Source organism: Perissodus microlepis, chromosome 3 (assembly GCF_051167445.1).
Source record: "Perissodus microlepis isolate ML-2025 ecotype Zambia chromosome 3, ASM5116744v1, whole genome shotgun sequence".
Lineage (NCBI taxonomy): Eukaryota > Metazoa > Chordata > Actinopteri > Cichliformes > Cichlidae > Perissodus > Perissodus microlepis.
Window position 1 is genome coordinate 1,410,745 of NC_140463.1, and position 56,992 is coordinate 1,467,736.

At 41.4% G+C, this 56,992-nt stretch overlaps 1 protein-coding gene across 1 annotated transcript; it reads left to right on the forward strand.

Annotated features, from left to right (window-relative positions):
- The first annotated feature begins 22,597 nt into the window (after positions 1-22,597).
- On the forward strand, positions 22,598-46,122 carry LOC146389374 (NACHT, LRR and PYD domains-containing protein 3-like). The gene is made up of 16 exons (XM_084910021.1): positions 22,598-22,727; positions 24,394-24,525; positions 24,610-24,684; positions 26,238-26,321; positions 26,521-26,628; positions 28,785-28,898; positions 29,126-29,236; positions 29,467-29,574; positions 29,721-29,798; positions 32,043-32,121; positions 32,284-32,488; positions 32,654-34,448; positions 36,239-36,409; positions 42,014-42,187; positions 44,433-44,479; positions 44,628-46,122. Exons 2-16 carry the CDS (start codon positions 24,437-24,439, stop codon positions 45,164-45,166), a joined length of 3,777 nt encoding a protein of 1,258 aa, XP_084766147.1. The 5' UTR covers positions 22,598-22,727; positions 24,394-24,436; the 3' UTR covers positions 45,167-46,122.
- The last annotated feature ends 10,870 nt before the right edge of the window (positions 46,123-56,992 follow it).

Here is a 56,992-nt window from a genome sequence, read left to right on the forward strand (position 1 = left end):
TCGTGATAAATATTTTTGGCCATATCGCCCTGCTCTACGTGGCAGGAGATTATAACCATGCAAACCTGAAATCTGTCCTGCCTGGATTCTTTAAAAACATGAGCTTTCCGACGAGGGAAAACAACACACTGGACCAGGTCTACACCAACATCCCAGATGCTTACAAAGCTATCCCCCTGCCTCACCTCGGACTCTCTGACCATCTCTCTCTGTCCCTGATCTCTGCTTATAAACCTCTAATTCAAATACAAAAACCATCTGTAAAAACAGTACGAGTGTGGACCGCGGAAGCCACCAGGGCCCTACAAGACTGTTTTGATAACGCGAATTGGAGTGTATTTGCAGAAGGATCAGACTTGGAGGGCCACACATCTGCTGTACATCAACTTCTGTAGTGAGAGTGTAACAACAACAAAGACTGTTAAAGTGTTCCCAAACCAGAAGCCATGGCTCAACAGTGAGGTGCGAACCCTACTAAGAGCATGTGACAGCGCCTTCAAATCAGGAGACCAACAACGCACGCCAATCTTTAAAGGCATGAAAGAAGTCAACCGCAAATACAAACAGCACATCGAGGAACACTTTAACACTAACAACTCCAGAAACATTTGGCAGGGCATCAAGACACTCACTGGCTACATAGACAGTTCCATACAAACAAACTAACCGGACATAACCTTACCTGACACCCTAACCCAGTTCTTCACCCGCTTTGATCAACAAAACAGGGACACCATAACCCATTCTGCCGTTTCAGAGACGGCCAACGCCCCCATCCAGCTGGAGCAGCATCAGGTCAGAGCCACACTGCACAGAGTCAACGCAAGGAAAGCAGCTGGTGCTGACGCTGTAGCTAGTAGAGTGCTTAAAGCATATGGAGACCAACTAGCAGAGGTTTTCACCACCATCTTCAACCTCTCACTGCTACAGCCTGTAGTACCATCCTGCCTTAAGTCAGCCACCATCATTCCAGTGCCCAAGAAGAACACAGTGAGCTGCTTGAATGACTATCGTCCAGTTGCTTTAACACCCATAATTGGTAAAAGTTTTGAGCAAATCATCATGTCACACATTAAAGCTGCCATCCCTGCAGACCTCGATCCACACCAGTTTACATACAAGGCAAACAGGTCGACAGAGGATGCCATATAACAGCTACTCACACAGCCCTCACACACCTGGACAGTAGTAACACCTATGTTAGAATGCTGTTTGTGGACTTCAGCTCTGCCTTCAATACAGTTCAACCCCACAAACTGGTTAATAAACTAAGCAACTTAGGACTCAGCAGCTCAGTGTTCACTGGGATATTGGACTTCCTGAGTGACAGACCCCAGAATGTCAGAACGGGAGAGAAAACCTCCTCCACCCTCATTCTGAATGTAGGTGTCCCATAGGGGTGTGTCCTCAGTCCCCTCTTATACTCACTTTTCACCCATGACTGTTCTCCAATCCACACCAGTAACACCATATATTATAAAACATTTACATTATAAAATGTGCTGATGACACCACCATCACAGGACTGATTGACAACAACAATGAATCAGCCTACAGAGAGGAGGTTCAGCATCTGAAGCGATGGTGTGACAACAACAACCTGCATCTGAACACAGCCAAGACCAAGGAGATGGTAATCGACTTCAGCAGAACAAAGGATCTGAGCACTCCACCCTCTACATTGATGGGGAGGAAATAGAAAGGGTGGAGAGCTTCAAGTTCCTCGGAGTCCACATCTCAGACGAACTTACCTGGTCCACAAACATTTCCCACCAGGTAGGGAAAGCACAACAAAGGCTGCACTTCCTCAGGAAACTGCGTCAGACCCAATTACCCCAGAGACTATTAGTAAACTTCTACTGCTCCACCATTGAAAGCCTTCTGACTTACTATTGCACACAACTGCTGTACTGTGGAGGACTAGAGGAAACTGCAGTGGGTGGTGAGGGCAGCAGAGCGGGCAATTGGGACTTCATTAACCCTCCTCAGAGACATTCATACAGGCAGACTACAGCAGAAAGCCAGCATCATCATCAAAGACCTCTCGCACCCTGGACACTCACCCCCCCCCCCCCCCCCCCCCCCCCCCCCCCCACAAACAGACTCAACAGAGGTTTTTACCCACAGGCTGTCAAACATGCCCTATTCTCCACCCTGATTGAAGGATAACTGCACTGCCAAGTTATTTAAGGGCTAGTTTTATTGCAATGGGTGAGTTTACTGACTGTAGGACAGAAGAAATAGTTCTTTATGGAGCCTAGATGGTGTGAATGATGAGACCAGAGACTGCAATATCTTGTTCAGGAAAAAACAAAACTATATTGAATAAATGGGGGAAAGGGGAGATGGAACAAAATAATTAATACAACACACAACATAAATAAATGCCCACAATTAATTAATAAATTAATGCAGTGGTTTTCTGTGCAAGAGTCCTTTTGGTCATTTGTTTACAAGTTTCTTTTTTAAAGTTCACTTTTAAGGAATTCCTCCTTAGGGTCCAGCTTCATGTAATGGGGAAATATGTCCGCAATCCAAAGACTGCAAAGTGGGGGAAAAGAGGAGGAAAAAAAGAATGGTCCTACCGGCTCGCCACTTCAATATGAAGAAGATCAATTCAAGGGGGAAAAAAACCCCTGACCTGACCAGAAATATACGTCATTAGCACATTAAGTTCAATTCAGTTTACTGGTAAACAAATACATTTTTCTGCAAGTCTATGCAACAATGTGAATCATGAATCATCATCATCATCATCAGTCACAAATGTACAAGAGTTAAGTTATTAATCATCTTGGCTACTTGGCACTTTGTTTAGAAGAAAACCCATTTAAGTGCTTAAATAAATAAAAGTGTTCAAAACAGCAGTTTTTGAACCGGAGTTCTGCTCGCAGTGAGAATGCCGCCGAACAAAGTCATTACTCATTACTGACAACTAAAAGGTTGTTTTTGGTAGATATTAAGGACACTTACCGCTGAGGTGAAACAAGTTTATAGACTAATTGTTTTCCAACGCCGTTCTAAATGCCATTAGCTTACAGCCACAGCAGGAGTCGAACCCGGAAGTATCCCTCCACAGCCGGTTTTATACTTGCCGCGATGTGGAAGGAGCAAATCAGGAGAGGGACCTCAAATCAGCTGACGTGGGTCATGTGAATAACTTTTACATATCTTTCTTGTGTAAATGTAAATTTGTCTGTGTTTTTGTATAAATACGCTATTGTGAATTTCACACATGGAAAGATGACAAACTGCCTTTCATTGTTCTTGTAACAGTGACAATAAAGAGCTATTCTATTCTATTCTATTCTATTCTATTCTATTCTATTCTATTCTATTCATTGTTTTTCATGCAGCTCTAATTTGATAAAACACTACATCAAAAACAAAGAGGAAGTGATGTCACATGTGTTTATGTGTTTATGTTGGAAGGCAAATCCAGTGCAGTGTTTATATTCACAAAGCAGCATGGGCTACTAAGTGATGCACAAACAGAGTGATAATTTCTGAGGCCACAGAGAGAAAAGAGGAGCACAAACACTGACTGTGAGCTCACCATCACAGCACTTCAATCATGGATTGGCCTCCCCAGACCTCAACATTACTGAAACATCTTAACAGAGGATGGAAAAAAAGGGAACCAACATCCAAGAAAAGAACTGCTCCTGAATACTTCCTCACAGAAAATACAAAAAAGCTCGACGAAGAGACTTCAGGCTGTGCTGAATAATAAAGGTGGACTGACTTCCAGGGTCCTTAGTATCATATAAGCTCAGTTTTTGTCTTATATACTGTATTTCCATTTATATAAGAAAATATATAGAAACGAGGGTGGTTTAAGATATCTGTAGAGTTTTATTCATTAACTTTAGACAAACAAAGAAAGCACCATCCATTCGTCTTCAGTCTGTATGAAAAACAGGGGAAAGGTCAAATTAAACCTTTGAAATTCCTTTCACAATAAATCCAATCATAAACAAAATAAAGAATAGAAAAGTGTTTAAACACACTTTTCCATAAAGCTGTCAATAGGAAATGTTCCAGTAAACATGTCTGTGTTTCTGCTGTTTTCCTTTCATGTGTCCACAGCTGACAGGTAACCCTATTGGAGTCGCCATTGTGACCGGTGGCTTCTCAGCTTCAGCGTGTTGATGGGCACAGCCATCGTTCCCACAGCTGGAGTTGGTATACGGCGAGCTGTGAGAGGACAGAGATGGAGAACGGACATTTAACTATTTAACAGGAGATACGTTACGACTAACAGACGACTGCTGTTTACATGATGTCTTTGCAGCCCTTATGCTACATGTTACACAACTTTTCTTCATGCCAACAAGACTGAGGTGCCACATAGTTGACACATTCAACTGATTATGATGCATATTTTACTATTGCTATGTTCACATCATCTCCTTGGCTTTATTATTGAAAGCCTGGAGATACTCTGTGCATGGCTGATGTGAAGTATGATTAGGACTACATGACTGACACCATCAACAACAGAGGCAATGAAAGCTTTGTGTTAACAGGTTGTAGGTAAAGTCAAATGTCTAATTGTACACTTGTGTTGGGTAAAGTTCTTCTCACTGCAGCAGATTTATATCTGTGGCTTCACAGGGCGTGATGTGGAGCTCAGCGCTGAGGTGCAGGTCTCCTTGGAGACGGCATCCTGGTTGAAAATATTATCATGCTTCCAAAACATGGTGCTTTCAGCTTTTATTTTGAAAGAAACCAAACTTGAAAACTAATGCCCTTATTCCTCTTTGTATTTGTTCTTCAGAGGAGTGTCACCTGGACAAACTCAGGGCTGTTCTAGGCCTTTGTTATTATTTGACTCCATATAAATAAAACTGAATTGAATCAAACAAAAACTCCCAAACAGCTAAAACACTTTATGCTTTATTCTCTTTTTTAACAAATACGTTGAAGTCCATCCATAACAACACAGCTGAGATCTCCTTTTTAATCAAGTGTTTACATCCTTTGTACAGATCTGTACACAAAACAATCATTTACGCCCCACAGAAGTCTAGTTACACTTAACTATACAAGAACTCGTAAATGAAAGAAACATAAAACACATGATCACAGGTGATAAGAAAAAAAGAGAAAGAATTCATGTGTTAGTGATGTTTTTGCAGCCCTGATGGCTCATGTTGGAGAAACAAACTGAGGTACGTGGAAAGTTCACGTACACAAGTGGGCGTGAGCGCACACACAGAGAGAGAAACACAACTGAACCATCTGGTGTGTTTGCTGTTTCTGCTTTCATCATTTCATTTCTGCTGCTGTGTCAGGCTGGGGTCTCTCAGTGACGTGGTTGAGGTGAAGTATGACGAGTCTGCCCTGATTCAGTCCATCGAGACAAAGGGGAAAGAAAGCTGTTGTTAACAAACTCTATGGTGATGTGGCATTTAGCTCTGATTCTACGCTCTGCTGAATCCTTTGAACCTGTTCTGCTGATCAGTAAAGCTCTACGTGCTGCAGCAGATTGACCTCATCTGTTTCACAGGTGTGGACCTCAGCACTGAGGTGCAGGAGAGTTTCATTCAGTTCTCCCTGCAAACAGCATCCAGCCTGAAAATATTGTGATCTTTCCCAGAAATGGTGCTCTTATCTCAGAGAAGAAGTTTGATGTAAATAACTGCAATCAACAGGGATGTTCTGCACAGATCACTTTTCCATTTTCCTCTCTAGATGAGTCCCAGCTGCCTGACCTTGTGTCCAGGTGATCGTCTCACTGAGGAGCTTTTGTTCTGAAAATCTCACGTCATCACCTGTTTCCTTTTTACTATCTCTGCTCTGTCTTTATTAACAATGATCATAATATCACACAATTATATTCATCACCTGCATGTTTTTATCCACCTGCTGTTATAGCCAAACAAATAAAAAGGATGAAATGACTAAAATCCTTTGATTTATTACATTTTAAACAAATATGAGAGCATCCCTAACAGCACAGCTGAGACCTTTGTTTTAATCAAGCCTTTGTATCTACACACTTTGTAAAGATTCATAGACAAAAAATAATAGAATTAAATAAATAAAAATACAAGATGACCAAAAAAATGCAGCCATGTTGTGAGTTTGCATCTAAAAACATGCATGTTTCCCTTTGTACAGGCAGATTTACAGCAGACAAAACAACATGGTGATAGACTTTGACCGCTGCAAAAACAAAATACCCACCAAGTCTGAAGTAGATCAGAGGAACTGTTGACAGACAGACTGACAGACAAACATACAGATGCTTGATTCATTAGTGCGATTAAATGTTCTTCTTTAACAGCATCACTTCATGTGTTTGTGTTCCAGGAATAAAGGTCTATTTAAACAATTCTGCCGCTGCAGGAATAATCTTTGTAGTTATGAAACGGTCCATGTGTTTGCAGAAAATGTCACATGTTCAAAGCCATCCCAGCACCTGGGGTTTGTATAAGTGCAGCTGTCCTTTTAAAAGGAAGAAACCTTCGGCAGAACCAGGCTCAGGGAGGGGCGGGGCCATCTGCTGTGATTGGTTGGGGTGAGAGAAGGAAGACAGGATAAAGACATGCTGTGGAAGAGAGACAGAGGTTAATAACAGATATGATTCAATGCAGAGAGGTCTGTTAATACATAGTGAGTGAGAAAGGTGACTGGAAAGGAAATCATGGGAATCCCCCGGCAGCCTACGTCTATTGCAGCATAACTAAGGGAGGATTCAGGGTCACCTGGTCCAGCCCTAACTATATGCTTTAGCAAAAAGGAAAGTTTGAAGCCTAATCTTGAAAGTAGAGATAGTGTCTGTCTCCTGAATCCAAACTGGAAGCTGGTTCCACAGAAGAGGGGCCTGAAAACTGAAGGCTCTGCCTCCCATTCTACTTTTAAATACTCTAGGAACAACAAGTAGGCCTGCAGTGTGAGAGCGAAGTGCTCTAATAGGGTGATATGGTACTACAAGGTCATTAAGATAAGATGGGGCCTGATTATTTAAGACCTTGTATGTGAGGAGCAGGATTTTGAATTAAATTCTGGATTTAACAGGAAGCCAATGAAGGGAAGCCAAAACAGGAGAAATCTGCTCTCTCTTTCTAGTCCCTGTCAGGACTCTTGCTGCAGCATTTTGGATTAACTGAAGGCTTTTCAGGGAGTTTTTAGGACATCCTGATAATAATGAATTACAGTCGTCCAGCCTGGAAGTAATAAATGCATGAACTAGTTTTTCAGCGTCACTCTGAGACAGGATATTTCTAACTTTAGAGATGTTGCGCAAATGGAAGAAAGCAGTCTTACATATTTGTTTAATATGTGCGTTGAAGGACATGTCCTGGTCAAAAATGACTCCAAGGTTCCTCACAGCGTTACTGGAGGCCAAGGTAATGCCATCCAGAGTAAGAATCTGGTTAGATACCATATTTCTAAGCTTTTCAGGGCCGAGTACAATAACCTCAGTTTGATCTGAATTAAGAAGCAGAAAGTTAGCGGCCATCCAGGTCTTTATGTCTTTAAGACATTCCTGCAGTTTAACTCATTGGTGTGTGTTATCTGGCTGTGTTATCTAGATAGAGCTGGGTGTCATCTGCATAGCAGTGAAAATTTATGCTATGTCTTCTAATGATACTGCCTAAGGGAAGCATGTATAATGTAATGTAATGAATTGTTGAAAGCTGACATTTAAACAAAAGTTGAAAAGTAGCTGAACATGTTTAAAATGTACATTTGAAAAAGCTGAGCGATTTACAAAGTGGGGTCATTCCTGCTGGTGGGACAAACTCCTGACTGAAAATACAATGTATTTCTAAGGCTCAGTTAAAAGGTTATCCCTCTACTTGATTCCACACAGTTTAAAAAGTTTACATGTCTGAGTTTTGAAAGATCCGGGCCAGACCTGTCTGCTATGTGGAATACAGGTGCAATAGTGCCAGATATGCTCATGGTATTTGTAAAGTTCTTCATGACTGTCTTTCAGCATTGTGGAAAATAAAGTCTATAGGGAATTTGTATCAAACTTAGACCCAACATAGGGCCTCCAAACAAAGAAGGTGTGTTTAATGACAAAGTGTGACAGCTGAATACATTTTTTAAAAATATCTACTTTTTACTGTTAAGGCTACAGTCTACGACACCTTGACACAGTTTCTTGTGCACAAAATAAACATACAAAATTTGTACTTAAATGAAAACAATGATCAAAAGCTAAACCAAAATACAATGAAGCACACATATTGTGTTAAATTAATTTCTCAATTATGGCATTACCATGATGCACACAGTGTTGAGGGCCTGCATCCCAAATACTGCACTAACATGACCTGTAATGATTCTGCCTGCTTGGCTCTTTTTGACCAGCAGTGGGTTTTGGTGCAAGTAAAACCTTGAGAAATGAGCCTCTGGCTGGAAAGCATCACCTGGTGATCACTAGTAGGAACACACACACACACACACACACATACACATATATACACACACACACACACGATGGACACAGTGTTAACAGACCACCGCATGACTCTTTACTTTAACACAGAGTTTGCACTGCTCTGTTTTCACATTACTGCCCTGCCAGCTTCTGTCTACTGTAGCAGCATCCCTGCCGTCAGCGTCACTCTCCATCCACCATACAGACACTCTCAGTGCTACCATGTTACTGTGAAATAGGACAGATGTTGTTATATGATCGCTCGCGGCTGCTCCACCCCTCCCCCGCTTCAGCTCTGTTTTCAGTCTGTACAGATGAAGGTGGAAAGTGTGAGTGGATCTAGGACACTGTACACAGAGAAGCTCATTGGATGTGAATGTTTGCATGTTTTAAAGCAAACACTGTGACTGTGAGAGCTGAGCTGTGTTTCGTGTGAACAACCAGTCCAACCAGAACAAAATATGAACCAGTCCAACCAGTTTGAAGGTAAACCTACAAAGTAATGAGAGATAGGAAGCTTGAGTCAGATAACGGATAAATAAAAAGCACAAAGATCTGTTTCTACACAGTCAAAAAAGTCTGTACAGTGATCAGGATCCATGAAAATGTTGGACTGTTTTGTTTTGTCTTGATTAAAGGAACATTCTTTGTTCACATAAATCTTTTGACAAAAGTATTTATTGTAGTTGATTATGAATTATAGTTTGGTTAGTATTTTTTACATCAGCTTCTAAGTAAGTACAAATGACTTTTGGTATTCAAATTCTTTATTCATACTTTATTGCTTTTTGTGTGAGCAGGAAAACAATACCTGATGTGCCTTTAAGTCTAATTAAGTTTAGTATAGATGTTAATCTGGATGACATATGCATCACAAACTGAGGTCTGTAATAGACTTGAACATTCAAAAAATTATCAGACACATCTAAACAGGGACAGGGAAATAAAATGCAAATGTAATGCAAGTGAAACAGGAAAGAGAGGAAAGAGTTCAAGTGTCCAGTCACAGAGGGAAATCAAAGAAGACTTTCAAAGAGAAGAGAAGGGTAAAGATGAGGGTGGAGTTATTTTCACATCAAAGTCTGTTGTTCAGTAAATTGAAGGTTGTTGTTGAACTCAACTGCTGCTCCTGCTGAGCCCCTCCCACCCGTCCTGCTTCAGGTGGAGTCCCGCCTCCTTCCAGGAAGCAACTCACCTGTGTGTCTGTGTTTAGTCTCCAGGTGTGGAGTGGAGCTTGTTGTTCATGTCTCTCCTTGAAGAAACTGTAAGTTTGCTTTATTTCCTTCTTTAACAGTTTGACATTTTGTTTCTGTGATGTCTGGACCAGATGTTCAGCTCTTATTTTAGGACAAACTTTGATCACTCTTGTGTTTGAAGGCAAATCCACATCATTGTAGATAATTGATGGACTGGAATCAAACAGTTTGAGGAAAAGCTGATTTTTGATTGATTTCCTCACAAAACAGTTTGTTTTGTGTCACTCCCATTTCTTCTTGTTGCATGTTGTTGCTTTTTACATTTTTTTTATTTCCTAGAAAATAACCATCGCCTCACTATTAAAGTCGCACACAGCAGTGTGCTGCTGTTCCCTTTGTCCTTTCAAAATAAAACAACAGTAATGTTAGTTGTAATCCTACTTAACAGGCTGAAGGTTCTGGCTGGTATATCTGGCACTGCCTTAGACTGGTTTTCTTCCTACTTATCAGACAGGACCTTTTCCATTAGGACTGATAGGTTCTCCTCTAACACTGCTGCCCTAACCTGCGGGGTTCCACAGGGTTCAGTTTTGGGTCCATTATTATTTTCTTTTTATATGCTTCCTTTAGCTGCATTATTCAGTCCTTTAGTGACCTCTCTTATCATTTATATGCTGATGACATTCAGCTGTATATGTCCTTTAAGCCTCATCAGCTGGATAGGCTGTCCACCCTAGTCCAGTGCTTAACCCAGGTTTCTGATTGGCTTTCTAACAATTACCTTGTTTTAAACATGAACAAGACAGAGACCATGATCATAGCTCCTCCTGATCTATATTCTAAAATCAGTCAGGTTCTTGTCCCTTTCTGTTCTTCTGCTGAGCCAAATATTCGAAATCTTGGAGTAATATTTGACTCTTCTTTGGGCCTTGACTCACACGTAAAATCTCTGTCTCGTTCCTGTTTCTTTCATTTAAGGAACATTTCTAAACTGCGACATATGGTCTCCTTAGCTGAACTGGAAAAAATTGTCCATGCAATTGTGTCATCGTGTTTAGATTATTGTAATTCCCTGTTTACCTCCTTGGATAAATCATCTCTTTCTCGCCTCCAAGCTATACAAAATGCAGCAACCAGACTACTAACTCGCTCTAGCAAGCGAGCTCACATCACTCATATTTTATGTTCTTTACATTGGCTCTTCTTTACATTGGTTTTAAAATTATTGTTTTAACGTAGAGAGCACTAAATGGCCCCATATTATTTATCCAAGCTTCTCACGAAATACACTGCTGCTCGCCATCTCCGCTCACAGACTCAGAGTTTGTTGGTTGCTCCCAGAACACGTCTGAAGACGAAAGGGGGCGGAGCCTTTCAGTCTGTGGCACCAAGGCTGTGGAACAGTTTACCTCTACAACTACGTTTGGTTGACTCTGTGGAATCCTTTAAAAAACAGTTAAAAACTTTACTGTTTAAACAAGCTTTCTGTTGACCAATGCTTTTCACATTTTTAATTTACATTTAACCTCTATATTGTGTATATTGCTATTTATCGTACTGTTTATTTTAAACTTTGTGTACAGCGCTTTGTGAATACCTGTCCATGAAAAGCGCTTAATAAATAAACTTTACTTACTAATAATAATAATAATTATAGCAGAAGGTATAATTAAGTAGTAAGAGGTAACCATCTTAAAATTGATTTATAGCTACTGTCATAATCAGTATAACAATCCACTGCCCAGGGTGCAGTGTTGCTAATTATATGTTTCATATCGCAGGTGTTTTGCAACAGAATCTTTTGATATTGTCCAAATTCACACAAATACTTCCTTAATCTACTGCACAAAATAGGTTATTTTTTTTATATAAATAAAACGCCGACAAAAATAATGTTTTCCCACAAAAAAAACAATTTCTTTCATATGTAACATGTTACAAAAGCAAGCCTTACTGGTTGTATTTATCAAGTTTTCTCCGTGTGCATTTTATAAAACATGATGAAAATGTAGGTGTATTTCAACAGAATTTGAAGCGATATATTCCGAATGACATATTTATACAAATACGTTCTGCCTATTGACTCTCACCACTCTGGGTTTATCACATTTCAATAGAAGTAAAACTGAAAGGAAGGAGAGACTAATTAAATAACATGCACAGCTAAAAGGAAAGTTTGATGAATCATTCAGAATACATTCTCAAGCAATGTTGCTGTAGGAGCTGGACAGAAGGATGTCTTTAGAAAAGTTATGAGGATTATACAGTCCTGATCAAAAGTTTAAGACCACTTGAAAAATGGCAGAAAATCATATTTTGCATAGTTGGATCTTAACAAGGTTCCACGTAGAGCTTCAACATGCAACAAGAAGAAATTCGAGTGAGACGAAACATTTTTTGAGTATGCAATTTATTGAAAACAACGCTTAAACTGAAACAGGCTCTTTTACAGCTGATCAAAAGTTTAAGACCACACCTCCAAAAACAAAAACACCAGTAAACCCCCCCAAACAGAAATTAAAGTTCCAAACATGAGTCAGTAATGAGTAGCTCCACCGTTATTGTTGACCACTTCAAAAAATTGTTGTGGCATGCTTGACGCAAGTGTATTCATGAGGTGAGTGGGTGAAGACGGTCACATGAAGGGCATCTACTGTCTGGAACTGTTGTCCATTTTTGAAAACTTCCCTCACCATCCATCCCCAAAGGATATCAATTGGATTTAGATCAGGGGAACATGCAGTATGGTCTAAAGGGGTGACGTTGTTCTCCGGGAAAAAGTCCCTTGTCCTGCAGCTGTCCTGTCGAAAAACCCAGTCGTTACCACCAGTGTTGGTCAAGTTACTTGAAAAAAGTAATCAGTAACTAATTACTGATTACTTCCCCAAAAAAGTAATCCTGTTACTTTACTGATTACTTATTTTCAAAAGTAATTAATTACTTAGTTAGTTACTTAGTTACTTTTTAAAAACACAATTTACAACCTGAATAGGTGATAAAGCGATAGCTCTTTCAGCCCAATTCTACTTTTTCTGCATAATCCATCGTACAAAATGTAATCAAATGGAAAAGTCTCTTTTTTTTAACTTGTTTTATCAGTTTTAACCTTTTAACTTTATGCATCAAGCAAAAATAAAATTATATGCACCATTCTCTGACTTGAATAAATTTGTTTAACATTTAAACCTATTTTCTGCACATTCCAGCACATAAAATAAAAATATTTTTTGTGTTTAAACTCAGTCTTTCAAATAGATGCAAGTAAAACACAGCAGAAAATAAATAAAGTCAAAGACTAGCGGTCCTTTTGCTCTATTTTCACCTGTAAAGCAGGACTAGGGTAGGCGGAGGTTTACCCTGGTGCAGGTGTGCCGCGGTCAGTTGAAGAATCCGCGAGTTTCTCTGTTAGTTTCCCATTACGTCGTTGCGCACTTGGTGCTTGTTTAGGGGGTTTTTTTCGCTGTAAAAAGAAGTTTTCTTCCCACGCACAGCGGACACTAATGTTTTTGTCACTTTTTATGGAATCAAACTCAAAGTAAGGTCAGTACTTCCACGCTTTAAACGCTGCACGCTCATACTCTCTCCGCACTCGATATATGATCCATTGTTGATCTGCACACAGCTGTTGTCACTAACAGCGCACTCGCTTACGTCACTGTCATGAGACATTCTCGCAAAAAAAATCACGGTTTTAGTAACGCAGTAACGCAGCGTTCCTACGGGAAAGTAACGGTAATCTAATTACCGTTTTTGCAATAGTAATGCCTTACTTTACTCGTTACCTGAAAAAAATAATCAGATTACAGTAACACGTTACTTGTAACGCATTACTGCCCATCTCTGGTTACCACACAGACGAGGGCCCTCAGTGACGCCCCTGCACCTCCTGAAGCTCTATTATTCCATTTAAGGAAAAAGCACCCCAGACCTTTATGGTGCCCCCTCCACTGTTGTGCCTAGAAAACATCTCACGTGGGATCTGCTTGTCGTACCAGTAATGTTGGAAACCATCAGAATCAGAATCAGAATCGTGTTTATTGGCCAACGCATACACAAAGCTGTGTAAACCAACTATAAATACCTAATCTAAACTTATATACATAAAAATACAGAAATGAATGAGGTGGAATGAATACTACAGAATGTACATAAGGTGCAGTTGCAGTCTGGCAGTGGGAGCAGTGTGACAGGTCAACTGTTTAGAAGGGAGATGGCGAGGGGAAAGAAACTGTTCCTGTGTCGGGTGGTCCTGGTCTGCAGGCTTCTGTACCGTCTGCCAGAGGGCAGCAGATCAAAAAGTCTGTGTCCAGGGTGTGAGGGGTCTGTGATGATTTTCCCTGCCCGTTTCCTGGTTCTTGAGAGGTACAGGTCCTGGATGGAGGGCAGGGGGGCGCCGATGATCCTTTCTGCTGCCCGTACAGTCGGCTGCAGTCTGCTCCTGTCCTGTTTAGTGGCTGCTCCATACCAGACTGTGATGGAGGAGCACAGCACAGACTCAATGACCGCAGTGTAAAACTGGATCGGCAGCTCCTGTGGAAGACTGTACTTCCACAGTTGTCTCAGGAAGTACATCCTCTGCTGGGTCTTTTTGAGGATGGCGTTGACGTTGGTCTCCCACTTCAGGTCCTGGGAGATGGTGGTACCCAGGAACTTGAAGTTCTTCACAGTCGACACAGGGCTGTCTGATATGGTGAGGGGGAGCAGAGTTGAGGGATGTCTCCTGAAGTCCACTGTCATCTCTACAGTTGTAAGAGTGTTCAGCTCCAGATTGTGCTGACTGCACCAGAGTACCAGCCGCTCAACTTCCTGCCGGTATGCAGACTCATCACCATCCTGAATGAGGCCAATGACGGTGGTGTCATCTGCAAACTTTAGGAGTTTAACAGCAGAGTTCTTGGAGGTGCAGTCGTTAGTGTAGAGGGAGAACAGTAGTGGTGAGAGGACACATCCTTGAGGGGCACCAATACTGAGGGACCGAGTTTCAGAGGTGATCTCCCCCAGCCTCACTTGTTGCTTTCTGTCTGTCAGGAAGCTGGTGATCCACTGACAGGTAGCTGGAGACACGCTGAGCTGGGAGAGTTTGGAAGAGAGAAGTTCAGGCATGATGGTGTTAAAAGCCGAACTAAAGTCCACAAATAGGATCTTGGCATAAGTTCTCGGGCGGTCGAGGTGTTGCAGGATGTAATGCAGCCCCATATTCACTGCATCAAGGATCATCAAGGTTAATTTTTTTCCTCATCAGAGAATAAAACCTTCTTCCACCTTTCACTGTTCCATGTTTGGTGCTCTCTTACAAAGTCCAAACATTCACTTCTGTGGCATTCAAGGAGACGAGGCCTTTGAAGGCTTTTTTTTGTTTTTGAAGCCCTTCAGTCTCACATGTCATCTGATGGTTGTGGGGTTGCAGTCGGCACCAGTAACAGCGTTAATTTGGGTCAAAGATCGTCCAGTGTCTTGACGGACAGCCAATTGGATCCTCTGGCTCAGTCCTGGTGACATTTTTTTGGGTCTTTCACTTGACTTTTTTGTTCCACAACCCTCAGGATCATTTAAGTCTTACTGCATCCCACCTCAGCAGTGATGGTGCGCTGTGAGAGACCCTGCTTATGCAGTTGAACAAGCCGACCATGTTCAAAAGGGAAAGCTTGTTTTGCCTTTGCCATTAGAACGTCTGCGACTATCTGACAGAAAATGACAACGAATCCACATTTTTCCACAGATTTTGTCTTTTAAATGCATATGCTCCTAAACCTTTGATTAGCTGTAAAACAGGCTGTTTCAGTTTAAGCGTTGTTTTCAAAAAATTACATGCTCAAAAAATGTTTTGTGTCACTCCCATTTCTTCTTGTTGCATGTTGAAGCTCTACTTCAGGGGTCTCGAACTCCAGGCCTCAAGGGCCGGTGTCCTGCAGGTTTTAGATCTCACCCTGGGTCAACACACCTGAATCAAATGATTAGTTCATTACCAGGCCTCTGGAGAACTTCAAGACATGTTGAGGAGGTAATTTAGCTATTTAAATCAGCTGTGTGGGATCAAGGACAAGGACAAGAAAAAGAAACTGCTGGTAAGTCATCAAATACACTCATGGCTAAACACCAACATGACTGAGTGAAGTAAAACATTAACTCACGGTCTTATGAACGGCTGCCGTTTGTCTCTGAACTGAAGCTCCGGACATACACACCTATGGTGCATTCAGGGAGCCTGGGAAATCCCATACACAAACCTAACCCTTTTGTAGAAAGTTTGTTACATACCTTCTGCAATGTTATGAGTCAAATATTATAGTTTGACATTCTAAAAGCCATTTTTGCCTGTTTTGGAATTCATGGTGAATTCAGGAAATTGTTTTCAATTCAACACTGATAAAAAGCACATCTTTATGAATGATGCAGTTGTGATATCTGCATCTACAAGTGTTTATTTATTATTTATTTAGTTCTCATGTTGAGGCTTTAGAGCAGAGTTGCTTTAGCTGAGCCTAAGAATCTAAAAACTTTATCTTTTGATCTTTTTTTTTTTTTAATTCATCTTTCTGTCACGTTTTCCAGATCACCAGTAAACAGAAGCTTAAACCAGAAGAAGCATTTATTAAAACCAATCTAGATATACTGATTCTGGAAGCAGCTGCTGCAAGCAAGAGAGTAAAACTAAAAAACTATTAAAGAGTGTTAAAATCAAAGCAGAGCCTGAATGACTGTCTGTTCACATTTGACAGAAGTTCAGTTAAATACAATACAATACAATACAGTTTTATTTATATAGCACATTGAAAAACCCGAAGGCACACCAAAGTGCTTCACAGTAATATGGAGAGTCAACATAAGTCAATAACAGGGTACAAATCGGGCACAAGCACAGACAGGATAGAGGCACTAACAGACCAGGAGAGTTAGATAAATACAAAATCCGCTTAGAAAACAAAAACAACAGTAAAATTAATAATAAAATAAATAAAATTTAATAAAAGATTTAAAAGTTTAAAATCAAAAAATTTTAAAAGGGTATTAACTGGTCAGGAAAGCCAAGTCAAATAGATATACTTTCAATCTTGATTTAAAGGACTGGATAGAGTCCAAGGCTCGAATAGAAGCAGGGAGGCTATTCCAAAGGTTGGGTGCAGCTGAAGCAAAGGGTCGCCTCTGGTCTTCAGTCTAAACTTAGGTTGGCCCAGGAGTAATTGACCTGATGATCTTAATGCACGACAAGGAGTGTACAGATTGAGGAGGTCAGTGAGGTTGCTGGGTGCAATGTTATTCAGGATTTTAAAAGTGAGTAGCAAGATTTTAAACTCAATGCGATATTTGATTGGTAACCAGTGTAGATCAACAAGAGCCGGAGTAATACGGTCAAATTTTCTAGTGCCAGTAAGAAGGCGAGCCGCAGCATTCTGAACGAGCTGCAGCCTTCGAAGAGAGAAGGCTTGGAGACGACAGTAGAGAGAATTACAATAATCTAACCTGGAGGTCACAAAAGCGTGGATAAGTTTTTCCAGGTCCCTGTGTGGTATATAATGCTTAGCTTTAGAAATCTGGCGCAGTTGAAAAAAAACAGATTTAACTACAGATGATACTTGCTTATCGAGCTTAAAGGAGCTATCCAAATAGACACCCAGGTTACGCATAGAATCAGAGAGAGAGTTAGCTAGGGGCCCCAGCAGGGTAACAAGCTGGTCTCGAGGAATATGGCTGTCGAACACCATAACTTCAGTTTTTTTCTCATTTAAAACGAGAGAATTTTCTGACAGCCAATCTTTAACCTCTCTCAGGCAATCGTTCAGGGAGTTCAGTGATGCTGACAAATCATCAGTCAGTTGACAATAGATTTGAATGTCATCAGCGTAAAAGTGATAAGAAATATTGTATTTTTCAAATATGGAGCCCAAGGGTAGCATATACAAAGAGAATAATAAAGGGCCCAATACAGACTCCTGGGGCACACCACAACAGAGAGGGGCAACAGAGGAAGAGTATCCTCCCATCATAACAGAGAAGGATCTATCTGTGAGGTAAGAATTAAACCAGTTAAGGGCAGAACCCTTGATGCCTACAACATGCTCTAGCCTCCTCAAGAGTGTATTATGATCAACCATGTCAGAGGCTGAAGACAGATCCAATAAAACTAAAACGGCAGAGCGACCAGAGTCAGCAAATACAAGAAGATCATTATAGACTCTTAGCAGTGCCGTTTCAGTGCTATGGTGTGGCTTAAAGCCAGACTGGTATTTGTCAGTGATATTATCTGCAATTAAGTAAGCCCGTATTTGGAGAAAGACGGCTTTCTCTAAAATTTTTGATAAAAACGGAAGCTTCGAGATTGGCCTATAATTGGCAGGGTCTTTCTGATCGAAATTACTTTTTTTAAGCACAGGGTGCACTACCGCATGTTTAAACGCAGTCGGGACACAGCCCACTAACAATGATAATTTAATTAAAAATAAGATGCAAGGCCCAATTTCCTCAAAACCTTCCTTGATAATTCGGGATGGAAGGATATCGTGCTCAGAATTTGAGTTTCTCAATTGTTTAATTATTCCCTTAACCCTTAGATGCACACGTGGGGTCAAAAATGACCCCAGGGGTTGTTTTTCTTCAAAATCTTTAAAATGCAAACTTGTAATATATTCATATTCCAGGTATTCCTCATAAAACATGTTTGTAACATGAGGCCATTTGCATTTTTATTTATTTTTTCATTAATTTTAAAAAAATGCAGTTTTTGTATCACTACCCCACTCTTCCACAAGTGGGGTCAAAAATGACCCCAAGCAGTTCCTATGGAATCTTCTATGAAACTTTCATTCTTAGCAACTCTGACTGACCCACTTACACTTCTGATGGATCAAAAATTAATTTTTACACAGTAACATACGTGATTTATAGTCAGGGCTGCACATAAGTGGTCCGCAGGTGCGCATTCGCTGTCAAAATAAAAGTATTCCCGGAAATTCAGAGAATAGGCGCTTCTTTTGTTGTGGAGGAACACCAAAGTAATTGCCTACGGAGCTTGCTTATTCGACATCTTTAAGAGTTCTGAACAAATGTCTGTCCTCCTCCAGAACATCTTATGTTCGCAAACGCGCATTCCAACTTCTTATCTGGTTCTGCAAATGCGCACCTGAGGACCATTTATGTGCAGCCCTGTTTATAGTTTCCTGTGCATTTCAAACATTGTCCTTTCTGATGTTTTTTTTTTTTTTTATATTTAAAGTAGCATGGCTGCTATGAGGCCAGCAAGGATCCCTGTGGACTTACAAATGATCCAGGACGGATGGGATGAAGAGCCCATCAGAGGCACTGACTCAGAATCTGACATCTCAGATATAGAGGACCCAGACTATTGCCCCCCCCCCACTTAACAAGGCCAGTCAGACACAGAGGAGTCCTCTGATGAGTCCTCTGAAGAGAAAATGGATATTGAGTCTAACAGAATGAGCCCCTCTTACTGCTCTAGCCACAATATTCTGAATTAGTCAGCCAGGGCTTGCAGTTGGGTTTAGTACTTTCTCCCCAGTAAATGCATGGAAGATGTTCATGTCTGATAATATAATAGAAGAGGTGCTGTCATACACAAACATGGAGGCACGAAGAGTAGCCACAGACAGGGGAAAAGAGTGGAAAACTGTAATCAAACATAAGCTCCTGGCCTTCATTTGATTGACCATTCTTGCAGGAAGTGAGAAGAACTGGGATTTACCAGTCAGTGTGTTTTTTGGGAGTCCTCTGCATAACCCATTGTACAAGGCCACTATGTCAATTCAAAGATTTAAAGATATTCGCCGTTTCGTGCACTTTGATGACAAGAGGACCAGAGCCTACCGACTGAAAACAAACCACATGGCAGCTTTCTGCTACATATGGGGTCTGTTCCTGGTCAACTGCAGGCAGAAATTCATCCTCAGTGATTGTGTTACAGTGGATGAATAACTTGTGCCTTTCAGAGGGAAGGCCCAGCTTCTGCAGTATATGCAGAGCAAGCATACAAAAGTGATACAAGGATACAAAAACTGCAATTTCTTAAAATTAATGAAAAAATAAATAAAAATTCAAAGGGCCTCATGTCACAAACATGTTTTATGAGGAATACCTCAAATATGATAATGTTACAACTCTTCATTTTAAAGATTTTGAAGAATAACAACCGAGTTTATAGCAAAATGCATTGTTTCTATTTGGGGTCATTTTTGACCCCACTCGTGGAAGAGTGTAGGTACTGGTAAGTTGTGCATCCAAGGGTTAAGAGTGGGGAGTTATAACAGCTCAAAGTGAGAAAAGGTGGACATGCATCCTAAAACCAGAACAGAATTCAGCACAAGAGAGTGAGAGTGTGAAGCCTTCAGCAATAAAACTTTTCCACTAAAATGATTAAGAAATTGCTCACAGAGAGCCTGAGAGGCCGAGCTCGAAGAGTCCGGACAGGGATTTATCACTGAATTAAAAATTTTGAATAACATTCGGGGGTTGTGGCTGTTAGTCTCAATAATATCTGATAGGAAAGCTGCTTTATCTGCCTTTACGGAGTTCTGGTAGAGAAAGCGGCTCCTACAAAGAATGTCATAGGATATCTGAAGCCTGTCTTTTTTCCACCTTACGTCGTGTCGGCAGGCACGACGTAAGGCTCGTATAGTGTCATTTAGCCATGGTTGATGAGAAGTTCTGGGATGTTTCATCTTTATAGGGGCCACAGTATCTAAGATGGAACAACAGGTGGATAGCATAGCGTTGGCAAAATCATCAACCAAGGAAGGTGTGTAACAGTTAATATCAGTGAAATCTGGATCAAAAAAAGCAAAGTTTAGAAAGGCTGTAATGAAGTTAGCCACAGTCTCAGAGTTAATTATACGTACAGGGCGATGACAGCCTTTAGAATTTAAATCAATTGCACATAGCTCAACATCAAACATGACCAAAAAATGGTCAGAAATACCAGCATTATCAATGTCCATAGTACAAATATCCAAAGCATATGAGAGGACCAAATCCAAAGTATGACCTTTAAGATGAGTTGGTTCCCTGACCATCTGTGTAAGGTTAAAAGAGTCAATTAGGGCAAGAAAATCCTTGGCTAGGGGGTCATCAGCACAACAAATATGTATGTTAAAATCTCCAGTAATAAGAGCTTGGTCATAACTTAATAAAAATGAACCTAAGAAGTCAGCAAATTCACAAATAAAAGACCTATTATATTTAGGTGGTCGATAAATCACTGCACATAGAATCGTTGGGGGTCCAGCAAGCTCCAATAGTTTAACCTCAAAACTAGAATAGGTAGGAGAGGGCAGTTGCCGAACTTTAAGTTTGTTTTTAAAAACAGAGGCCACGCCTCCACCTCTTCCCGAGGCTCTCGGTGAACTGAAGAACACACAGTCCGGAGGTAGTAGCTCTGAAAAGGAAGAGGACTCACCAGGACGAAGTTTCAGTCAATAACAGAGCATCAAGCCGAGAGGTGAGGAAGAGGTCATTTAAGATGAAGGTTTTATTCACCAGCGATCTTGCGTTTAATAAAGCCATCCGAGAGATCGGCATCTTATCTCTGCTGGAAGGACGTCTTAGCTGGCTTAAATACCTGTGCCGTACACCATCACTGACTGGGGGACCCAATCCAAACACGAACAGGCAGAGAGACTACCGGAGAAACCGGACAGGCTTGTTTACCAACCGAACAGATCCAGCGATGGTTGAGCAGCCTGAAGGATGATGGATCCCGAGCGGATGGAAGTCGTATAATCCCCGTGGTGGTGAGGGAATTAGCTGCAGCTGATGTTTTAAGGTAAGCCTTAGAGCGAACCCGAAACCCACTCCGTTTGCCCCGCTTCCTATAGCGCTTCTTAGGCGGGGAGCAGAGAGGGGAACCGTATGAATCAGTGGAAGAGATGATACGTGGAAAGGTAGCGTCTCCCAAATTCCAGCCTTGATCCAACCCAGCATAGGGGGGGAAACGAAGATTTAACATAGGTGATTAATGCATAACCATCTGTGGGGCATAGTGCTAGAAAGATAACAAATAAGGCAGTTGAGATGAATAATGTTAATTATTTCATAATGCACTGCAGCACCGACACAGGAAATATTTCAATTGTAAAATAAGTTGATATTTATTTCTTTTTTGGCACATTTGGTCCTCCATACTCCACACAGAATGTTTTTGGGACGTGTGCTGTAACAATAATAATAATAATAATAATAGTGGTAGTAGTTAATTAAAACAGAAAACTTAAAAAATGAGACACATCTTCACTAAATAGGCCAAAAGTATGCAAATGCTCAATATAGTCAATTATTACAAGACTTATTTTATTTAGTCAGACGTACCACATGCATAATAATATTAGCCTATAGAGTTACGAGTTGTTTTGCGCACAAACTGTGTGTATGAAGGCTATAAAGGCAAATCTCTGAGTTGCCTTTATAGCCTTCATTTGTAAATAATGTTATTTTTGAAATCACACAACGTGCACATGTATCCTCTGGTCTGTCCTGTGCGTTCGCATATCGTTTGATTGACAATAGCCTACAGCCAGTCAGGACGCAGAAAAAAAAAAGATCCACGAAACAGCAAAGCCGCGAAAAGTTATAGCGAGGGACCACTGTACTGCACTGTTCTGCTGGTGAGTTGCACAGCAACCCAATAATTTATATGCGCAAAGATGCGGACGTTTCGTTTCAATAATGAGCCGCAGTCTGCCTACAACAGCGCAAAGCGGGTTAAAAGCGAGCAGAGCGAGCATCCCACTAACAAACCTTATGTGTAAAAACAGGTTTTACTCGTTGAGCTGAAGAATCGGTGTTTGTTTATCAGGGTGAAGTGCTCTGTTGGAGGCTGATGGCGCTTTGTGGCCGTTTTACGACTCCTGCCGGAAACAGCTGTTTTATTATATGTAACCCGAGATCTGTGTGTAACAGCTGGACTTCTGAACATATGAATGTAGGACAACATACGATTCATGACTTTTGATCATGAATCGACCTCTTTTCATTAAGTTACTGTGCCAGGTGCGTGAGTGCGGTTTTTTTTTTTTGTTAACCGCAAACTAATGTGGGTTGGGCTTCCTGCTCAGCGTTTACTTCCACTTTCCTGAACTTCGTGGTTGACTATTGCTGTTCGTCTTCGTGTGAATCTCCGTGTTAAGGTAACAGAAGCTGTCTGTGTTTCTTTTCTCTCTCTCGTTAACATCAGCTGTTTGTAGATTAGTTCCAGCACAAATCTGCCGCTTCATAGAACTCACACGGACTCACAGCTCAAAGTGTGAAGAAGGGCGAGGGCGAGTACACTTTTGCGTGTATATGTGTGTGCGCGTGCGCGTGCATGTACGTAGAATATGCCAACGAGAGCAGCAGCAGAGTTAGTTGATGTTCAGCAGCTGAACTCAGAGTCGTTGTTACTGTGGATCTACTTTATAATGACTGAATGCAGATTTTCCTGCCTCAATCAGTCGAGGAGGAAACGGAGAGGAGCCGCTGCTCTCCCGCTCCTTGACCCACTAAATGCGGCCTGAGCTCGAGCAGAGAGCCGCTGGAGAGACTCTGAGGTCCGGGTGTTATTAACACTGCGGACGGAGAATGTACAGGGAGCCACAGCGGACTCTATATAGTCATTATTTACTGGATATTTGGCTCAGATACAGATTAAACATCAAGACATAAGATTAAAAAATACTGCGTCACAAACTGTTGGCTCTGCTCCAACAGGAAGCCATTTTGACTTCTCCTGCACAAAGGAGACATTTTACAACTTCAATCTGTCTCAGCAGCACAAAGCAGTTAAATACAGTCACACTTTTGACTTACAAGTCACACGATGAAACAGTTCAAACAACAAATATTGTTTTATTTACCCCTCCCCATGAGTATGAAAATACTTTAAAAAATATTATTACTTTTACAATAGTAAAGATATTGTACAATACTGCCATTTTTATTTATACAGAAATAGTCTACTCACCAGTTATTAGCTTGTATCCGTACAACACAGACATAATTTGAGTCAAAGTGCAGATGTTACAAAAGTTTCATTGTATTTCTGTCTTACAAAGGGAAAATGAAACAATTTATACCAAATAATATTTTTAACATGTAGATATGGTACAGATAAGACCATTTTAATTCTAATCTCACTACAGTAAATGTGGTCTGCAATTTGCATTTTAACATCATATGGAATAAATGTGAGTGAAACAACACAATTTTTGAAAATCTTCAAGCTGTTTAAGAAAAGATTTGAGGATTGCCGAGTTGCACCTGAATGCAGCACATCGTCCACTTTAGCACCGGCACTTTCTGAGCTTGCTCCTCTCTGAAGTGTAGATGTGGTGAGCAGGTTCCGCAGCAGACCATGTGGAAACTAGCTTTGAAAAAACATTTGACTATTCAAATGAATAAATAAATAAATAAGGATGATGCATATGAGCAACCACATATGCAGAGTAGCTTACAGTCATAGAGAAATATATCCAGGGCTATGCAAGTGCAAAAACATGAAATCTAAGGTAAACTGACCTTCACCTAAAGACATTTATGCACAAAGGCACTAAGCTGTGAGTGCACAATTGCCTCACAACACATTTCCATTTGTGTTACCATTTTCAAGTGAATCAGTGTGTGTCAGTGAATGCATCGTGTGTGCTTCACGGCTCCATCTAGTGGACTGATAGTAGAGCAGCTGATGGCAGCTTCCTCTGCCTCACACTGCTGTCTGACTGCATTCAGCTGACACTGAGATGAAGCAGGAAAGAAGCAGCTGATATTTGGACAGCACACAGTTGATGTGCACATGAATGATTTGTGTTTCCTCTGCAGGTGAAGGTAGAAAGTGTGTGTGAGCTGATGTGAATTGAGCAGCATGGATCAGTGTGAGGACAGAGAGGAGGGAGTCCCTCCCTCTAAAACCACTCTGTGTGGGGAACATGAGAGCCAGACCAAAGCTCAGAGGTGAGATGACCATCTCTAACTGTCCATGACTCTTCTCCATGTCACAGCTCAGCACTCACATCACTGCTCCATCATTGTTCACAGGAAGAAAGTTGTATCCCGCCGTACATCCTCCGAGAGCGACTGCAGCGATCATGTTAAACCATTGTCTCCCAACAGGTGAAGTTCTGTGTCTAAATATTGTTGGTAACTCAGTGTTTGTGAATAAATCCTCCATCATGTTTAACATCAGCTCAGAGAATTTGTTCTTTGAATGACTGATGCTTTAGGTGCTTTAGGTGATGAGCACAGATATAATGTTTAACTATCCTATCTGTAATATCATTTTAAAGTATCAGGATCCCTGAGATCCCTCATGTTGTAATACCCAACGTGCCAGATGTACCAAGGTAAAATGATGCTGTTCAAAAAGCACAACATATACCACAGATGTAATGTGTTTGTAAATGTTGTTGGTAATTCAGTGTCTTTCTGCTCTTATTGATCCAAATATTTCTGATCAGTGTTTCTCAGTGATTTTGGTCTCCATGGTAACCATTCAATTCCAGTTCTATTTTCTTCAGGAATAACTGTGATTCCTCATTTAGCTAACATAGTCTTGAACACATGGATTTTTCTTGAAGCAGGGACCAATTCATGCACCATCATTTTTTTCTTCTGTAGTGGAACAGTGACAGGATGTGATGAGATTCTTGCTCCTACAGTTCAATGTTTTATAAAATCAAATGAATGAAAATTATGACAATGGAGAGAACAGAATCAAGCACAGATGCAAGCTTTTGAGAATAAGAGTTCACAAATTTTCAAAAACCACCAAGGTGCAAATATATATACAAGGTGTTGGGTGGTGGGGTCCAGGGCTCCAGGGATGGGGGGTAAATAGAATCTACAAAAGCCTAATTTTACCACGGTCTCACATGCACTCTTCTTCTGCTCACTCACGCTCACTGCACTCCATTCCACAATGTTGCACTTGGGAATCCAGGGAAAGGTTACACAAACAGGTCCAGGGAATCTATATACAGTGAAGAATGTTAGCATGAGTCAGAGATTCAGAAAAAGCACAAACTATGATTTGCCAAGGTTGCCAAACTCAGTTGGTTCAATGATCCAGTAATGAGATGCTCTGAGCCACAGCCTTGAGTAGTGGCCAAGGAAACCGGAATAATCAGCAACAGGTTGTGCCAGTCAGAGCAGGTGCGTGGGGCAAAAGGCAGGAGCCCAATAATGAGCACTACCCAGGCAGGCAGGAGACAGCTATAAAGAATCAAAACAAAAACAAAACTGTAGCCCAGCGTGAGCCAACCGGAGAAACACGGGGACGGTGACAAAATGTGTTCAGCTTACTGATGGAATCATACCTAGAATGCTATGTATGACCTTATTTCTTCTGTTGTTTTCTGGATGAGTAGGGTAAAGGTTTACAAATCTGAAGTCTGAATGCTAAACTGCAAAGACTGTCTGACTCCACAGGCCTTAGAATTTAAACAGGCTTAGGCATTTTAAAGCGTGAAATGTAATTTCTTAGTTTCTGTAATATCTTATTCTTATGTAATTTTGTCTGTCATGTTCTTTTTTTATTATTATTTCTTGAGCCAGATTCTATTAAACTACAGTTTTAAATTAATTTTACTAAAAATGTAAAATTTAACAAGAGTATATTTTCTCTTTTTTTTTTTTTCTTGGTTGTATATGGATGAACCTGAACCCAGCTGTGTGTCTTTAAACAGTGACGTTTCAAAGGGTATTGGTGTAGATTTTAAACGACAGTATAGACAGCTTGGTGCTTTACAGAAGTAAGTCTGAGTTTGTTTTCTAAATGAGACATTTTTTCTCATAAGTGATTTACAAAGACTTTGCTTGATTATGAGCTACTACCTTAATATTTGTTTTTGTTTTTTAATACTTATTTTCTTGAGCAAGATTTTATCAATCTACATTTTTTAAATGAATGTTATTGAAAATATGAACTTTAACAAGATGATTTTTTTCCAGGTTGTATCTGGATGCATTCCCTCCTGAACCCAGCTCTGTGTCTTTAAAGAGTGATGTGTCAAAGGGTATGGGTGTAGATTTTAAAGGACAAGGTTCTGATATACAGAGGTATGTCTGAGGTTCTTTTGTTTATGGGACCTATTTCATTAGTGCTGAGTTCCGATGTGATTTACAGAGGCTTTGCCTGATGTTGAGCTGCTACCATGATGTTGGGGTTTGTAAGATAAGTTAAAGATCAGTGATCTGTTTGTCTTCTGTTTCTTCACTCTCAGTAGTTCTACATTACGAGCAGAGTTAGAGTTGGCCTAGATCCTACAGTTTACCCACATAGGGTAAAGTTAGACTGTTTTTCTCCCAGAGTTTTTTTTCTTTTTACTGAGTCTATTTTTCCTGATCTATTCTATTCTATTCTGTCCCTCTGTAGTCGGTTATCTGTCTTGTTAATATAGCTTTTGTATCTTCTTTTGTAAGCTAACTGACTAATCATTTGTCATGTAAATCATATTTCAAACAAATTTGGATGTTTCCTCCAGCAGTATATTTTTCATACTGTGACTCCACTTTTTATTTCTTCATCTTTTATGAAGCTATTTACATTTTAAAAAATAATTTTATTGGAAATATGATATTTAACAAGAGTATTTGGGGATGTTTTCAGTTCTTTTTCCTTTGAGAATGACATGCCAAGGCAAATTGGTATAAATTTTAAATCAGGCATGTGTCGTCCTGCAGAGAAGTAATGTGTGTGTAAATGTTGTTGTGTTTGTGAATAAATCCTCCATTGTGTTTAATATCAGCTCAGCTCTGTTTCACACACATTTCTATGTTCATATGTGAAGCGGTGTGCGTTGGAGTGTTTCCACAAACACAGCAGTCAGTTGGATGTTGTAGGAGGTGTTTCTGTAGTGAAGAGGCTGAGTGTCTATAAGGCTACAGTTGCTCCAGCAGGGGTCTCCTTTGTGCTGTGCTTCAAACACAGTGTAGGGAGGAACTTCCACTCAGGTGTTAACAATTTCGTGAGCGTGACTCCACGTGAGTGCTGCTTTCAAAAACCATACAGTGTGTTCAGATCATACACACAGCAAGTATAAAAATGTAAATCACACAACAGTTGTTAAATACTACATCTAATAATTTAAGACACAGCATCCAGGGCATGTAGCTAACAGGAAATGTTTATTGTAAGTGCATTTAGCAAAATGTTTCTGCAGTTAGAGGGAAGACTGTGCTGAATGTGGATGTATGGAAAAAACAAAGAAAAGCACATCATTGTAAGTCACAAAGATTCAAAAGCTTGCCTTGGTGCGTGCTACATCTACAGGACTTCACCCACAGCGAAAGAGTGCTCTATTGGATTCATAAACGTGCTGGAAGCTGCAAGGAAAACGTTTATGAAGCTCTGGTTGGTCGTGCAGGCCTCATGTATCAGGACAGCACAGTGAAAGTTCACATTGTACCAAGTTATGACATATACAAATGTAAGGACATGTTCCGTGTTATGTGGCCTCAGGTTTCCATGATTATGGAGACCTTCCTCCCAGTGTCTATGGCTGCACAAAGGCTGACATTGTCACTGTGGTGGCCAGGGACCTCCACATTGGCACGTTTACCAGTTATATTCATCCTTTTTGCCAGATTGAACTCTGCTTCATCTATAAAAATAGATTCGTGGGGCTTTTCTTTGGGAATCTAGTTCTGACACTTTCCATAAACATAGATAAAAAGTAGTTTACCGTAAGTGATACAGAAAGACAAACTAATGAAATGGTGTATTTACAGGATACGCACTCCCAAATTATGTACATCACAGGATAGTTTACGGTACTGTAAAAGCAGAAAGTGCAACTATTTGCAACATTTTCCCGCCAGTGTTTATAATTTTGCAACACAAGTGTGAAATGTTTTTGTGACTGAGAATGCATTTAAAGTTGAGCAAAATAAGTATAGGCCACTGTTTTAAAGGGTGTATTGTCTGACTTTTGTGTAATTTCGTGTTCACTAAAATCCCATATTAGACACTATATTTTTGTACTTAACATGAGCACTTTTACAGTCTTTGATTATCCCAAGATCTCAGTCAGGTTTTGATATTTTCAGGGATAAATTGTTGTCAGTGAAATGTTTTGAGATTTTAATCACTTATTATTTCTGTTTTAATTTGGACCATCTGTCTCTGATTATCAACCTTTTAATATTTTTACATGAGTTTTACAGAAAAATGCATTTTCAGTTTGATTGTAATCTTTTTTTTTTCCTTTCATTAGGCATTTCCTAAAGCGCTCTCCTATACCTGAACCCAGCTCTGTGTCTTTCAAGAGTGATGTGTCAAAGGGTATGGGTGTAGATTTTAAAAGACGAAAGAAAAGTTATTTAAAGGGGTAAGAGTGAGGGTTTTTTTTTTATATACATGACCTTTTTTTTAATAAGTGATGAGTTCTGATGTGATTTACAAAGACTTTGCTTGATTATGAGCTACTACCTTAATATTTGTTTTTGTTTTTTAATACTTATTTTCTTGAGCTAGATTTTATCAATCTACATTTTTTAAATGAATGTTATTGAAAATATGAACTTTAACAAGATGATTTTTTTCCTGTGTTTCCAGGTTGTATCTGGATCCATTCCCTCCTGAACCCAGCTCTGTGTCTTTAAAGAGTGATGTGTCAAAGGGTATGGGTGTAGATTTTAAAAGACGAAAGCAAAGTTATTTAAAGGGGTAAGAGTGAGGGTTTTTTTTTTATATACATGACCTTTTTTTTAATAAGTGATGAGTTCTGATGTGTTTTACAAAGACTTTGCTTGATTATGAGCTACTACCTTAATATTTGTTTTTGTTTTTTAATACTTATTTTCTTGAGCAAGATTTTATCAATCTACATTTTTTTAAAATAAATTTTTATCGAAAATATGAACTTTAACCAGATTATTTTTTTCCTGTTTTTCCAGGTTGTATCTGAATCCATTCCCTCCTGAACCCAGCTCTGTGTCTTTAAAGAGTGATGTGTCAAAGGGTATGGGTGTAGATTTTAAAGGACAAGGTTCTGATATACAGAGGTATGTCTGAGGTTCTTTTGATGTGATTGGACTTCTTGTGATTTGAAATTTTAAAATGAATTTTTCGGAAAATATGAATTTTAATAAGGGCATTTTTTTCCTTTTTTTTGCACAAACCATCCATTCTGTCCTACACCTGAACTCAGCTCTGGGTCTTTAAAGAGTGATGTCTCAAAGTGTATGGGTATAGATTTTAAAGAAGGACACCGTTTTCCTGCAGAAAGGTAATGCGTGTCTAAATGTTGTTCCTGACTCAGTGTTTGTGAAAAAATTCTTTTTCACAAACTTTTTTGTTCATATGTGAAGCTCAGCTGTTCAACTGTAGATGTTGGTCTCCATGGTGACCATTCAATAACAGCTTTACCTTCTCTATGAATATAAATCATTCCTGATATATTCCTTATTGGATGTTAGAGCAAATTTTAAATTCTGAATTTTAGCTACTGTTGATCTTGAATTCTTGATGGATCATTGTTTTATTTCTTTTATTTATCTTATTTTTCATCTATCATTACTTCGAGACTTGATTTTTACATGTGATCAATGTAGCGGCAATCCTCTGTCCTTCTTTGCCACTTGTGCATGATGTAAAGTTTCTGACTCGTGCCTTTCTTTGATCACTTGTATGCCTTTCGGTAGCCAAAAACGAGGCAAATGTAAAAAAGCAATAGATACGCACACCCCACTTTGCAGTTATTTATTTGTAAAAAATGTTTGGAAGCATGTATGATTCTCGTTCCACTTCTCACGTGTTCACCACTTTGTGTTGGTCTTTCACGTGGAATTCCAATAAAATTGATTCATGTTTGTGGCTGTAATGTGACAAAATGTGGAAAAGTTCACGGGGGGCCGAATACTTTTGCAAGCCACTGTAGGTTCCTCGCTCCCATAAACTCCTCTTAACTCAGTCCATCTACCTTTCCTAAACCTCTCCTTCAACTCACGAGTTGCCAAGTCAACAGTCCAAACAAAAAGTCCATACTAGCACAACAACCCGTAGCAAACAACAAATACTTGTGAGGAATTTCTCAGTCTAGGGATGCATTGTAAAGATTCCTTTCTCCGTCTTCTTTAATTAATTCCTGAATGTTACACTGTGCTACTAAAGGAATGTGTTATGCACATTTAGCACGTGGGGAAGAACTGACAGTAAAGAGTGGTTTGCATTCTTCTGACTCTTGTACAGATCAACTGTTCCACACAGATTTTAGTTTGTAATAATGCTACTGTCCCCTGGATAAATCCTGTGTGGCACCTAAATCCAAGTCATTGATCTTAATAGGCTTACTGTTTACAGAGCAAAAAGGATGTGAAACCTGAGTTCTCTCCTCCGATGTACTGGTTTTTGAGCTGCTCTTGGCAGAGGTGAAGTGGGTGCATCTTTAAAAATTGATTACAGAAAACTTTTAGATCACTCTGTCATTGCAGCATCACAGTAATTTGTCCTGCTTAGTTAATATGTCCAATTGTCATGGTCCTGGGTCGGTAACCCAGTGTTTCTGAGTTTTGTACCCTTTTTTTTAGTTTGGATTTCCTCATGGTTTGTCAATGTACTGTGTCTACCTCCCTAGCCCTTTAGTACTTCCTGAGTCCAGTTTTGGGTTTTGAAATGTGGCTTCCCTGTTTTCTGTATTTCCTGTTTTACTTTGATAGTCTCAGTCCTGTGTGTAGTGTGTCTGGTTTTGCTCCCCTTTGTCTCGTCAGCCCTGATTTGACCCAGCTGTGTTTCTCTCCTTCCTCTCATCCCCTGATTGCAGTAAAGCTGCAGAGTTCCAGATAGAAGCGTATTGTCATGATTTGTAACAGCAGATCATGTGGAGAGAGAGAAGGAGGACCCAAATGCAGACATTTGAGGCTTGAATAGCTGACTAAACCGGGCAAACTAAAGCAAAACTAAAACACAAAACACAGGGAAACCGGAACTAGCCCCTGACATGAGTAATTATAGTAATACTAACTGGAAATTATTGTATTCTGATTCTCATCCAAGAAGCTTCTTCAGTTCTAAGAGCAAATGATGAAGAGTCATAGAGTTTTAACCCTATGGGAGTGTCCTCTTTCAAGGATACCAGTATTCACATTTTGGACAGAGAAGAGCGATAGCGAGGAGTTAAAGAAGACTTCTATGTCCCCTGTAAACAGCCATCTTTGAACAGAGGTGGTGGCGTACAACACAGACTGTCTGCCATCTATAATCCAGTTTTGAGATCCCTTTAGAGACATCTTAACGCCTACTCACATCCTGGGCCTTTTGACCTCAGGAAATGACATGATAGGGTGGGGCTCTCCACTATTCGAATTTAGAATTGAAGACGTTTCTCGGGTGGGAGGTGAAACGTCTTCAAGCAACTTAAAAAAGTCCAGACACTTTTCTTTCCAAGTTCCTTAGACACTTGGAATGGTTGTACAATTGGTTTGGTTCCAGTGATGTACTTAATGATCATGGTGATTCTTTGTTTCCTCCACAGAGTGGACCAGGAAAGCTCAGAGGTTCCCAGTGGTCAGTCTGCCCAGCAGCATCAAACACAGCTGGACTCCATATTTATGGTCTGTACATGTGCAACAACTACTTTTACATCTATTCTGTTGACAGTCATCTCCATGCTGCTCTTTGTAGACCAGTGGATTGTTAGAGTGTCCAACATGGATATGATGTTTGACTCCATGATTTCAGTCTGATTGGGTCATTCATAAAGTATTCTGTTCCAGCTGCTGGAAGACGACATCATCACTTTTGTGAAGAACGAGCTGAAGAAGATCCAAAAAGTCCTAATTTCAGATTTCCCAGAAAGCTTAGAGAATCAAAGGGAGGGTGATGAGAAGAGAAGGAGCAGCAGAGAGGCATTTGTGAAGATCACAGTGGACTTCATGAGGAGCAGGAAGCAGGAAGAGCTGGCTGACCGTCTGCAGAGCAGTAAGATGACTTCTCTGAAGCTGTTCTATTGCTAAATAAATGGAACATTTTAGTAATGCATAAGATGATGGACCAAAATGTATTGAAATGCTAATGCTTTAGGGAAATGGAATTGTGTCCTGTATTTTATAACTATTTGATGTCTCTGGTCTGTTGTTCTTTTAGAATATCCCAGTAGAGTTTGTCAGCATAACCTCAAATCTGCACTAAAGAAGAAGTTCCAGTGTGTGTTTGAGGGGATCGCTAAAGCAGGAAACCCAACCCTTCTGAATCAGATCTACACAGAGCTCTACATCACAGAGGGAGAGACTACGGAGGTTAATAATGAACATGAGGTCAGACAGATTGAAACAGCATCCCGGAAACTAGACAGACCAGAAACAACAATCAGACAAGAAGACATCTTTAAAGTCTCACCGGAAAGAGATGAACCAATCAGAACAGTGCTGACAAAGGGAGTGGCTGGCATTGGGAAAACAGTCTTAACACAGAAATACACGCTGGACTGGGCTGAAGACAAAGCCAACCAGGACATCCAGTTCATATTTCCATTCACTTTCAGAGAGCTGAATGTGCTGAAAGAGGAAAAGTTCAGCTTGGTGGAATTTGTTCATCACTTCTTTACTGAAACCAAAGAAGCAGGAATCTGCAGCTTTGAAGACTTCCAGGTTGTGTTCATCTTTGATGGTCTGGATGAGTGTCGACTTCCTCTGGACTTCCACAAAACTAAAATCCTAACTGACCCTAGAAAGTCCACCTCAGTGGATGCGCTGCTGATAAACCTCATCAGGGGGAACCTGCTTCCCTCTGCTCACCTCTGGATAACCACACGACCTGCAGCAGCCAATCAGATCCCTCCTGGGTGTGTTGACGTGGTGACAGATGTCAGAGGGTTCACTGACCCACAGAAGGAGGAGTATTTCAGGAAGAGATTCAAAGATGAGGAGCAAGGAAGCAGGATCATCTCCCACATCAAGACCTCACGAAGCCTCCACATCATGTGCCACATCCCAGTCTTCTGCTGGATCACTGCTACAGTTCTGGAGGATATGCTGGAAACCAGAGAGGGAGGACAGCTACCCAAGACAATGACTGAGATGTACATCCACTTCCTGGTGGTTCAGGCCAAAGTGAATAAGGTCAAGTATGATGGAGGAGCTGAGACAGACCCACACTGGAGTCCAGAGAGCAGGAAGATGATTGAGTCTCTGGGAAAACTGGCTTTTGATCAGCTGCAGAAAGGAAACCTGATCTTCTATGAATCAGACCTGACAGAGTGTGGCATCGATATCAGAGCAGCTGCAGTTTACTCAGGAGTGTTCACACAGATCTTTAAAGAGGAGAGAGGACTGTACCAGAACAAGGTGTTCTGCTTCATCCATCTGAGTGTTCAGGAGTTTCTGGCTGCTCTTCATGTTCATCTGACCTTCATCAACTCTGGACTCAATCTGCTGGAAGAAAAAACAACCTCCCAGGATTTTAAAAGACTAGAGTATGCAGGGACACAGTTCTACAAGACTGCATTGGACAAGGCCTTACAGAGTCCAAATGGACACCTGGACTTGTTCCTCCGCTTCCTCCTAGGTCTTTCACTGCAGACCAATCAGACTCTCCTACGAGGTCTGCTGGCATTTCCAGGAAATAGCTCACAGACCAATCAGGATACAGTCCACTACATCAAGAAGAAGATCAGTGAGAATCTGTCTGCAGAGAAAAGCGTCAACCTGTTCCACTGTCTGAATGAACTGAATGATCGTTCTCTAGTGGAGGATATCCAAAAATCCCTGAGATCAGGAAGTCTCTCCACAGATCAACTGTCTCCTGCTCAGTGGTCAGCTCTGGTCTTCATCTTACTGTCATCAGAAAAAGATCTGAATGTGTTTGACCTGAAGAAATATTCTGCTTCAGAGGAGGCTCTTCTGAGGCTGCTGCCAGTGGTCAAAGCCTCAAAGAAAGCTTTGTATGTGATCATTCCTTTGTTTTAAAAAGTTGTCCAGAAACAGATACATGCAAGGCAAAAAACTAAAAAAACAAAAACAAAATAGTTTGTGTGCTGGCCTCCTAAAAACCACAAACTATTGAATTAAAATAAAAACACTGGCTCTATACTGCAATGGTTAACTTTTTAATTTAAGAATGGAAAAGTTCACTGGTGTTATTCTAGCAGTAGATACATATCCTTGTCAAGTTAAATGAGGACGGCACATAAGGTTTACAAAATAATAATAAAAATAAAACAAACTGAAAAAAGAAGCACTGAAGAGTTACACCCATGAATATTTATCAGAGTGCCATCTAAATCCAGCCCATGGCGAGCCAATAGATAACATTTACTTCTCAAAAGTAATTAGAAATGAAAAGAACAATAACAGAAAAGATGTTTCATTGATCCCAAAAGCACATCAAACCTTCTACTGTTCTCTCCTCATTTCTCCTCAGATCGTCTCAGGTCTTTATTATCACTGCACTGCTCCTTTGAAGCTCTATTGTATACCCCGGCTCAACAGCTGCTTGCAAAATTAATAATATTCTTTATGTTGCCTGTGGGTTCCTCTTGACATATCTAAGAAAAATCTCACTTATTGATTGTTACTGTTTTGGGCCACTAAAATCCTCAATGGATGGTGTTCTGGAACTTTTACATGTGTCCCTGCTGCAACACTCCTGAATAAACTTAGTAGGTAAATGGCCTGCATTTGTATAGCGCTTTACTCAGTCCCTAAGGACCCCAAAGCACTTTACACTACATTCAGTCATTCACATGCTGGCAATGGCAAGTTACATTGTAGCCACAGCTGCCCTGGGGCGCACTGACAGAGGCTGCCACCGGGCCCTCTGACCACCACCAGTAGGCAAACATGGGGTTAGTATCTTGCCCAAGGATATTTGGCATGCAGCCTGGGATCGAACCACCGACCTTCTGATTAGTGGCTGACCTGCGCTGCCACCTGAGCTACAGCCACCCAGGTCATCATAGCAAGACTATAGAACTTGACTGCATGCTGAGATGGCAATTCAGCCATTTGATTCATGTTACAGCAGCTAGTGAGTGAATCTACATGGCACAATAAAAGTACTTTTATTAGTACCTTTTCCCAAATACTTACATTTACTTGCATTCAAGTAAATAAAATAAAATAAAAGTTTTCCTCATTTATTTTGGCAGTCTTTTTCCTCTTATGTTTGGTGTTTAGTTTTACTTCATTTTTTTGTTTTCTCTGTTTAGTTTCAGCTATGTTACCCACATATTTCCACTTCTCCCTGTTTGCCTAAGTTCTTTGGGGTGTCATACTATTTTCCTGCAATTTTAAAAAAGTGGGAAGTCCTTTCAGTTATTTTGTGGCTTAATGGACTAATCAAATAAATAATATTTGTATTTTATTAATGAGCAGTAATAGTCCAAAGAAAAAACCAGGTCTATCAAGATTAACCTCATTGGTTTTGAACTGCATACAATATGTCAAAGAAAATAAACACTTTCGATGTATTTCTATGCATTTATACCACACATACAGATACAGTGGGGAACCATGCATGTAGAGACTATCCGTTCATTTTTTCTCCATTGCACAAAGAAACAGCAGCTGGAAATATAGTTCATATTTTTACTCATCACACCAGAACACAGATTTCCACTAGTCTAATCTCCTTTCTTTGTATTTCTTGGACACAAAGAACAATCTTGTCTCGATTTACTATTTAAGGTAATTTCATCTGATCACAGATGTTTATTTGTTTTTATTTTTGCAGACTGGGTGACTGTAACCTCTTTGATAAAAGCTGTGGCAATCTGTCCTCAGTTCTCAGTTCACGGTTCTCTAGTTTGAGAGAATTGGACCTGAGTAACAACAACCTGCGGGACACAGGAGTGAAGCTTCTGTTTGCTGGACTGCAGACACATTGTGAACTGGAAATTCTAAGGTCAGATTTTTACATTAGTGATCATTTAATATCTGAAATAGATTATTGCACAAATACCTGACCTTTGTAGAATTGTCAGGTTGCCTTTTATTTGATTTTTTGGTTGACCATAGGCTTTAAACTACTGTTAAAAGGTTTTTCATACATTTTCCACATTTTTTGTTTGTTAAAAGAAAACTACTTCATATACTAGTCAGTTTAAAGATTTAGGACTATTTTGTATCGCTAACATAATTGGTATTATTGGCTCATTTTTCATTGCAATGAAATGCTTGCAGTTTTGGAACTCGGCACATGAAAGCTGAATTCCCTGCCTACCACATATGCAGGGCTCTAGACTAACTTTTTGCCACGGTTGCACCGGTGCGCCTGACTATAAAAGGTTAGGCGCATCGGCACAAAAGTTAGGCGCACTCAAATTTTTAAACCGCATCACTTAACACCGCAGTTTTAAATGTGCACTTTTTGGGGGGAGGAAATTGCAGTCCATACAGACAATATTCATTTCTAAATGATTAATTAACAATCACAATGAAAGTGTTTTGGCAATATTGTAGAAAATGTTAATCATCATCTCGGCCTCCTCTGAAGAACTGTTTGCTGTTGCATGCTGCTGAAAGGCAGTGGGGAGAAGGGACACTTGGGCAGTGTATTTATTGCAGCATATAATGTGTTTCTGGATACCCTGTGCTTTTTCAGCGTTCAAAGATTGATGGCTCCGTGTTAGAGCTGGTTATGAATTTCAGACGGATCAGGCCTTAACTTAACAAAAAAGTTATCAATAGTTCTTTTCTTCTTTTCTTATTACCCACAGCTACATCCACTTCTGTCAGGCCAAGGTTGCTCACTAGGACTTGGTATCATCACTGATTTCTATATTCCATTCTATTCCAGTTCTCAAAGTCCTGATTCGATTCACTTTTGCTTCAGACAGTCAGAAATATTATAATTTTGATCATTTATCAGTACTGATACATGTGAGATTTCATCAGAATTGTGAACAACAAACACAAAGCGCGGACCCACCAACGGATCAGAAGCAGTGAGATGTGGCTTTTTCACCCGACGGCACAGACATGGACACGGACACGGTCGGGGTTGGAAGCCGGCAGCTCACAGATTCTGATGTTTTGGCGGGTCACTGCTTTGCGTTTACGCGTTTTGTGCGCTAGATTCTGAGCTGCAGGTTTTATCTCTCTCCAAACAATATTGAGTAATCCAGCAGCAAAAGAAGATCCAAACTTAAACATCGTCATGAATTCCCTCTTACTTTTGCTGTTCTGCTTCCACCACGATAAAATTACACTTCATGCAGAGCTCTCTCTCTCTCTCAGTATACTTCAAGAACACTTTCCCGTCTAAAAATCTGTTTTCTGCATTATTCGCTTGCTTGTTAGGCACAAGTCTACCGTTGTTTACAGCACTGTCAGCTGCTGTTTTTTTCCTTTTACTTACTTCCTAAAATAAAACCTCATTTCTGCTGTTGAATAGGCTACGGAACAAATTTAAACTTTTTAAAATTATGCAAAATTGCAAAATGCTTAGCTGTGTCTATAAAACCTCTGTAACTTTGCTCTGCTTCACTTCAGCAGCATCAGGTAATGTTCGTATGTTGATTAATGGTTTTCTTTCGTTTTTGATCTACTGCAGAATATTTTTATAAAATCGCAAGGCCGGGAAATCGCCTTCATGTTTTTCTGTGTTTTATCCTCAGCTACTCTGACACAAAGGCATCTGCTGTGATGCTTACACCTTTGATAAAGTCTCACAAGTGTCACCTTTCTTTTTATCGAAATAAAAATATGGAAATGTACTGATGCATGATCTGAATTATAATATTTCTGACTGTCCTGGAGCAAAAGTTCCAGGACGTAGCACATCATTATATAGCAGCTAGTCCAAGTTCAACTCCACCATTGTCAGGTCCCAAATCCAGGATGAGAAAGGAGGAGGGTTGGGTGTCGGGGCTAGCAACCCCACCTTTTAAAAATAAGCTATAGAAACTGCAACAACAAGTACATTCCAACAACTGCCTGGACGGGAAGACTCCTCTTCAGTTGCTCTCATGACGCATGCTGGTGAAAGCCTTCGGGAAGCCAGCTTGCGGACAAGTCTTATTACGACCAAGGCCAAGACCAGGATAGGGACCTGGAACATCGGAACCCTGTATGAAAGCAGCAAGCCAGTGCAGGTGGCCAGTGAGATTAGAAGATACAGCATCAAGGTCCTCGGACTATGTGAGACCCGATGGAATGGAAGCGGCCAGACCAGACTGTCTTCAGGCGAAACCATAACCTACTCCGGGCACGAAGACGCAGACCCCGGTCATACTACTGTTGGCGCCAGAGGCTACGAGGGCACTGATGGCATGGGAACCCGTCTCACCAAGACTTATGAACCCAGGTTCAACTCCAAGGGCAGGAAGATCACCATCATCCAATGCTATTCACCCACTAACGCAGAATACTTTTACAGTTCCTTGCAATCCCTTTTCGACCGGACTCCAAGATGAGACATAAAGATCGTCATGGGCAACTTGAATGCGAAGGTGGGAGGCGACGACACCGACAGAGAACTCATCATGGGCAGACACGGCATAGGCACCTGCAACAAGAACGGAGAGTTGTTCACAGACTTCTGTTCCTTCAATGACCTAGTCATAAGTGGCACCATCTACCCAGGCAGGAAGATCCATAAGACAATGAGTGCTAGACGGGACAAAAGACAATTTGTGTACACTATGACAGAAGAGGCAGAAACAGCAGCCAAGCAGAACAACATGAAGAGAGTGTATGAGATCACCTGGAACTTGTCAGGAAAGATTTTCAACCCAAGTAAGCCATTTAAGGACAAGAATGGGAAAACCATCACAAGTGACGAAGAACAAAGAAGATGATGGATGGAACATTTTGATGAGATCCTGAATCGATCACCACCGCAAACAATTCCTAGCATACCACCAGCAGAAGAGCCCCTCTGTATCAATACCAATCCACCAACCAAGGCAGAGATCACCAAAGCCATCAAGTCCTTGAAAAATGGAAAGGCACCAGGGCCTGACGGCATCCTTCCAGAAGCTCTCAAGGCAGACGCAGCAGCAGTTGCAGAGATGCTACATCCTCTCCTAGTGAAGATATGGGAACAGGAGCAAGTCCCTGTCGACTGGAAGCTTTGGTACCTGGTGAAGCTCCCCAAGAAAGGCCTATCCCAGTGCGGCAACTGGCGAGGAATTATGCTGCTGTCCATCCCCAGCAAGGTGTTGACCAGAATCCTCTTAGAGAGACTGAAGCAGGCACTGGACAAGAGACTGAGATCATAGCATCTATCAAGAAAGATCATGTACAGACCACATCGCCAGTCTGCGCATCATTATCAAGCAGTCTCTTGTACACAACCTTCGTCGACTTTGAAAAAGCCTTCGACAGCGTCGACAGGGAGACGATGTGGAAACTGATGCAGCACTACAGAATCCCACAGAAGCTCATCAACGTCATCCAACAGCTTTATGAAGACTCGTCCTGCCAGATCATCCACAATGGAAAACTGACCAACCCCTTTGCAGTGAAAACCAGAGTGAGGCAAGGCTGCATGCTGTCACCAACAATCGTCCTGATCGTCATGGACTGGATCATTAGAAGAACCACAGAGGGCAGCAACACCGGTATCCAGTCGACCCTCACCAAACAGCTGGAGGACCTGGATTTTACAGCCTTCTGTCCCATAAGCAGCAACATGCACCGTCCAAGCTTACCTGGCTTGCTGAGGAAGCAGAAAAGACCGGCCTGAAGATCAATGTCAGAAAAATGGAGGTGATGCGGCTGAAGAAGAACATCCACTGGAGCTACAGGGAGAAGACCTGGTGGAAACTGACCGCTTCGTCTACCTAGGAAGCATAGTCAACAGCAATGGCAGCACAGATGAAGACGTTAGGAGCCAGCTCAACAAAGCAAGGCTTGCATTCAACACCCTGCGACCCATCTTGAACTCCAAAGCCTTATCTCAGCGCAGCAAGATCCGCATCTTCAATACCAATGTGAAAGCAGTCCTCCTGTATGGGTCTGAGTGGTGGCGGGTGACCAACACCACTACCAGCAAGATACAGATTTTCACCAACAAGTGCTTGTGACACATCCTCAACATCAGATGGCCTGAGAAGATCTCAGACCTGTGGAAGAGAACCAGCCAGAACCCGGTTGGTCAAGATATGAAGAAGAGAAAATGGGGCTGGGTAGGCACACACTTTGAAAACCATTCGACAACGTCACAAGGCAAGCACTGGACTGGAACCCACAAGGAAAAGGAAAGTGGAGAGACCCAAACAGACATGGAGAAGATCTGTCGAGAGGGAAGTGAAGGCTGCTGGAATGACGAGGACCCAGCTGAAGAAAACGGCCCAGAACAGAGTCCGTTGGCGTGGTGTTGTTGCGGACCTATGCTCCACCAGGTGTCTACAGGAATACTGAAATGTGTGAAATTAACAATTAAATAAACAAAAGTAAACCACAATAAATTACAGGTAGCAATAAAATAAACTACTAACTCTTTTACGCTACGTCCACACCTACACGGGTATTTTTGAAAATGCAGCTTTTCTATGTCTTTGGGCCTTTCGTCCACATTTAAACAGCTTTTTAAATCACTGCAAAAGAAGATTTTTAAAACCTCCTGCCAGGTTGGAGATTTTAAAAATCTGTTTTCGCATTTACGTGTTGACGAGGAATATGGAGTTAGTCTCCCAACGTCAAAGGTGTGTGCCTTTTTTCACGTCCTGCTGTGCGCCACGTTATTATTTGCATGAGATGAATTGCAGAATGGGAGATAGAGACAAAATGCTGTTACTGTTAATCTGACTATCTGCAGTTTTTACACGTTTACACATACACACGCAGTTACTGTCCCTCCATTTAGAAAGGCAGAGTCGTCATAGTTGTCATTATTTTACGTGTAGTTGGTTTATTTTTTCCCCTGTGTAATAATATTCAATATTGCTATCAATAAATTTTTCAAAAAATGTCTCTCTGTGCAAAATGGGTTCAAAAACATAAACTGCTGTGGAATACTGTTTGTCCCTGATTTGGACAGGGCGAACAAGTTGTGTCAGGATCAGCCTGATGTTATTTGTATCCCACTCTAACTTTACTGTATAAAGAGCTAATAAAGAACATATTACTTTATCAATGTTTAATTATATAATTCATTATTAATAAGGGTGATATGGTAGTCTGTGTGGTCAGTCCACAGAAATGCTGGTTAGGTTAGCTGGTAGTTATAAATTGTCCATTTTTTTTGTGAATGTCAGCTGTGAAGTCAACTGGAAATGCCTCTTTTTCACTCATTTTTTTCTTAAAGAATGCTTTAAATGATCAAACTATTTGTTTTAGTCGCATAGCTTCAGTCATATCTTAATTTTGTTGTACACTGCTGTGACCTTACACCCAGCTGTAATGTCACAGCAGTGCACAGTTTGTCTCATTATCACTGAAATTTTGGCCTTTTTGCCACTTATAAATTAAATAAAATAAAATTAGAAGGAATGCATTTCGATAGATGTTATTATAGCTCACAAACTGTTGACAGGTGGATTGTTGTTTTGTGTGTCTGCAGTCTGTCAGGCTGTCTGATCACAGAGGAAGGCTGTACTTCTCTGGCCTCAGCTCTGAGCTCCAACCCCTCCCATCTGAGAGAGCTGGACCTGAGCTACAATCATCCAGGAGACTCAGGAATGAAGCTGCTGTCGGCTGTAGAGAAGGATCCACGCTGGAGACTGGACACTCTCAGGTATGGAGAGAATGTCTGATAGAGGAGGAAGAACTGGAAACATTTCCTGTGTCCTTCACTCACTTCCTTAAAGTTACTTTTATTCAACCAGCAAGTTTGTTGGGGGGTTTTTGACCGGAAAAGACACCGGTGACTCCTAAACGGTAACAAGACGATGTACAAGAAGCATCATTGTGAAAAAAAAAATCTCAGCTTTTATTTACATTTGAGCAAAAAGTTCCATGTCCAAAACAAGTCTTTACCATTTCAAATAGTCCAAGCTCTTCTCAAGCATCCTGATTACCTGATTAACTGAGAAGAGCTGTTTTAACAAATTTCAACAGGTAAAAACAGCATCTCTCTGCAGTTGGTTTGTAGACAGTCACAGCTAAGAAAAAGGAGCTCAGTAAGGACCTGCGGCTGCGCATTGTGGCTGATCACAAGTCAGGAAAGGGCTACAAGGCCATATCTAAATGTGTTCAACTTCCAGTGGCTACAGTCCAAAGTATTATTAAAAAATACAAGATGTTGGTTGGAAGCCAAAAGTGACACCTGTGCTGGCCAGGAGGATAGTAAGAGAGAGGTGAAAAAGATTCTAAGGATCACCACCAAGGCCATCCTGGTGAATCTGGGCTCTGCTGGTGCCAATGTCTCAAGGCAGACAGTGCAACAGACACTGCACACTGCTGAGTTCCACGGATGCAGACCAAGGAGGATGCCAGTTCTCCAGAGAAGACACACAAAAGCCCACTTAGCCTCTGCAAATGCTCATCAGGCCAAAGAAGATTTCTGGTCTACTGTGTTACAGTCAAATGAAACAAATAATAAATTGTTTGGCCACAATGATGTTTCCTTCATTTAGCATTAAAAAAAGGAGAACCCTTCAACCCTAAGAACGCCATCCCCACTGAGTGTTTTTTAGCCAATGGACCTAAGTCCATTGGCTAAAAATGGACTTAGGTCATACCAGTATGAATAATTTAGGACATGGCACTTTTTGCTCAAATGTAAATAAAAGCTGAGAAATAATGATGTAAATCATCTTATTATCTTTTGGGAAAGACCTCTGTCATTTCTGGTCAAAACAAAACTTGCTGGTTGAAAATTTGCCAGGAGTATGAATTATTATGGCCTTCACTGTATTATTTAAAAATAAAGTCTTACAGCTGTTTATTTTAGCATCTTTTTTTCATTGCTTATTTCATAACCTTATTTATAATGTGCATTTGAACAAGTGGAATCTGTAGTTTCAAGGATGCAGGGTATTCCAATCGTTTCACATTGAAACAAAAACCTGATTCTGTTCATCTGGACGTAGCGTTTTCAGTGGGAGAAACGTTTCGTCACTCATCCAAGTGACTTCTTCAGTCTCAGCTGACTGCAGGTTTCCCCAATCTTATAAACAGTACATTTGCATAATGATTGAAACCAACCCACTGAGGGAACAATGGGCTGTGAGGTCAGTTCCTTAATCATTTATTTGGTTCAATTAATTATTGAATCATAAATAATTAATTCTGTTGATTGCGTATTCATCAAGACATAGACCTAAGTTTAAAATTCACCAAAATTCACCAACACTGCTAAACATTGTCAACCGCTCCACATTTTTCCTCTCTTTACTTGGATAGTGCCTGCTTGGAGCACCAAAGGACTCTGTCTTGCCCTGGCAGTATGTCTCACCTCTCCTCCTCTTTAGTTTGTCTTATTATAAATTCACCACCATATTCTGTTATGGTTAACTTTTATTGATGTTACACAAGGTTTGTGGTCTTGCTACAGGATTCCAAAAACTGCATCTTGGCTGTTTACAAAAAGCTATTATTATCAACTGAGTGAGTGAGCATGCATGAACCGTGATGCATTCATACATTTACTATGATAGGTGAAGAAGTAATAGGTCTTTCAAGTCATGTATTTAGCAGTCAGTGGTTCTTTGTTGTTAGGCTAGCTGCACTCAAACGGGAAACTCTAGCTCCATCAAAAAGAACAAAAGCAGATAGGTGTCCTTTCCAGCTAAACAGAAGAGGAATATAAAGATAAGGAAGGTCACAGTTTGAATCAGTCATATTTCATTCAATACAGTGGTGTACTAACAGATCCAGGATCAGTCCAAATCATCAGCAGTTTGATCCATGTATGGATTGAAGTGTATTTGTGAAAATGTTGGACTGTTCCTCAGTGTGTAACAGTGTGTGTATGAGAGCCATGTAATGTCCATGTGTGCATGCTGACTGTGCTGCTCTGACCCCCCTCCTCCTTTCAGGGTGGAGCCTGCTGGAGTCCGATGGTTGAGACCAGGTCTGAGGAAGTGTAAGTGTGTTTTTAATGGGATTCATGAAAACAAAGCAGCACACATTCAACCATCTTCATCATGTCAGGAGTCATCATCAAAGTGTCAATCAATGAACGGATGATGGATCAATAACTGCAGCTGGATTGTGTTTGTTCTCTCCATCAGATTCCTGTCAACTCACAATCGACACAAACACAGTACACACAAACCTCCAACTGTCTGACAACAACAGGACTGTGAGATATGTGGAGGAGGTTCAGTCATATCCTGATCATCCAGACAGATTTGATGTTTGGTGGCAGCTGCTGTGTAGAGATTCTCTGACTGGTCGCTGTTACTGGGAGGTCGAGTGGACAGGAGATGTTTGGATATCAGTGAGTGACAGAAGAATCAGAAGGAAAGGATACAGTAAAGACTATGTGTTTGGATGGAATGATCAGTCCTGGAGTCTGAGCTGCTCTGATGGTTCTAATTCTGTCTGGCACAATAACAGAAAAACATCCTTCCCCCCATCCTCCTCCTCCTCCTCCTCTGTCTCTAACAGAGCAGCAGTGTATGTGGACTGTCCTGCTGGCACTCTGTCCTTCTACAGAGTCTCCTCTGACACTCTGATCCACCTCCACACCTTCAACACCACATTCACTCAACCTCTTTATCCTGGGTTTAGATTCTTGTCCCCTGGTTCCTCAGTTTATCTGTGCTGAGTTGAGGGTAAAGAGTGTCCTTTTGTTATGATTATTATTAGCTACCATTATTCCAGGATCCACATGTTGTTTTCCTGTCTTTTTCCAATCAAAGTTTCACAGTGAATGTCAGCATGTTATGTTTCTCCGAAGCTCAGTTCAGCTGCACTTGGTGTGCTGCACATGAGACGAACTGTGAAATAACAGAGGAATCACTGAGCTGCAGGAACCCAAAGCATGAATTTATGAACAGCTCAGAGACATTCACACATTATTGTCCAATGAACACAAAGTTATCCTGCAGCCAGACTTCATCCTCATTTCAACATTTACTGTCTTTAAGAATGATGAACAAGAACTCTGCAACTTTTTAACCTTTTAATTGTTTTGCATTGAAGTGCTCTTTATGAATGCACCAGGCCAAGAATTACAGAGGCAGCATACAATCTCAGCTTGTCTGTGGTGAGAAACTAAATGTTTTTCATGAAGCCTCAAAGAGGAATGAATCATTTTTAAAGTTTAGACCTGTGTGCGGTTGAAGGGATGGAGACTTTATCAGTGCATCTTGGTTCTGCTGTGGATGAAGCTGCAGAGAAAAAGAGATAAAAATACTTAAACTAAAACAATAAACAGACTGAGAGAAAATTAATTCTAACATTTGAAATGTGATGTATTTCTGCGATGGCTGATGCCTATTCCAGCTGAAATAAAAAAATATTTATGCTCGAAGCTCAAGAAATACCAAGGGCTCAGAGAAGAGCTCGAGAAAATGTGGACGGTGAAGGTAACAGTGGTCCCAGTGATAACTGGAGCACTAGGTGTGGTGACTCCCAGACTATATGGAGGACCACAAGAGTCACGCGCATTGAAATAAAAAATCTTGTGCTTAAATAATGAATTGTAGAATAAATTCAGCATTTGGAAATCTAAATTTGAATTCCAATTTAATAAACTGATTTTCAAAATGTTTTTTTAAATGGTGATTCCTCTTCTAATTTTAAAGTCCATTTCCCTTTCCTGTTTGCTCACGAATTAGCTTAACACTTGGATAAGCAGCTGGATTAGCAACTTCATTTTAAAAATAATTCTGCATATAATTCTAGACAAAGGGGAGTAGCAATTTTAATACATAAAAATATTAATTTCACAGTACTCGATACAGTTATAGATCCAGAGGGCAGATTCTTAATCATTAAACTATCTATACTTGATAAAAAGCTATGTATTGTAAGTGTATATGGTCCAAATGTTGATGATCCCTCATTCTTTCATGGCTTTTTCAGTACACTCTCTGAACACTTAGATGGCACACTTGTTCTTGGGGGCGACCTCAACCTTGGACTAAATGAAGAAATGGATAGGCTCAATACAGCAGGAACTCAGCGTAATTGGCAGTCCACAAATATAATCAAACAGTATATGAGCGACTTTGGTCTTTGCGATGCATGGCGCTCCCTTCACCCCACCAGTAAGGAATATTCTTTCTTCTCACATGTTCATCACTCCTACTCTCGTCCAGATTATTTTTTGGTCAGCAGCTCACTGCTGAGTGACATTTCAGACACTGAGATTCATCCTATAGCTGTCAGCGATCATGCTCCTGTATCTTTAACACTAATGCACAAGAATAATACTACGCCAAGTAAAAACTGAGATTTAATACATCACTGATTAAAGATGAAGACTTTATCTCCCCCCACCACTTCCCCTGCCGGTGGCGGACTCCCTCAGACATCGGTGCGTTGGCGCTTCTTTGTGTCCGGGGGTGGGCGTCCAGGTACACACCGGCTCACTCCTTGGCGGCCGCTTATCGGGGCCTGGGACCTGGGGCTCGCTCGGGCCACTTCAGAGGTGGGGTGCCCTCGGCCTCTCGGCCTGGGGCTCGGTCACTCAGGCACAGCTGGCTGCCGGCGGAGCTCACGGGTGCGTCACTGCAACCCCCCCTGGCTTCTGCTCTGCGGCTGCTGAGTGACCCCTCATTTGCGATTCTCCTCAGCTCTTTCTGGGACAGTGGCGCGGCTGCCCCTCTGTTGGTCTTCCTTGGTCTCTTGTGTTCTGAGGGCCTCTGGATGTCTGGAGTTTTGATCTCTTCCATACCTGCTTCATGCCCTGGAGGACGGGGCAGTGGCCCCCCCACACCCTCTAGCAGATCATTACATGAAGGAACCTTTTAAAAAAACCAAAAAAAAACAAGCGCATCCATGCTCACAGGTGTACACACGGGTGCTCACACACACAAACTACACCCTTTTTGGCTCCTACCTCGAAGCGCACTGTGTGCTGTCGATCTTGCGTGCTGCACGGTAATGTTTGGTATTTGGTATTTACTGTCGTATTCCCATATATCATTGTGATGTTGTTTATTCTGTTGCTCTTGTTTTCTTCTGCTTGTTTTCTTTTTTCTTTCTCAACAGGTGATCCAGGTGATTGATATATGCATTTTTTTTTCTTTCTCTCTGCTTATTCTGTTGGTTTTTGTTTTTTGCCCTTCTCCCCCGTCCCTCTTCTCAGCTGTTTTTTTTTTCTCCCTCTTTCTTTCTCCCCTTCTTTCCCCCAGTCAAGTCTGTCCCGTATTCAGCAAGTGAAAATAAAACAAACAATAAAAGGTGAATCAAATGGACCATTACGGCAAGGCTGGGATGGTCAATTTGGTAAAGTAAATCCGTTGGGCATCTTTCTTCGCCTTTAGACAATAATTCTGATGGCAAAAGAGCCAAACGGGACAGGCAAAAAAAAAAAAAAAAAAAAGATGAACACTTTATTAAATATTTTTAAAAAGAATGGACTCTATATTTAGACTATGATGACACTCCCGGAACATCAGCTTCTGTTCTATGGGAAGCAGGGTAAGCTGTGATGAGAGGTAAAATAATTTCTTTTTCATCGCATAAAAAGAAAGAAGAAAACAAAAATATTCAGGAATTAGAAAAAAGCATCAAATCCCCAGAAGAAGCCTACGCGTCCCACCAAACAAAACTAGAACTAAATGAGATAATGGATAAAAACAAAAAAAAAAATTCTTAGTACAAAGACTACACTTACAAAATTATGAACATGGTAATAAATCCGGTCAATTTCTAGCAAACCAGCTAAAAGTAAATAAAGAAAAAACAACTATATGTGCTGTTCAAGATTCATCTGGGAACACAATATATGACCCGAAACAAACAACATTTTCAGGGATTTCTATAAAATGTTGTATTCACCACAAATAAACCCATCTAAAAAGGAAATTGATCAGTTTTTGGACAACATTACTCTTCCAAAATTATTAGACACTCAAGCAATGGGACTGGATTTGCCATTGACACCAGGTGAACTCCAGGAAGCCCTGATAAGCATGCCCAATAATAAGGCTCCAGGTCCAGACGGCTTTCCTGCAGAATTCTAAAAAGAATTCTGGACGATTCTAGCACCAGTTTTCTACAGAACGTTATTAGAAATCAAAGAAAAGGGCAGACTTCCATCAAATATGAATTCTGCAAACATTATACTCCTTCTAAAACCAGGCAAAGACCCTGTATATCCCTCAAGCTATTGTCCAATATCCCTTATAAATGTAGACCTTAAAATAATCTGCAAAGCTCTCTCAAAGAGACTGGAGAAAATAACCCCCCTCTTAATTCATCCTGACCAAACTGGTTTCATAAAAGAATTAGAATTAGAATTAGAATTCAACTTTATTGTCATTGCACATGCACAGGTACAGGGCAACGAAATGCAGTTTGCATCCATCCAGAAGTGCTTTAGTGATATAGATATATTACAATATATATTAGCAATAATATAGATATGTAAGTATATTACAGAAATGGGTCTATTATGGTATGTTATAATGTACACGGTATGAAGTATGTTGTGAATATTCTATAACTATAGGTATGTACAGGCTGTAGTGAGTACAAGCTATGTACAGGCTATGAACAAGATATAAATATGAAAAACTATACAGAATATGAAATAAATAACTTTACAGAAATCTGAGATATACAGTTATACAGAAATGGGAACTATGCAAGTTGTAAACAGTTGTAGGGTTAAAAATTATCGTATGTACAGGATGATTATTTACAGAGCTATACAGTAGTGCAGTTAAGATAAATTAGATATGTGGATAATTTCTACAGTATCTATATAAAGTGCTAGTGGTTGTGAGTGGTGGTTCAGTCCATGTTATTATTGTGTGTTTGAGGGTACAGTTGTCCATTGTGGGTGTGTGTATGTTCAGTCCATGTGTTAACGTGGGTCAGATGTCAGGAGGCAGAGTTCAGGAGTCTGACAGCTGTGGGGAAGAAGCTGTTCCGGTACCTGGTGGTCTTAGTCCGGAGGCTCCTGTAGCGCCTCCCAGAGGGCAGGAGGGTGAAGAGTCCATGTGATGGGTGACTGGGGTCTCTGATGATTTTCCCAGCCCTTTTCAGACACCGCTTCCTGTAGATGTCTTTTATGGCAGGAAGTGGTGCTCCGGCGATGCGCTGGGCAGTTTTCACGACCCTCTGCAACGCCTTCCGGTCCAAGGCAGAGCAGTTCCCGTGCCAGACTGTTATACAGTTGGTCAGGATGCTCTCGATGGTGCAACGATAGAAGTTCACCAGGATGTCTGAGGACAGGTGGTTCTTCCTCAGAGTCCTCAAGAAGAAGAGGCGCTGGTGAGCCTTCTTGACCAGCTTGGAGCAGTTGGTCGTCCAGGTGAGATCCTCGGAGATGTGGACTCCCAGGAACTTGAAGCTGCTCACACGCTCCACAGCCGTCCCCTTAATGTGGATGGGTGGATGTGGGTCAGCATTCCTCCTGTAGTCCACGATGAGCTCCTTGGTCTTCTCGGTGTTAAGCAGCAGGTTGTTTGTGTCGCACCACTCAGCCAGACGATCCACCTCCTCCCTGTAGGCGGCCTCATCGTTGTCACTGATGAGGCCAATCACCGTGGTGTCATCTGCAAACTTAATGATGGTGTTGGAACCATCAGCAGGTCTGCAGTCGTGGGTGAAGAGGGAGTAGAGGAAGGGGCTCATCACACAGCCTTGTGGTACACCGGTGTTCATTGTGATGGTAGATGAGCAGTGGTTATCCAGCCGGACATGTTGGGGGCGGTTGGTCAGGAAGTCCAGTAACCATTTGCAGATGAGGGAACTGATGCCCAGGTCTGTCAGTTTCCTGATGAGTTGTGAGGGGTGGATTGTATTGAACGCTGAACTGAAGTCTATAAACAGCATTCTGGCGTAGGTGTTGTTGTTGTCCAGGTGTGAGAGGACAGAGTGCAGTGCGATGGAGACTGCATCCTCTGTGCTCCTGTTCTGGCGGTATGCGAATTGGTGGGGGTCCAGGGTGGGGGGGAGACAGGATTTGAAGTGTGCTAGGACCAGCTGCTTTAAGCACTTAGTGATGATGGGGGTGAGTGCTACTGGGCGGTAGTCATTGAGGCAAGATGGGTTGGAGTTTTTGGGTATCGGGACGATGGAGGTGGATTTGAAGTAGGCCGGTACCACAGCGTGGGCCAAGGACAGGTTGAATATGTCTGTCAGCACTCCTGCAAGCTCCCCAGAACACGCTCTGAGAACACGCCCGGGTATGCCATCAGGGCCTGCAGCCTTGTGGACATTGATCCTGCTCAGCACCGCTCCTACATCGGTGGGGGAGAGAGTCAGAGGTTGGTGGTCTGGCGTCACGTCTGCTTTGGTTGTGGTTGTGGGGTTCCCTCGCTCAAAACTAGCATAAAAGTTGTTGAGCTCGTTGAGGAAGGAGACATCAGAGGATGCGGGGGAGGGTTTGGTGGTCCTGTAGTCTGTGATGGTCTGGAGTCCTTGCCACATGCGTCGGGGGTTGGAGTTGGAGAAGTGTTCTTCTACCTTCTTTTTGTAATGGTGTTTGGCTTTTTTGATGCCCTTCTTTAGATTAGCCCTGGCTGTGCTGTAGGCGTGTGCATCTCCTGACCTAAAGGCGGTGTTGCGGGCCTTCAGGAGGAGACGAACATCCCGGTTCATCCAAGGCTTCTGGTTGGGGTACATGGTGATCCGTTTCTGGGTGGTGACACTGTCTGTGGTTTTGGAGATGTAATCCAGTACAGATGAGGCGTACTGGTCCAGGTCTGTGTGGGTGAACGTATTCCAGTCTGTGTTTTTAAATCTGTCCTGGAGCACTGCGTCTGTCCCCTCTGGCCACACTTTAATTGTCCTCACAGCAGGTTTCACACGTTGGATGAGTGGTGAATACCGAGGTGTGAGGAACAGGGAGAGATGGTCCGATTGTCCAATGTGGGGGAGGGGTGTGGCTTTGTAGGCTCCAGCCAGATTGGAATACACATGGTCTAAAGTCTTGTCTCCTCTGGTGTGGCAGGAGACATGTTGGTGGAATCTGGGGAGGACTGTCTTTAAGTTGGTGTGGTTGAAGTCGCCAGCAACAATAAAAGCAGCCTCGGGGTGTTTATTCTGGTGTTTGTTAATGGCTGCAGAAAGTTCTTTCATGGCCAACCTAGCATTAGCGTCGGGGGGTATATACACGGCAGTGAGTATGATCGAAGTGAGTTCTCTGGGGAGATAATAAGGTCTGCATTTGACCATTAAAAACTCCGCATTAGGTGAGCAGTGACTCTCAGTAGTAGTGGAGTTCATGCACCAAGCATTGTTAATATAAATGCACAAACCTCCACCTCTGGTCTTGCCGGAGTCATCTGCTAGCCTGTCGGCTCGGTGTGTGTGGCGTCCTGCTAACTCGATAGCATTGTCCGGGCAGCTGTTGTTCAACCATGTTTCGGTGAAAAACATGACATTTGAGTCCATAATCCGTCTGTTGTTAGTGATGGAGAGCCGTATCTCATCCATTTTGTTTGCCAGAGAACGGACATTGGCGAGGAAAATACTAGGTAAAGGCAGCCGGTGTGGTGTTAGCTTTAGCTTAGCCCGTAGCCCTCCGCGCCTACCTCGCCTTTGTTTACGATCTCGGCGCTGTCTGCGTGCACTTCCGCCCAGCCGGGGAGAGTGGGCAGCCTCCGGTGTTCTGGAGATCTCTGGGATGAGTCGGAGATCGGCGATAAAACTGTTGGAGTTATGAGTCCAGATGTCCAGAAGCTCTTGTCTGCTGTAGGTCAGCAACGCACAGCAATTCTGGACGAATAATCCGGTTAAAAGTAGATAAAAAACCGCTAAATAGCAGATTCTGGAGAGACACTGAGCCTCGCGTTGTTCACGTGCCGCCATCTTGGAATCTTGGAAAAGGTAGGCACTCATCAACAAATACACGTAGATTACTTAATTTGATAGACTACTCATACAGTAAAAACCTTGAAACTACAATATTTTCTTTAGATGCAGAAAAAGGATTTGACAGAGTTAACTGGAAATTTCTGTTTGCAACTTTACACAAATTTGGTTTTGGATCCTCTTTCATAAACTGGTTAAAAATATTATACAATTCCCCAACAGCTTGTGTCAAAACAAATGACCAGACATCCTCCAGCTTCTGTCTCCTGAGGGGCACCAGACAGGGATGCCCACTCTCCCATTCACTGTTTGCAATTTTTATTGAACCACTAGCAGCAGCAATTAGGCAGAATTCAGTAATTAAGGGCATAAAATGCAAGAACGCGGAACATAAAATCAGCCTTTATGCGGATGATGTGTTACTTTTTCTCCAAAATTCACAAACCAATATCTCTGGGGTGATTGAATTGATAAACTCTTTTGCAAGAATTTCAGATTACTCAATTAACTGGTCAAAATCTACAGTCCTTCCGATTAATTGCTCCTTCCATAATTCTTCTTCTACACCACTGCAAAAACCGCCACAAGATTGGTTCAGATCTCTAGATTCATATATGTCCAAAAACCTTTGGAAAAATAAACCCCCACGTATCAGCTTAAAAACACTACAAAAGACCAAGGATAAAGGAGGATTAGAACTACCTAACTTTCAGCACTACTTCTTAGCCAACAGGCTTCAGTTTATCTCAGGATGGCTAAAACATACCCTCTTAGACGAACCTTGGCTAGATGTAGAACAAGCACTTTGCAATAATATAGAGATATCAGATCTACCATTTATCAGCTCAAACATCCAATGACATGAATGCTTCAAAAGCGTCAACATCAGCTCTTCTCTGACAGCATGGTGGGAGTTTCCAAAATTGACGGAGTCTTCATTAATCCCATGCAAACGTACACCTATCTGGAACAACCCTGACATATTACAAAACAATAATATGATAAACTTTTGAGATTGGAGTGGTAAAGGAATCAAATACTTAGAACATATATTATAAGGAACAGAATTTATTCCATTTGACAGACTAGTTACACAATATGGGATCAACAAGAAAAGATTTTTAGAATATCAACAAATTAAATCCATAGTAAAAAAGAAATTTAAACCCAGTCAAGTTGAACTACAAACACCATCAAGTGTGGTACAATTTCTTACTCTTAAAACCCCAAAATTACTTTCCAAAATATACAGAATGCTTTCTATAACAGATGAATCAATATCACTTCCTATTGCAAAATGGGAAGCGGATTTATCAGTTAACTTAGACGAAAACTTCTGGTCTCAGATATGCTTAAAAACCTTTCATTTAATTAAAAATCACAGTCTTCTATTAATTCAATACAAAATACTACATAGAGTGCACTGTACAGGTCATCGGATGTTTAAGATGGATTTTAAATGCACCTTAGAACACACATGCATCAAGACTACATATGAGCGGGCGGAGGGAGGTTTGGAGTCTTCACACACCCCCGTTCTCTGCGGCCTGTTGGAGCGGGGGGGCTAGGAGGAGGAGTCGGCCGTCCGATTGGGGTCTGGAATGTGGGGCCTTCCTGCTGCTGCTGAGTCGGGGCGGTCTGCTTCTCTCCACCCCAGGGAAAAGGGTAACACTACCAGGGTCTGGGTGCAGGTCTGGGTACCTAGACCTGGGGTATAGAGTACGCTTGGGGAGTGTGATTGTGTGTACAGTGTCTCTCTATGTCTGTCTCCACGTTGGGTGAGTGTTGAGTAATTGCATATGAGAGCATGAGGGTCGGAATGGATGTTTGTATCTGTGTGTGCCTGTATGTCTGTGTCTATATGTCAGGTTGGGTATCATACGCCACCTCTCTGGGGACATCTCAGGCCCTCCAAGGTATGGAGGCCTATCTCCCCCCACCACTTCCCCTGCCAGTGGCGGACACCCTCAGACATCGGTGCGTTGGTGGTTCTTTGTGTCCGGGGATGGGTGTCCAGGTACCCACCGGCTCACTCCTGGTGGCTGCTTGTCGGGGCCTGGAGCCTGGGGCTCACTCGGGCCACTTCGGGGGTGGGGTACCCTCGGCCTCTCGGCGAGGGGCTCGGTCACTCTGGCACAGCTGGCTGCTGGCGGAGCTCACGTGCACGTCACTGCAACCCCCCTGGCTTCTGCTCCGCAGCTGCTGGGGCTCTCCTCAGCTCTTTCTGGGATAGTGGTGCGGCTGCCCCTCTGTTGGTCTTCCTTGGTCTCTTGTGTTCTGAGGGCCTCTGGATGTCTGGAGTCTTGATCTCCTCCATACCTGGTGGACGGGGCTATGGCTCCCCACACCCTCTAGCAGATCATTACATGAAGAAACCTTTTAAATACAAGCCACGCCAACAGTTTCTCGCCACCAAAAGGGGGTACTTGCAAAGAATAGGGAGGAATATCATCAAAACTGGGAAAGCTAAGGGTGATAACACCATAACTTTCACTTACAAACCTTCAAATTCTCAAAATTTGACCCCAAACATGAAAAATTCTTCAAACATTTAGAGACAGAGCGGAGTTCTAGATAAATATAATGTGCCAAACCACATGCGGATGGAGCATTGGAATCGATAAGATGGTGAAATAACACGCAGGAAAATATTGACCATGTTGATTATGTTTATTCTAGTGTGCAGAGATTGGCTAATCTGACCAGGAGATGTTATAAAATGGATTGTCGGAACAGTCAGCGTTAAAGTCACCTTTGACACTCCAGACCAAGGTTATTATCGTTAACAAAAACTAACGAAATAACGAAAACTAGAAGTGAAAAAACATTTTCGTTAACGAAAATAAAAATAAAATAAAAAAAAAGGAAGACTAACTAAAACTGTAATGAGTGTTCACAAAACTAACTAAAATTAACTGAATTTATCGCAAAAATGTGTTTAGTTTTCATTGATGTGTGCGTATCCTACAATAGTCAAGGGTGAAAATGAAGTTTAGTTTCCAGATTTTTTTCTTGCTGTCTCATTATGCCAGCAGGTGGCAGTACGTTAGTCGAGTCGTCTGTGTTGCTGCTCCGTCCACGCGCAGAATCATGTCAGGAAAAGTCGGGAGAAAGCGCCAGAGTCCAATTTGGGATTACTTTGAATATGACTGTGTTTTGGATAAAGCAAGTGTCTTGTAGTGGAAAGAGACAAATCATGAGGGACATTTCTAAAGGGAAAAAAATCCCACAAACCTTAAAGTGCACTTGAAAAGCTCGCACAAGAAGGCTAACCTAGCTTACCTTGAAAAGGTAAGGGGGAGCACACTCCCCCTCCTCAAAGAGCTCCCCCCACTCAACCCTCATCCCCAGAAAACAGAAGCTAACCCCAGGCAAGGCAGCGTGATGCATCCCGAGACAACAGGACGGGGATATCTACATAACTGTGTGAGTCAATTGCCTTCAAAAAGTTTATCAATCCAATTGAACAAAAATTAGGAACACCCGGTGCTGCAAGAATTAATAGTCTCAATACCCAAGGATAAGCAGAAGAGCATGACTGATATGATGAAACTGGGATTTTGTTACACTTAATTATTGCAAACACAACTAATCAAAACTAAACTAAACTAAACTGAAACTAAGGAATTTTAAAAAAATAGAAACTAAACTAAACTAGCAAACAATTGGTAAAAACTAATTACAACTGACATAAAATTGAAAATCTGAAGTCGAAACTAAATAAAAATAAAAACTAATGAAAATTGCAAAACTATTAAAACCCTGGTCCAGACTAAGATGGCGTTGGACATCTCCAGGGCGGAAAAGGGTTGGTGTGACCAAGGTGTGGTTTTGCTTGTGGTATGTATATTTTAAGATGATATGGCTCTGGATGGACCAGTTACCAGGGCATGGAAGGAGGACGGACTCATTAAATAAGGAGAAGGAATTTTCTGGGATTGGAGATCCTCTGGGTGAGTGGTTGAGTAAAAGCATGCATAAAATAAAAGCTATTTTTCTGTTATTGATTGGTAATAGATTGATAATTGGCCACATTTACAGCTGTATTGACTTGTTGTGGACGCAGTCTACTTCATGTTTAAGCACTCTAATTAACAGACTGAAAATAGTGACATTAAAGGAAGAATATGCAGCGCCTCCCTGTCAGGTGCCAGTGACGGTGGGGCTCAGTGACGAATCAGGTGAGCTGGATTCATGGCTGAATCAAGACAAAGATTCCCCTGCTGTGGTCAGTGAGGGAAAAACAGGGGGAAATAAAATTTAAAAGAGGCATTTATAAACGTTTATGTGTCAAGTTTGTAAACGGGATAAAAGGGGGTGTTTTACTGTTATTTTAGCATCACCATTATTATTGCATCAGAATCATATAACAAGCATTGCATTAATCATTTATTGAAGTTTTTGACATTATACTAACATTTGTGTTCCAGTGATTGTTATAACCTCAGGTTAATCTTCTATTTACAGGTGTCAGGATAATCATATGATCTTTCATTGCAGGTGTAACCATGAACATCTTTATACATATTGCAATTTGTTGCTCATTGTAGAGTTGTGCTCAAGTTAATAAGGGTTAAAAGCTACAGTCAGCGCGATGTTTGGCTGATCTATGGACTGGAGTGACTTCGGGCATTGAAGGCCGCACGCGCTTACA

Bases quoted from the DNA above. Each gene is read 5' to 3' on its own strand.
- LOC146389374 (XM_084910021.1), top strand. From the start codon at position 24,437: ATGGATCAGTGTGAGGACAGAGAGGAGGGAGTCCCTCCCTCTAAAACC. The intron at 29,237-29,466 runs GTAAGAGTGAGG...CTGTTTTTCCAG, and splicing joins AAGCAAAGTTATTTAAAGGG to GTTGTATCTGAATCCATTCC. The intron at 29,799-32,042 runs GTAATGCGTGTC...TTTCCTCCACAG, and splicing joins CACCGTTTTCCTGCAGAAAG to AGTGGACCAGGAAAGCTCAG.